The sequence below is a fragment of the Lycium barbarum genome, chromosome 4 (assembly GCF_019175385.1).
Source record: "Lycium barbarum isolate Lr01 chromosome 4, ASM1917538v2, whole genome shotgun sequence".
Taxonomy (NCBI): Eukaryota; Viridiplantae; Streptophyta; class Magnoliopsida; order Solanales; family Solanaceae; genus Lycium; species Lycium barbarum.
In genome coordinates this window covers 113,905,006-113,977,094 of record NC_083340.1, presented here as the reverse complement: position 1 = coordinate 113,977,094, position 72,089 = coordinate 113,905,006, and the positions used below count along the sequence as shown (strand labels likewise).

The 72,089-nt window shown below is 37.2% G+C and overlaps 3 protein-coding genes across 7 annotated transcripts; 2 read left to right on the top strand and 1 right to left on the bottom strand.

The window, feature by feature from the left end:
- The first annotated feature begins 17,617 nt into the window (after positions 1–17,617).
- Positions 17,618–34,045, top strand: LOC132636251 (zinc finger CCCH domain-containing protein 37-like). 5 transcript variants are annotated; one of them, XM_060353006.1, is made up of 12 exons: positions 17,620–18,041; positions 19,409–19,656; positions 25,357–25,410; positions 25,487–25,564; positions 25,644–25,712; positions 25,820–26,029; positions 26,601–26,638; positions 26,776–26,822; positions 27,227–27,339; positions 27,423–27,476; positions 32,928–33,071; positions 33,634–34,045. In XM_060353006.1, the coding sequence occupies exons 1-12, from the start codon at positions 17,690–17,692 to the stop codon at positions 33,802–33,804; spliced, it is 1,578 nt and encodes a 525-aa protein (XP_060208989.1). In that variant the 5' UTR covers positions 17,620–17,689; the 3' UTR covers positions 33,805–34,045. The 5 variants fall into 5 exon arrangements, with proteins under 5 accessions (XP_060208991.1, XP_060208992.1, XP_060208989.1 ...); XM_060353005.1 differs by having other exon boundaries at positions 27,224–27,339; XM_060353007.1 differs by having other exon boundaries at positions 25,487–25,565; positions 25,651–25,712; positions 27,224–27,339.
- A 3,190-nt stretch (positions 34,046–37,235) lies between these two features.
- On the top strand, positions 37,236–46,597 carry LOC132636250 (ABC transporter D family member 2, chloroplastic). The gene is made up of 10 exons (XM_060353004.1): positions 37,236–37,575; positions 38,722–38,917; positions 39,016–39,083; positions 39,651–39,977; positions 40,101–40,265; positions 41,083–41,311; positions 43,912–44,150; positions 44,355–44,673; positions 44,977–45,248; positions 46,123–46,597. Exons 1-10 carry the CDS (start codon positions 37,378–37,380, stop codon positions 46,306–46,308), a joined length of 2,199 nt encoding a protein of 732 aa, XP_060208987.1. The 5' UTR covers positions 37,236–37,377; the 3' UTR covers positions 46,309–46,597.
- A 599-nt stretch (positions 46,598–47,196) lies between these two features.
- LOC132638526 (putative clathrin assembly protein At5g57200) lies at positions 47,197–53,773 on the bottom strand. The gene is made up of 15 exons (XM_060355372.1): positions 53,465–53,773; positions 53,272–53,341; positions 52,559–52,656; positions 52,105–52,243; positions 51,877–52,004; positions 51,693–51,785; positions 51,089–51,139; positions 50,544–50,609; positions 50,378–50,443; positions 50,183–50,263; positions 49,805–49,885; positions 49,259–49,444; positions 48,853–48,928; positions 48,616–48,734; positions 47,197–48,342 (listed from the first exon to the last, which is right to left on the bottom strand). Exons 1-15 carry the CDS (start codon positions 53,543–53,545, stop codon positions 47,923–47,925), a joined length of 1,755 nt encoding a protein of 584 aa, XP_060211355.1. The 5' UTR covers positions 53,546–53,773; the 3' UTR covers positions 47,197–47,922.
- Between the last annotated feature and the right edge of the window lie 18,316 nt (positions 53,774–72,089).

The following is a 72,089-nucleotide window of genomic DNA, read 5'->3' as shown; positions in this document are numbered from 1 at the left end:
AGCCCAATCCCTCACTGCCTCAATCTTCTTAGGATCAACCATAATCCTCTCCTTCTATACTACATGACACAAGGAAGATACAGACTCAAGCCAAAACTCATACTTGGATAACTAGGCATACAATTCCCTATCTCTCAACAAACCCAGAACAATCCTCAAGTGTTTCTCGTGATCCCCCTACTCCTTGAGTAAATTAGAATGTCATTAATGAATACTATCACAAAAGAATCCAAGTATGTCGTAAAAAGTCCATTCATCAAATCCATAAAAGCAGCTGGGGCATTAGTAAGCCCAAATGACATAACAAGAAACTCATAGTGCCCATATCGAGTCCTACAAACTGTCTTAGGAATATCTTCGGCTCGAATCTTCAACTGATGGTAACCCAATCTCAAGTCACCCTTAGAAAACACAGAATCCCCTTAAAGCTGGCCAAATAGATCATCAATACGAGGAATGGTGTACTTGTTTCGAATGGTGACTTTATTCAACTGGTGGTAATTAATGCACATCCGCATAGTCCCATCCTTCTTCTTCACAAAAAGCACAGGAGCGCCCGAAGGGGAGACGCTCGGTCTGATAAATCCCTTACTCAAAAGATCCTAAGACTACTATTTCAACTCACTCAACTCTGGTGGTGCCATCTGATATGGCAGAATAGAAATAGGGCGAGTCCCTGGCTCTAAGTCAATACAAAAGTCAATATCAGGGTCGGGTGGCATACCTGGCAAGTCCGCGGGAAACACATTCGCAAACTCACACACCACAAAAACTGACTCAAGAGATGGAACGTCAACACTAGTATCACGAATATGTGCCAAATAAGCCAAGCACCCCCTATTAATTAGCTTTTCGGCGCGAAGGAAAAAATGATTTTCTTTGGGGAGGGACTAGAGGTACCCTTCCACTCAAGCCTAGACATATCCGGCATAGCTAAAGTGATTGCTTTGGCATGACAGTCTAGAATCGCATGGTAAGGAGCTAGCCAGCTCATACCCAAAATAACATCAAAATCTACCATGTCAAGAATCACTAAATCAACCCATGTGCTATACCCCATAAATGTGACAGTAAAAGATCAGTATACTATATCTACAACCACAGAGTCTCCAACTGAGTAGATACACGAATAGGGGCATTAAGAAAATCACATATCATATCACGACCCATAAAGAAGTATGTATAGACACATAGGAGAATGTAGAACCCAGATCAAACAACACAGATGCCATTCGGTGACAGACTGAGACGTGACCTGTAATGACTGCATCTGAACCCTCAGCCTCTAATCTGCCAGGAAAGGCATAGAAATGAACCCTTCTGCCACTAGCCTGCGAACCTCCATGATCAACTTATCATGTCTGAGCTCCGCCCCTACCGGGCTGATGTCCACCTCTGCCTGATTGGGATCTACCTCTGCTGGGATGGGTGCCACCTCTACCAGCTGTGTGGCCACCACGCCCAGTCTGAGCACGGTCCCTACCATACAATCCTCCCCCTCAAGCGGCTGAAAATGGAGCCCTGAAATCCTAGTACTGAGCACTTTAGCCACTCTGTTTGAGTCTGGGACAATTTCTCTTGAAATGCCCCTGCTCACCATACTCAAAGCATCCACGGTCTAGCGTCGGACTCTGAACAGAAACCGAAGAAGCAGAATAACCACCATAGTCTGAAAATCTGGCCTGTGAACCCCCTGGCTGACTAGAAGAGTATTGACTGGCCCCGACCCTGATGGGCCTCCAGTAGAAACCTACATAGCTGACTAAATAGGACGTCCCGAATAAACCTGGGAACTCTGTCCTCGAGAGAATGAACCACTGAAACGACCACCCTTATGGGCCTTTTTCTTTGCATACTTATTATAACCATCCTGCCTAACACCTTCGACGGTTCTAACATGATCCACCACCTCCTAGAAAGAAGAACCTGAAGTCATAAGCTGAAGAGCTGACAACTTAAGAGCAGTGTTTAACCCTTTCACAAATCTCATAACTCCCTCCTCCTCAGTAGGTAATAGTTGGCGAGCATAACGAGACAAAAAATGGAACCAAGCCTCACAAGCAGCAACTGATGAATAACCCTTCTCAATGTTACTGAACTCATCACGTCTCCTATCCTTCAAAGTATGTAGAATGTATTACTCCAAGAATACTGAATAGAATTGAGTCCAAGTTAAAGGAGGAAATCCAGCTAGTCTACACTCCACATAAGCCCTCCAAAACAACTTGGTATCACCCAAGAGCTGAAAGGTCACGAACTCAACACTATGCTTATCAACTGCCCTAACTTATAGAGCCTCTTGTGATAGTCAATAATGAACTCATAATCATCCTCAGTCTCAGTGCCATAGAAAACTGGAGGCCTCATCTTAGTAAACCTCCAAAACTAATCATGTTCCTCATCGGTCATCACTGGCCCTACCACTGGTCTAAGAAATACCTCAGGTCCTGGAGCCCCATCTAAATGTGGGGCCACAGTTGCGGCGTGCTGTGCCCTAAGATTATGGACTCTGTCTGGAGCTGGATCACCTAATCTCACACCCTGGAAAGTTGGAGCGGCTGGTAACACACCTACCTCAGTCAAACCGTTCAACTGGTTCAACACCGGACCCATAACATATGTCAACACTGGAGCAGCCACAACGTCCGGCTGAGCTGGTACCGCTGCAAACTCTTTTGCCTCATATGGAACTACCTGAGGCGTGAGGGATCTAGCACGAGCCTGACCAGTTGCAGGAGCCCTGACCCTAGCTGGTGCTGCTCCCCGGCCTCTACCTTGACCACCACCTCTAACCTGACCTTTGCCACGAGCTATGGCCCCAGCAGCCTGCTTAGGTACCTCATCTACTGGTTCCCTCGCTCGTGTCCTCACCATCTGTGAGAGAAAAGAATGAAAACTTTGATACTAATTTAAATTATCTAGTTACCAATTGGAATCAAATAGCACGAAAGAAAGAAAGAGCTTGAATTTTCCTAGTGTCCCATAGCCTCTCAAAGATAAGTATTAACGTCTCTGTACCGATTCGCAAGACTCTACTAGACATGTCCTTGTACAATGAGATCGATGAACCTTGGGCTCTGATACCAACTTTGTCACAACCCAACCCATCGTGATGGCACCCACACTAACAGCCCTGGTGGACGAACCATCCCCTAAACCAATTATTCATTCATTTGTACAAATATAAATTCTATAACAAGAAATAAAATCATAAAACTGTCTAGTCATGCCATAATAAAATAAAAGTGAGGAATCCTAACTATTACAACCCAAAAATTCGAAACTTATCGTACAAGGACTCTAAAAAATAAAGTTGTCTAAAGAATAAATATTTGTCTATAAATATCATAAATGTCTGGAAAGGAAATAGACATCAAAAAAGGAAGATCTTCAGGTAGCATGGCATGGATAGAAGCTCACCCTCTGATCCGATCGGGAAATGGCCTCAGGCTAATGTGAGGTCTGGATGAAGTCTCTGGCACACAATCTGCACTAAAAAAGGGTACAGTAAAGTAGTATCAGTACAAACACCATGTACCGCTAGCTATCATAGGCCGACTAAGATTAGTATCATGCATACATTCAAAAACTCAATAGAATAGGTAGACAGGCACAACAGCACGATAACCAAAATAATCAACAACAGTCATCAACCCATCACAAGAGTAAGATAAGTCCAATGCAATGCAATGCAACCAATGATAGTATCTCAATCGTACACGCATTCTAAAGGCAATTTTCACATAATAGTCATGACCTGAAGGGGACCCATGGTGTCTAGGTACCACAAGCTCTGGCACTGACCTCAGATCACGAGTCCATAACCAGGCCACATCCTTGCCTCCTGTCAATTGTGCCTTAAACTAGGACACATCTTCACCCCCTGTCAAATGTGCCTTAGATATATTTAGACTTACTAATGAGAATCTAGTACGCATGTCTCTTTACACTTTCATATCTTTAACTACGTCTATATATAATATTGTGATCCTGATCTACATATCATATCTCATCCTGGTGCTATCTGCCCAACTGACCAGTGGTAACTGCCCGACCGGCCATAGCCCGGTGGTAGTTGCCCATCCGATTATCACCCGATGGTAGAGCGCAATTGCCCGATTGATCAATGGTAACTGCCCAATCGGCCATAGCTCGATAGTAACAACTGCCCAACCAGCTGTAGCATGGTGGTAAATACATAGCTGCTCAACTGGTCGTAGACCAGTGGTAAATACATAGCTGCCCAACTAGTCGTAGACCAGTAGTAAACGTAATCAACATCATGACCTAGCCCCCCTGAGTAATCTCTATGCATTTCTCATGGTCATCACCTGTCTGTTATAGCATACGCGATCACATAAGTCTTAGAAGCACAGTTCTGGGCCATAAGGACCTCTTACCGTTTAAGTGAACATTAACTAAATTCGGAGATAATTCATAAGCCTCTCTTCTAGCATCAAATACCTTCTTGAGGATCCTCTGTTAGCATTTTATTTATGTCCCACAAAACATTACCTAAGTACATATTTCTAAACGCATTAGAGTGACATAAGGTCGGTAAACCTCTGATTAACATTATGGAACTATCATCACGAACATATCTGACCTTGAAGGAACAAGATCATAAGATGAGATCAACAACAATGAATAACATCTATAGTCATGAAACGAGCTCAATGATATCATAAGAACATCGGGAACTATAAGCTTTGGTAATTTTAGAAATAGGTTTATTGAAGATATCACATATAAGTTCACAACAAAGGAATCATGCCTTAAGAAAGAAGGTTTAGCCTTAACATACCTGGAAACTCACTTCTCGACTTTCCAACCTACCTCCCGTCTTGCAATCTATTTGCGATCGTTCGTAGTCTCGTAATCTACATATAAAACCATTCATACTATTGTTAGGCTCACCATCATACACTTGTCTCATGCCTTTAATTAAAATCCTTTTAGAATCTATCGAAATTCGGCAGCATCTCCCTTGTTTATATGCCTAGCCCGAAATTACAGTCCAGCAATCAACAACAACAACAACAATACCAACATCAACAACAATATTAACAATACCAATATATTCCATAAACATCCCACACGATGTTTTATCCAATTTCTCAACCCATAAATTTGTTATACGATCATTTAATAACTTTTCTTCTTTAAATAAGCTTAAATCAATATTAGTAAGAAAAAATTCATACCTTACTTCCACTACAACCGTAATCTCCTCAATATTCACCTTGAATCGAAGCCAAGTTTCACCACAATACGATATTATAATCACAACTATATACTGTTCGGACCTAAATCCGGAGATTTCACTTAATTCGCGATAAAATTTGATGAATGGAAGTTAGGAGAACTCTCCAGAATGTTTTAGAGAGCTTTGGGGGTGTTTGGATGGAAAATGAGGGGGCAAACCCCTTATATAATGTTCTAGAGTCAGTCTACGAACTAGAATTTGGTATGCACGTTCCCGCAGAGTAAATCCTCTGCTCGGACAGTCTGTCTTAAAATGCTCATAATGTTTGATCCCGATGTCCGATCGACGCGCAGTTTTTTGCGTTGGAAAATAGACTTCCAGAACTTCAATTTCGACTTTTGCTTTGCTCCAAAACTCATCATATACTAAAATATATTCTTTCCATAGCTTATTATATGAACTTAAAACCTCATAACCATAAGCTAAACACATATAATCTCACATACCTCCTGAAAGGTAGCTCGAATCTCAACACACGAAACTACGAGGTGTAACAGATGTCCATTTAGGCTCCACTATATATGGATGGAAAGATATTTTAAAGGAATACAACTTTTATGGAGGAATTTTTCCCAATTCCCAACTAATAAGGGGGTTATACTCGATTGAAGTGAGACCTTGTGCAAACTTACTTGAAAACATGTTTCATAGAGTAGCTTCCGACTTTACTTTATACTACGACTCTTCTTATGCCTTGATTAAGGTTTCAAAACACTTCCAATCTTGGTTCTACTATATCCCCATCTTATAGGTCAACCTTAGCCCGAAGGCACAAGGTGTTACAATTCCTGAGGCAATCAGGTGGGTTTTAGATTAAATTTAGTAAATTTGGAGTTAAGGAAATGAAGATGTTTGACCAAAGTGAACATCGTGGGTAAATGAATCTTTTTCAAAGCTTCATTGATTCTATTAGATTCGAAATGTGATTTATGACTTAATCGGGTCATTGGTTCGGGTGATAAGGTTTTCGGGCGTGATTTGGGTCATTTGTTGAGAAACTAGCTAATTTGAGGAATTAGAGTTGACCTCAGTCAACACGGGTAAAGACAACCTTTTTGGGAAATTCCGAGTGCATGAGCAGCTTTTTAGTGTGTTTATGACTAAAATGCATATTTGGTTTGTATGCCGAGGAAAGGAGGGGGGGTTGAATGAGTTATGGGTGTTGGATTGAAAATCGGGAGAAACCTGATTTTTCTGGTTTCTGTTGTTTCTAGTTTCCTTCATCGCGATCCCAATGGAGGGACCGCAATCACGATTGCAAAGCTTTGGGCTTCGACGGGGTCACGTTCGCGCCATTGGCTCGCGTTCGGGAAAAGTAAGTCGGGACTGTGCATATCATATTTGCAATGGTCTGGGCTAGGGAAGGCCACATTCGTGAGCATTGTCTCGCGATCGCGAAGGGCATTTCAGGACTGGACAGAATTAAAAACCCACTTCAAACTGCATTCTTTCGAAATCAATTTTGGGAGCTGGGGAGCTTGAACTTGGGTGATTTCAAAGGCATTCTTCAAGATTCGACTTAGGTGATTTCAAAGGCATTCTTCAAGATTCGAGCTTGAACCAATTGTGACTAGATTTTAATAATTTTTGAGATTCTTACTATTTAGCCTATGAGTAAGTTGAATTTATGGCGAAATTACAATTTTGATCTTTGGGGCACGGGATTGGGTTTTGGGTTGACTTTTTGGATCGGAACATTAGTATAGCAATATAGGTGTCTACGGATTCGTATTCTTATGTAGATACCATGTTTGAATAGATTGAGATCGTTCGAAAGGTCAATGTCGTGGATTGACTCTTCGGACTTCGGATATAGGCAAGTTTAGAGTTACTAGACTCTTTATGAAGTGTTTGTGTTGGCTAATGTAATTAAGGAGGGTAATAGGAAATTGGGGGTCCCGTACTCATAAGGTGATGAGAACTTGTACGGTACCTTTGTTATGTCATAGGTAATTAATGAAAAATATAATAATCTCGTAAGCTAATGAATGCCAAGCTTATGGACATTATTGGTAGTGTTAAATCTACTTGTTGTTATGGTTGTTAATGATATGGGCTTATGATAGTCATGTTTGTATAATACTTGTGATAATGATTCATTGTGTATTCATCACTCCATGTATCGTCTAAACCATGAAAAAAGAATTACATTTGAAATTGATTATATATTATGCAATTGCATGGTATACGCTTATCCATTTCATACATTCATGATATATTTGGCATATTATTGATGATTCACAAGAGATAGTCCATAGAAGCCCGATTAGATATGGTTCATGGTTGGAGTGATGATAAGATGATAGCCTATCGGCTTATACATTATGTGATATGGAGGATCAGGTATTCTGGGTGAGTATATGGACCTCATGGGTCCTCCATGGGTCACGTGAAACCTACTGCAGGAGCGTGTGTATACTGGTGCATATTGGCTATTGCATTTCATACCGTACATATATGATTGTATTGTCCTTGTGTGACTCTTATATGAATAATTATAAAAGGCAAAGCTTTATGACTTGATTAAATGTGTACTTTCTTATCTTAAATGCTTAAGTGTTTATAAATTTTACAACTTGTTACTAACGAAGTGTGGAGGTGAGTATTGGAAGGACCAATCCTCATCATCACTTCAGTTTAGGGTCAGTCGACAATGCTTCTACGTACTTGTGTTTTTTCCCGGACTCACTCTACACTTGCTACGCCTTTTTGTGTCCAGTTTCTGATCTGAGTTCAAGTAGATAATGAGATCCTGCCGATCATTGAGGCATTTCTTGAAATTTAGGGTGAACTGTTGGTTGTTCCGCAACACTAGACTCCATTTCTATCTTATTATTTGGTATTTATATTTCAGACAGTATTTGTAGTATTTCAAACTTGTAATTCGGATTTAGTAGCTCTCCTACTTATGTTTTCCAGGTTCTGGGGAGATGTATGTGTTACATCCGACATTTTTGCTTATTCGAAAATTCGAAACAATTTGACTTGTAATGGACAAGGCCACATTTGGACCTTGCTTGGCACGAATGTGTCGGTTATGAGTATGTTGGTATGGAATTACGAAAGGAGGCCAAGGGCAAAAAAAAAAATTGGAATTTTGGAAACTTGCCTTATGAATTACCATAATTAACCAACAATTGTGCGCTCAAAAAAAAAAAAATCAAGGCCCAAGTGGGAGCCCAACCGGCCAAGAGGCCTTTGGCCCAATATCCATTTAATGAATTAGTCATGTGACTAATTATATTAAGGATAAGCCCTTAAGAATATTCAAGAAAGAACAAGAACAACAAAAAGCAAGAAAATAGAGAAGGTTTCGGCTCCAAGGAGAGCAAAAGAGAAAAGAAAGAAAAAAAAATTGTGGAGCCTAATCTTGGATTCAAAAATTCATTCTTTGTGAGATAACTACTAAGTGCAAAGTCCTCTACAACTTGGCACAATTAGTTTGGCAAGAGGACAACTTTTGTAACAAGTGAAGAATTTGAGGAAAAGGTGAGAATCAATCCATTTTCTTATGCTATGAAGTGTGATTTATGTTGTAGTATGTAGAAATGAGAAGAACTTGTAAAAATATGGAAGTTTGCAAGTAGGTGTGTTGCATGTATATGGGCCGAATGCATGTACATGTTACATGTCAATGATGCTTTGAATTCATGTTGAAATTTAGTTGTAGTATGATAGAAATTGTATTAGAAATGAAAGTGGAATGAATTGTGGAAGTTGGAAATATTAGGTTGTGGCCGTGTGGTGTTGTGTGGTGATGGAATATGAATTTAATCTTGTTAGTATGTTAAGTGTGCTATGGTGAAATGAATGGAAAGATAATAATCTTTATTGTCATGGAAAAATGGTTATTTAGTTATTGTAGGAAAACATGCAACTTTGTTATGGTTTATGTAAAAAAATGGAAATGAAAGTATGAAGAGGCAAATTATGATTATTGTTGATGAATTTGGAAGATGGAAATGTATAATGAACTTGTATGTTGAAGGTTAGGAGAATTGGATAAGTTGTGGCTTTGATGGAAAGTTTGTATGTTTGTATATCTTATGTATATCATGTGAAAGTGGTATGATATGCCTCTGCATCGTGTTATAATGACTTTGATGGGTGATGAATATCAAAATAATAAGTTTGGTTTGGAAGTGTAAGGTCGGAACGGAAAATGTTAGGTTATGACGGAAAGTTGGCGGATTGTGCCCTATTGTGTATTTTGAGCTACTTGTCGTTATTATGAATATTGTTGTTGGGTTGTGTTGATTGTTTGGCTGTGTTTAACTTATGGGGATGTCATATATACAGAGGAAATGCTGCCGAAATTTCGGTAGGCAAGTATGTGTTAAGTTGGACTATTGAAAAGTTTGAAACTAACAAATGGTAAACTTGACCATTTCTAGATTTTGGACGAAATTCGAATCGACGCCAAGCGAGCGTAAGGCGCTACCGAGGTATGTAAAGCCTACCCCTTTATTCTTAGGCATGTTCTGAATGTAATAGGCTCGGCCGCGAGCCTTGAATACGACTCCGTTCCTCGGAATTCGAGATGGAAATCCGCTCCAATTCTTTCAGTACGATTGAAACCATTTCCTTATAAAAATGCCTTTAAAGTGAACTTTTGTACGAAACTTTTCTAAACGGAGTCGGAACACTTCCAAATGATTATGGACGACCTCATAAGGTCTACTATCTGTAATTTACGTACGTCTCCTCGGGTTGGTCCGAGGTGGGCCCTCAAGGCCCGATACTTTCTGTATAACTTTAACTACTTTGTTTCTGTCCGACTTTCTCAGACAACATCTGGACTATTATTCTGATCATGATATGACTACTTTTATATAAGTTTTACAAAATGGCTTTGACATCTGAAAATCTGATTCTGGTAATAATCCGTCGTGCCTTCCCAAGCAGGATATAGGCGCATATTATGAACGCTATCCGAATACTCTGATTTGACTCGCCATTTGGCCTACTTCAGTTGATTGGGTCTGTATAATGATCTGTAAGAATGTGGTTTCTCATTAATCAGTTCGTGCATGTGCTATGATTCCTTTCACCGGTTTATATCGTGCGGATGGGCCGCCGAGTCCCTTGTCGGGGGCCGGGTCCCAAGTATGAATTCCGAAGTATGATGTGTCCGGTTCCGGGGTACTGTGGTATATGTCCGTCCCCGATTACCGTGTATATGTTACGAAGTATGATGTGTCCGGTTTCCCGGCGTGTGATCTGTCCCCGGGGTTACCGTGGTTATGATATGATGTGTTATGTGACGGAGATGTTCGAAGATATGAATTCTTCTGAAATATTATGTGTTGTGGCGCCAAAGGCAGGAGTGGCGACCACGTTTCTGTACCCTATGTATGATTCTGTCTGTCCGACGGATTATGATTCTGTTTGTCCGTCTGGATTCTGATTCCGTCTGTCCGTATGGATTCTGATTCTATCTGTCTGTATGACTTATGATTCTGTCTGTCCGTCTGTCGGGATTATGATTCTGTCCGTCCGTTTGATTTATGGTTCTGTCCGTTATATTTCTGTGCTTCCGGTTCATGCTATGATTATGTTTGTTATGTTTCTGCTTTACATACTCGGTACATTCTTCGTACTGACCCCCGGTTCTTCGGGGGCTGCGCTACATGCCCACAGGTACAGACGCACCTGAAGATACGCCGCCAGTCTAGGGCTCAGATTCTGCTATTTTGAAGAGCTCCTTTGGTCCGGAGCGTGTACTTTTGGTATATATATCTTCTGCCTTCTGTATATTCTGTATGTATGGCAACTCCGGGTACGGCGGGGCCCTGTCCCGTCATATGACTCTGTATGTCTGTTAGAGGCCTGTAGATATGTTTGTGGGTTAGGGTCTTTCTGTACGGATGTGTGTATATGTTGTGTTTGGGGCGACCCCATTCGCCGCGGCGGCCGGTCCGCATACGTTTATATGTTGCTTGTTTGGCCGGTGTGGCCTTTGTTGGTATTTTCTGTGCGCAGGGTTATTTTGGATAGTCTGTAAAACAAAGGAAACTCTGCCAAAATCTTTCTGGAAATTTTCTAAATTTGAAATATAGCCTTGACGGCTTCTGTTTTATACTTGAATGTGTTTGATAACAGTTGAGATAGCATTGGATATATGTGTTTGGGTGCCCAGATCGGGTACTAGTCACGGCCTACGGGGTTGGGTCGTGACAGTATGACTTAGACTTATTTATATTATGAGTTATGAGACTTATTATGAACTTATATGTTGTTTCCTTTTAAATTCCACTTTTAACTTATGTAGTAAGACTTAGCTTTTATTTGGGTTCGCTTATGGGTTTGATAGATGCCCTCACGACACATTGGGATTATGCAGAAAGAAAGGATATTAAAAACTGACAGGTAATGAACAAAGAAAAAAGAAGATAAACTGCCTGATAATTAGAAGCCAAGACAAACTGCTTGATAATTTGAAGCCCGGTTTGATTCAGTGGACGGAAGTTTAGGCTAGCACTGAAAATTGAATAGCAAAATGGAAGCAAACAATTCTGACTTTGACGCATCCAAGCTCCTACCTTAAGACACATCCAAGATCCTATCCTTCAATGCATCAAAACTTCTAGTCTTCGACGCATGTTTAAATGTGGACATGTTTTCTATAAAATGAAGGCAACTTTGGCACGATTGCTTAAGCAAAATAGCTCTCTATGTCTCAATTCTTTTAGTTTCTTTGTTAGTGTCTCTTATTATTCTTAGAAATAATAATACTTCATAATTTTTCTCTTTGTTAGATTTAAATATTACTCCATGGAATAATATCTTTTCATTGGGATAGTTGATGAAACTTGATATGTTTGTATTTATAATATTAATCTCAGCTTTAATACATGCTTGAGCTGAACTTTCTATTCTTATTTTTATAATGTGCTTGAATGTTAGTTTAATTGGTTATTACCAGCACATCTATCTATCTTATATCTAAGTTATTTTACTTATATTAGTTTTGTAATTTTCACGAAGCAAAATTAGTATATGATAACTGATGAATAATTTTGTGGAGTGATCGTAGTATGTAGTTATTGTTCGACAAAATCAATACTTTGAAGAAAAAAGAAAATGAGGATGACGGAGAAGAAAAACACATGATCTTGAAGGTTGAGAATATGCAGTTGAAGAGCTCAGAATGATATCAGTACTCACCTTGACAAGACTATGAGGACACATACAAACCATGTGATCAGACACATAGAACCTGGTCCACTTTCCTTCCTAGCCAAAATCAAATCTTAATCCTTCTACATACCAATCTGATTTCCATATACTATCCTTAACAGGATTAAAATGCTATGTAGCTATCTATTTGGTTTGGGTCTTATGACTTAATATGATGCATGTCAAATCCTCCTAGGGTCTTGATTTGATGAAAACATTTAAGCAATTCTATTATGTGCACGATAGTGTAGATCTAGTGTCCATGAGTTTGATATTGATAAAGTACACTTAATTTCATTAACACACTTGCTTTTCGATGATGCCAAAAAAAGGAAAATTGACCAAGTTCATATAGTTCATGTGCCATTACAAGACAATGATTTGAAAATATGACCAGGGCACAGACATCGAAGATGATCACATAGAAAGAAAGAAGGTGATTAGATAGCAAATAGTAAAGAAGAGTGCCAAAAAGGAAGAAGATGTACACTGCATATAAGAAAGAAGAAAGCTACACAAATTGTCCTGAAATAAAATTGTCACGACTCGTCTAGGGGGCCGCGACGAGCGCCCGGTGCTAGCCCACCCGAGCACCCCCTTGGCTTACTTTTATGCTTACATCTAGGTGAGCCACATAATTAGACGCATAATTCTATTCATTCATCATACTAGTCCCATTGGACAACAATGCCTTTACATTATCATTGGCACCTATGCCACACCAATGTACAAGAGCCGACAAGGCTATCAAAATGATATACAAAATATAGGGCGACAAGGCCAGACATATCTAATCATATACACGTGTCTACGAGCCTCTAATGAGAGTATAACATATCACATAAGCGGGACAGGACCCCGCTATGTCCATAATTATGTACACAAAAGAATAAGTACCCAAAAGCTATGGCTCCGAATGAAAAGGAGCTCTGCTACGTAGTCTCTGGGAATATGACTATGGATCAAGCCTGTCTCCCTGTGCACCTGCGGCCATGACGCAACGTCCACAAACAAAAGGATGTCAGTATGAAGAATGTACTGAATATGTAAAGCATGATCAATATCAACATAGAAACATAATGAACAACATGGGGAATAGCACAAGATGGGAGATGGTAATATCATCGTCATAGGCACTTACTTGCCTTACATAGGATCTTTTCATTTCTAATGCGTATTTACGTACATACTTCCATATCCGTATCCATTCCATATATGTACTTGTATTCGTATACATACCCTTAGTCGCATTCATATCATATCATGTTCGTATTCATACTCATATCCATATCATACACATAATCATATCATATACATAGCATACCCGACCATGCAGGATCGGTGTTTCATACATACTTGGCCAGCCAAGGCTCAAGGTTGCACATACCTGGCCCTACCAAGGCATCAGGGTTATCCGTACCATCTGCAGAGGTCTGCGCGCGTTATGTAATCGTATACATACTTATTTACATATCTTACCCGGCCTCATAAGCTCGGGGTTCCATAATAGTCATACATAGATACATATACATAATAGCTCATAAGCATCTTTACTATTTACATCATTATCATAATCGTCATCAACATCATTATTACTATTATCGTCATTCATCACGTTTATCTTTATAGGCTTACTCGTCATACGAGGGATTTAGTACAATCGTGGCGTATCAAGAATTGTGAGCTTACTAGCTCAGAAGATCAAATCATGTGAAGGATATCATAGTCTCATAGAAGATTTAGATATTTGGCCAAAGAACCATGTCTTATGAAAGAAGGGTTAGCCTTACATACCTTTTCCGTTCAACTAGTCTACACTTGCGCGTTCTCCTCCAATGCTAGCGTTTCTACCTTCATTAAAGTCATACTATCATTAGAATCGATAGCTAGCATATATGACTAAAGCTAGAGAAAATCGGGCAGCATCTCCTTTATTTATACGACATTCCTCCATAGCGTATATCAACTCCCAAACGTCAATAGTACATTCACAATAACATCACAATGGTCATTATTCACCCACATTTCTCAACTTGCTTTCAATTACTCATATCCATGGCTATAATACACGACCATGTTCATTCACGTACATTGCTTATCTCATGTTCTCAACATCATTTATGACATATTTACATCACAATACATCAAGACTCATAACTCGATTCAAACTATTTCTCAAATTGGAACTATTCCACATTCATGACCCATTTTTCCATACCTTTCTACAATCCAAGTATTTCCACTCTTAAATACCTTAAACAACATAGAAATATCATAAATCTTACCTTAGATTTCGTAGGAACAAGCCTTGGTTGATGACACTCCACTTGAGCAAAACCCCTAGTTTATCTCCATTGGGATTTCTTGACTTGAATGACCTTTAATGGGTTTTCTTATACTTGATTCACTTAGTTTATGTTGTTGATCACTAATAATCCTTGAATTCTTATGGAATAAATGTAGAGAGATGTTTTAGAGAGAAGGGGTGAAATGTGGAAATGAAATAATAAACTTGGTCCCCTTTTTAATAACCCAAAAATCTGATCTGAAATGAACAGTCGTCGAAAGTGCACAGTGGTCGTAAACCCAGTTTACGGGCCGTATTCCAGTTTACGGTCCGTATTCTGTGGGCGTATTTAAGCATAACAGAACCAGAAAGTCATGCTAAGACATGGTGATTTACGAACACAATTTACGGGTCGTATTTCAGTTTACGGTCCGTATTTCAAGTCGTCTTTAACCATTCAAGCATTTGACAGAAAGTTGAAGTTTTGGAAGTTGAAATACGACATGACAGTTTACGGGCCGTATACCACTTTACGGTCCGTATTTCATTTTACGTTCAACTGGCCAAAGTGCAAATTTGCAACTTTCCACATTTTCCGAACCTATAATTAGTCATTGTGAAGCCTAACCTATCTCTTATTGCAAATGCCCTTTGAAATCTTACTTAGGGTTGTCAAACGTCATTCCCTTCTTATTAAAACATCGTATACGCTATGCCCTTTGTTAGCCTATACACTGTACGCTCGCGGGGAAATTTTCAAGGTGTAACAAAAATCTAGTCCTTACACAAAAATAAAGAGATGTTTTTGAAAAAGATAATTGGTCTTGATCCGGTTCTTACACCTAGTTATCTAGAGGGGTGCAATGAATAGAAGATAAGGTTCTTCATAAACCGAAGTGAGCTTAACATCTTTCTAAAGTCTACAGAGACTGAAGTAAGCTTAACGTCTTACTAAGTTAAGAAGCTAGATCAACATGGAGCTAGTTCTTAAGGGGGAAAATTGTCAACATAGGAGTTGTTCCTAAGAGAAAAGATGCACATGAAAAACATATGAAGAATAATTAAACTAATAAAGTACACATGGAGAAGTATGAAGCTGCTATAAGTTTGTCATCATCAAAAAGAGAGAATTTGTTGAGCTGTTTGGATCTCAATCTTCATTCATGATCTTATGAAGCTCTGATGATTGACAAATATAGTACAAGTAGGCATATGTACAAGAATGATGAACAAAGATGTACAAAAGTCAAATCCTTAACGGATCTCCAAAAGGAATTGGTAAAGCAGACAACTCTGATGCAGAATTGCTAAGATAATTAACCAGGTCCTTTAGATAAGAAATAGAGACTGTTTGGTCTACATAGACAAAGCTATTCCACACGCAGGAAAGGAAACCTTAGAGAATTGAGATTAAGGCATAATCCAATTCTACAAGAAACATGAATTCAATACATGGAAACATTACCACAGTTGAACAACATGGAATTAGCTTGAAGAAAGGAGAAGTTGGTAGTGTACGCATGAAGCAAACCCTAGGACTATAAACAAACCTTTAACAGTATAATAACTTCTTTTTACACAATCAATATAGTTTAATTCGTTATTAAAAATTACTTACCATCTATTTTAGATTACTAATGCATGCTTATAGCTAAGTACTAATGAACTTTTGGACAAATGACAAGGTCTTTTTTTGTGGTTAAATTAAGCTTGATGTCCATTTGGGCATCTAGTTTCCAATTTTGGTCCAACTATCCACTTCTTACCCTAATTCACCCTTCGGCAATTTAGTTTGCAAGTCTCCCCACTCTGTTTTTTAGATCCATCTCTCTCATGACTTATCCATCTCCTTCTACACTTTCACTGAGCTCCCCACTCAACTAACCCATTTCTCTTCTCCCCATATTCCTCTTTCTCTGCTCCTGGAGTCTTGAATCTTAAGTTCCTTCTGGGTTTTCTTTCTTGTGTTATGCTTTTTCTCTTCCATCCCTAAAATGTCAACATGAATTTCCATATTCTTGTTTTTTGAATTTCTCACATTAAGAACCTGAAAATTGATTGAGTGAGTGTTTCGGCCAAAGAATATTATTTGGGTTATCTTAATTTTTGTGTGTGAATCTTCGAAAAAGACAAGAAATAGGGTTTCTTTTATCTGGTCCATTCTGTACTTTTTTAATTAATTCTGTTGGATATCAGTATTTGGTCTTTGTGTTTGAACATTTTGTTAAAGAAAATGCTTTGAGACTTTCCCTCTTTAAGTGATTTCGGTATCTTTTCCTCTACAAGAGCATCCCACTGGGTCTGCCTTCGATTGTCGAATATTCTATCAGAAGAACGAAGAAAAAAAAAGAAATTTTGAATTGTTATAATTCTTTTTGCAATTGCCATCATTCGTTTCCACATCGGAGGCTATTGGGTGTTTAGTTGACACATCAAAACGTGTTAAAACAAAGGTTGGGGATTGATAAAACTTGTTGGGGATTACGTAATCATGTTCAAGTTCTATGCTCGAGTATAAGAATGTCTATGTAATAAATAAATAATGTATAATAGCATATAAGGATGTATATGTAAAGTTACAAAAGAAGTTGAGCAACTTATATATAGCTATACAGAACAGATACATTATCTATACGCTGCAATGTATATGCATTTATATAAAGCATACACATATATACAAAGTATAAGTAATGTTTATATAAAGCTATATAGAACAGATACATTATCTATACACCGATGATACAATGAGCTATATGGGCCGCAAACTAAAGTTATTTCCCCTTTTTTATTGGAAGCTTTTAACAACAGGCCACAATGAACAATTTTAAAAGATTAGGGTCATATCAGGATTATTTTCCTACAAATAGAACCAAAATAGGAAAAAAGAAAAGTTAATAAAGCTTTCCCTTCCTGGTGAGCAAAATTGGCAGTCCAGTGAAATCTGTACTACTACAGAGATGGCGAATCAACTTTACGGCTATAACCCTAGCAGCACCAACACCGGAATAGCAGCTAGAACAGCAACGAGATCCATGGACAACTATCATTTCTCTACTACTGATAATAATAAGACGACATTACAATACGGTTCTTCCAATTATTACGGTTCTACCGGCTATGCCTTCTGCTCATCCCCAACTGTGCTTTATAATCAAAGTGATAGTAGTTATACGCCTACTCCTGTGAGTAGGATTCCAGGTCAATCCTTGTATGGACCGCCTGGTGTTGATGTTGCAATTGCTGCTCAACCGGAACCACCTGCTGCTGATAACTCTTATTTTTCTACCTTGAAGCGCTCCTCTACTGATGGTAAGGAACAATATTCATCCAATTTGTGCTTGTACTTGTTCATGAGTAGTACTGAATATGGTGTATTAGTAATGCTGACATTATTTTTTATCGAGGTTTGGTTTGTTGCCCTACCAATTTAAGCAAAGTTTACGGATAAAAAAGGCTTTTGAATCTTGTGCTCCTAAATTAAAGATGTGTGTAACTTACTAAAATGTCCTTTGAATCTTGTGCTTTTAAACTTCTCATGTAGGATGTTTGAATTGTTCACTTACTAAATATAGAAAAATAAAGTTTTTTTCGAGACAAACCAAAAAGGAAAGAAAGACATTTAAATTGGGACGGAGGGAGTATTAAATAACATGCATTGCATAATTTTTAAATAGTACTGAATTCGGTGTATTAGAATAAGAATAGTACTGGTAGTGTTAGTGTCATTGTTTATTATGTATAAGACTATTAATATAGAAGGTGTTTAAGTAATATTGATATTAGTTGTAGCAGACTTAAATTTGCAACCAAACATTGTAGTAATAAATTTAGTACCAGTGCTAATCTTATACACCCTACCAAACGACCCCTTAGGGTTGTGTCCTTTTAACCTTTTTTGTGTCCGCTGAATTTTCTTAGATTTAGAAGAGAGTGGAAGACTTAATTTTCATTTTGAGTTTATGCCTCCTATACTGGAAATTGTAAGGTAGGGGGAGTTGGTTTTGAGGCAGGGGTATCATTTTTTATTTCGATAGTATGAAAGGTATAGGTTGGCAGTTTATATTGGCTGTGAGTTTGTAAGGAGTTTCGTTTTGTTTTTCGAAACTGGTAACTTTGTATTCCTCAGCATAACTTACTGAAAGAAAATAATTACAGTAATCCTCAAAAGTCCATTAACTGAACTTCCTCTTCTACATATTATTCATTAGACCAAAAAAGAACTTATTCAGGAATTAACTTGAACAATGCTGCCTTACAGTGCATTTGAGTTGCTCCTTTGGTATAGCTTTGAGATATAGCTATACTCTTTTAACAATTATTTCAGATAATTTTTGTACAAGTCCAAGATTGTTATCGTGCGCTATATATGTTAGACATATTCAATGTAATGCCGAAGTTTTGGATGAATCATACTGGTATATAAGCTTTTGCAAACACCTCTAATTTCTAATTTCTAATTTTTTCTTTTTCTTTTTTTAATTTATATATATCTTGATATATCTCTTTTCGCATGCTTTAGTGCATAAAAACATTTTTGTAAGTTGTATTAAGTCTTTGTTTTCTTTTTGCGCATATTTACCAATACTATCTTATGTAAATATAAAATTCTATACTTGTATGTATAATAACAGACGTATGCTGTGTTTTTGTGTTTATGTATATATTACGCACCATAGCATTGTATCATCAGACACTTTTGGGTGCACGTAATACAATCGGGCAAGCTGAAGCTTGGTTTTCAACCAATCCTTTAGCCAAGCGACCTAGATTCGAGAGTGCAAGCAATTTGCCTATATATCCCCAGAGGCCTGGAGAGAAGGACTGTGCCCATTATATGCAAACAAGAACCTGTAAATTTGGAGAAAGCTGCAAGTTTGACCATCCTATTTGGGTTCCAGAGGGTGGAATCCCAGATTGGAAAGAGGTGATCATTTATTGCTATTTATTATTAATAGAATAAAACACTATACATTATCAAATAAGTTATTCTTATTTTACTTAACGTATTATTTTGCTTTCCTATGTATATCTATATTAAGTCCTAATAGCTGTTACCGCAGAAGGCATCTGGTCAAATAAGCTGGAGTTGGAATGGTTTCTTTATACTTGCTCTCCTCCCTTCTCTTTTTCTTTTTCCTTTCTCTATTATAGCTATTCAACGCTATTTTCAACAACAACAACAACAATAACAAATAATAATAATAATAATAATAATAATAATAATTATTATTATTTGCTTATCGTTTTTATTGTAGTTCCTTGCTTTATGCATCAATAGTACTCATAGTATCTTGTTTCTATTAACACGCGTAGCAATTTGACATGGGACTGGAACTCTTTAGGATACTAATTGTTCCCTTTCATTATTGAGCTTTTGCTCTTTTGATACATAAGCCCGATAACTCCTTGTTCTTCTTTAGTTTTCTAGACATGCATTAGTTCAACTGAGTTATTTGTGTATCTTTTCCCCATTTTCAAGGAATATAAGAAACCTCTTTTCTCCTGTGGGAGTTCTTCAAGTAATGAGGAAAAAATATTGCTGGTATGCTCACATTGTGCTGGGACAATTTAATTGGTAGACAGTCTTCTAGTATATTTGCCTTGAAGGGCTATACTTTTTTTTTTTTTTTTCAAGTATTACAACACAAGTTTTACCTATAAGGTAAACTATTGCTTGAGTATGAGGGTTAGGATGTTTATTTGTTCTTTATTCTTTTGGACGTGAAGTTGATGTGGAATAGTCTTAACTTATAAAAATTGTCCGGGTAAGGTTCTATGTCAATTAAGCAATAGCTTTTATGAAATGTGATGTATTTTTGTTTTAATAAGGTAAAGTGCTATTAATAAAGGTACCAAGACTGTTGACCAACAACTGCCAGAAACATATAAACTACATATCACCTATCTCCTCTAGGAAATCAAAGTACTTTTCTAAATTTTCCATAACATTTCTTTTACACCAAAAAAAAAAAAAAAATCATTTTAAGCCTGGATACATGTTGTCTTATCTCTTCAAAGCAGTTGTTTCTCTCAAACCATATTGTCCATAAAACACATAGGGGGATTGTTCTCCACACTGACTGCTGACTTTTTGCCCTTTTTTTGTTGCCATGTCTCCGGCAAACTCTTTCACATTTGGTGACATAACCCACTTAATACCATACATATTAAGGAATATCTCCCAACACTGTCTTGCCACTTCGCAATGAATGAGGACATGATTGACTGTTTCTAACTCTTCTTCACACATATAGCATATATTGCATAATTCCTCTTTTCCGTAGATTATCCTAGGTTAATCAAGCGTCCTTTGCCAATAAGCTTTTGTTATGCAACCTTAAATTTCTTACTCCCGGACTCCCTCTCTTCTTTTTTGCCTTTCATCACGTCGTGCCATTTAACCAAATGGAACTTCTTACTGTCAGCATTACCATCCCAAAGGTATGTATTATTATTCTATTTTTTTTGGTGAAGTAACTAAAATGCATTAGAATGGCATCAAGAAGATGCAGAGCTTACAACTAAACATAAAACTGCTTCAAACAATAAATAACATGAAGCCAGCTTTACTAAAACATGTAAACCAAAAATTGGAAAAGATATCCTCTAAGACCTTATTGTGCTGGAGTTAGGGAGCTAACAAAATCCAAAAAAAATATCCACACTGTTTACAGGGGAGAAAAAGTGCGTACTGAAAAGAGTAACTAAAAATCTAGCCTTAATGATACTTATGGGCATATTCCATCAAAACATCGGCAGTTTCTCTCTTTCCAATTACTCCAAAAAATTGCTGCTGGGATCATCCTCCAGATCCTTTTGATGGTCTTATCAACCCTAAGGAAGGTATTTTCTTAGCATTGAATTATTCGTCGTTGCTGCATGCACTTTTATTAGAAACATCAAGAATAGGCATACCATCTAGCACATTGTTAACCAGTATAAGTCTTCCCCTAAATGACAAGTTATGTTTTTTTCCACTGAACCAATTTATTACTACACCTATTCAAAACTCCCTGCCACGTCTTCTGGTCATTCTTTTTTAGCTCCTAAAGGTAGGCCTAAATAAGTAGTAGGAAGCTGCTCCAGCTTACAACTCATAATGTGTGCCAGATCATCAGTGCAATGTTCTGCATTAATTCTGAACACTTTACTCTTAGCCAGGTTTACTCTAATCCTGACACAACTTCAAAAGCCTAATAGAACTCCTTTTAGATGTAAACGTTGATCTTTCTCTAGTTCATACAAAATTGGAGTATCATCTGCATAAAATATGTGTAAGACTGTTAGTTCTTCTTCCTCACTTCTTCTACATTTCAGCCCTCTAATCCATCCCAAATTTTCTGCTTTTGAAGCATTCTGCTGAGAATTTCCATCATCAACAAGAACACATAAGTAGACAAGGGATCTCCCCTGCCTTAATCCCCCGTGAGGCTTGAAATATCCCTGAGGACATCCATTTATCAGAACTGAGAAGAACTGTGGATGTACAGTATTTTATCCACCCAATCCATGTATCACCAAAATTCATTTGCTTCCTGCGATATGACAAATATGACCAATTAACTTGGTCAAATGCCTTTTCCAAATCTAGCTTGCAAGCCACACCTTAATCTTCTTCGTGGATTGATATCCAAGCATTTATTGGCTACTATATCAGCATCAACAATTTGCCTGCCTTTTACAAAGGTGTTTTGATTATCTAATACCAACTTCCCAATCACTTGCTTTTAGTCTTTTAGCGATTAGCTTTGCAGTTATATTGTAAATACTACCCAATTAGCTAATTGGCCTGAAATCTTTCCCCTCCATGACCCCTTTCTCCTTAGGAATAAGAGCAGTGAGAGTTGAATTAAGGCTCCTGGTGAAAGTGCTTTTTTGCGAAAACCAATATACTGCCCTCTAAACATCTTCCCTGACTGTAGTCAAATATTGATGGAAAAAAGAATATATTAAAGCCATCTGGACCTAGTACCTTGTCTCTCTTTAATAATTTAATAACCCTTTGTACCTCCTCCATGGAAAAAGGTCTCTGTATTAATCTGGATTTTCACTTTTCTAATACTCCCTCTGTCAACTTATATGGCATACTTTCCTTTTTAGTCTCTCCCAGAAGAATGTCACCTTATAATTGGAAACAACTAACTTTAAAATTCCCCTTTCACGCGTAATGAATGATTTGTAGCCATACAGATGTCTTAAGATTTGTTTTAGACCACAAATTTCAAAAGTATTGCTTTCTTTCTTAAACTTTGTGCCTAGTAAAGCGTTGCCACATAAATTCAGGACAGAGGGAGTATTCAGCTAAAGTTATATCTAGTTAACTCATCTTACATATATTTTTGTTTTTCCTTTGTTTGCACTCCCTTATAGAAATGCATGACATATTTAATACCATAAGATCCAAATGGTATTTTTGGTATGTTATAAACATCTTTAGTAAACCCCAAGATTCAAGAGTTCTCTTTACATTCTTAAACTTCATATCTAGTTAAACTAAGACTCATAAAATGAAACTGAGCGCGTACTTTATTTTTTGGTAAAGTGATTTCGCTTGCTAGCACTAATAAAGCCTAGATATTTGACTTATCAAAGATAAAAATAAAATTGAAAATATCATTTCATAAAAAGCCTAGAGTTTGTCCCTGTAATGGCTTTGGGAGCACTAGCAAAGTTTAGAAGTATATGCATGTTGAGGGTTGTTTTTTCGGTCTGGTGGTAGTTATGCTTTTCTTGAGAAAGGTAAAGATTATCCATCAGCACAAAGGCTATGCTGGAGTAATATTTATAGTTTCCAAAAGAATAAATAAATATGTGTCCGTATTCTTCTTATGAGCAATAGAGTTTCAGCTTCCTCTACATAGTTCGCTTTACACCAAAGTGTGGCGGAAGTTATGCTTTGTTCCGCAGATTGGATTTAAAAGAAAATTTATGAGATAGAAGTTAGAACTGCCCTCTCTGTTTAAATTTTGTATTTTACTTGGGAGAGAGGGACATCTGATCCTCCAACATTTTAGTTTATTGTTTCTGTATTAATTGTTTTCTAAAGCGATTATAGGGCACTCGTTGAAAATTTTGTATTGGTTGCAAGACAACATTATCTGGTCCTCCATAGTTGTAGTTCTTTTTGTTTTATTGATAAATCTTTCTCATTAAGAAAACATCATTAAGATTTTGGTGGTATAATTCCGATTAGAAGTTTTATGGTTCAAGGCTTTCGAGTCTCGTTTTTCTGTGTGGGCAGTTTCAACTGACAAAAGCTTGACTCATTGTTAATATCTTTCCTTTAGATAGTCCATGTTTTTTGGCAATAGAGCACAAATGAGTATTAGATAATTTACAAAGTAGTTACAACTTAAGAGAGCTCACAATCCTACATTACACTTTACTATTAATGTTTTCAAAATTAGATGAATACATAATATCTTGATGCACCTAAATCCAAAGTGTGAATTAACTCCTTGTCGTTTATGAAATCTGGCTATCAAGTTTAATCTCTTCTTTAAAAGTTTATGGTGTTTTGCTTTAGCAAGCACTCATAACTTCGTTTTTCTTTGTTGTTTTGCCTATCGGTGAAGGACAATTTAAACATTATGAGACAGAATTATTGAAATTCTATCCGTCTAGTTCGTATTTTTAAATCTTTGACATGCTACCCATAGTTTGTGCTTTTTCCTTGTTGGTGTTGGAGACATTAGTTATGTATTTGCAAGTTCGTTTGGTTGCTATGTCTTTCTTTCCTTCCAACCTCAAAGTGGTATTTTAGTGGACAAGGATTTGTAACTAAACTTGACAAAAAAAAAAAAAAACGTGTCTTTGTGTGTCTAGGCCTTTATCTATTATAACATGTTAATTTCCTACCCCTGTTGTCCCATTTTATCTGCAACATCCTTTTTAGTAGTCTGTTCCAAAAAGAATGACACCTTCCTATATTTAGAAATGATCCAATTTTGAACTTCCCAGTTTATTCTTGATAAGATCATTTATAGCCGCACAAATGTCTATCATTTGGTTTAGACCACAAGCTTCAAAAGTCGTTCTTTCTCTTTCTTTATGTTGTGATTTCACTTTTGGGCATTCTCAAAATTCTTCCAATTCATGAAATGACCTGTTTTCTACTTCTCTATTTAGTTGTTGATATTTTATCTTTATACCTTGTATACTTTCTTACAGTTAAAGATGCCAAATTTACATGGTAGCTGATTCTCTCTTTCCCACTAGTTTCAAAATTCATGCTCGATACTCTTATGCTCATCAATTGCTAGTCAAATTATGATAATATAAAACTTTTTGAGGTTTTGACATAGTCCCAAACTAACCCTAGACTAGCACTTGAAGCTTGCTAGTTGCTACAGATTCAGAGGCCAAAGGATGTATTCCTTCTAGCTGATATATAGAGTGCAGGGAGAGCTGTTGGCCTTATGCAGGGCTGATGCATTTCACTTTTGACAGTTATTAACATTAATTGCATTATCATAGACTCCCATTGCCTGTGGAAAGTTGAAGTTGTTGCACTTTTGTTTGGTGGAAGATCCTTTGAAACTGTTTCATATTAGCACCCATTTGCCTGTAATATTTGTGATCACATTGTATGTTTCTTGCTGTTATCTTCCACTTATCTATGCAGGTTCCAGTTACAACTGAATCTCCTCCTGAAAGACCTGGAGAGCCTGATTGTCCAGTAAGAAAAACTTTTTGATGAGTTTGTGACTGTGCGTGCTGTTAATATGCCTAATTGTATGTTGACATGTTTCCAGTATTTTATGAAGACTCAAAAATGCAAGTTCGGTAATAGGTGCAAATTTAACCACCCCAAGGATAACACAGCTCAATTGGTAGGTTCACAGGCTCAATTTTTATTTACTTCGTATGAAGATAAATTTTCATTTCTTTCAACTGTTAATTCGGCTTCAGTCTCAAGGTGCTACACAGAATTCTGATGTTTCTGACTTACCTGAGAGACCTTCTGAACCATCATGCACGGTATGAGAATGTTTTTGCTCATTGGGGCACTAATTGTTACTTAAGATTGTGTAAGTATGCATATAATGTGTAGCTGGTTCATAGTTACTCAAATCATAATGTGGCAGTTTTACATGAAGACGGGAACATGTAAATTTGGTGCTACCTGCAAGTTTCACCATCCTAGAGATATACAAGTGCCATCTCCCAAGCAAGAAAATGGCTCTGCGGGGAAGCCTGGATCAGCTATTAATGAGATGGCTCAGGATGTGAATCTAGTCAAGCCGCTTTCTGTTCCAGCTTTATTGCACAACTCCAAAGGCCTTCCAGTTAGACCGGTATTTCATAGATTTTGTCTTTTACATTTGGATGAGTAAGAATGCATTACGTGTTTCTTTTGTGCTTTGTTTTCCTCTTTCAGTTCGCCTTTTCTTTTCGTCCCTGCCTTTTGTGCTGTCACAGGATGACTATCAATAGACTGCTGTTTTGTTCTACTTTATTTGACAATTATTAACATAATGTTAGTATAGGAAAAGAATTATGATATATTTCAATCCTGGTACCATAATTTGTCTGGTTACTTCTTTTGGGAGAAATTAGCAAATTGAGTTTTTTTTTTTGTGCGAAGAAAATTAGAAAATAGAGATCCTAACCTCTAGGAAGAGAATTCAGAAGAGAATTGGATTTTTCAGCCTTAAATACCATGATTTTTTTAATTTTATATATATTTACCAATTTCAAAAAAAAAAAAAATGTACCATGATTTTTTTTGATGTAGTAAGATTATTAACCATAACTTTATCTTCTTGAGGCTGGCTGTTTTTGTTAAGCCTAATAAGATGTTGTAAGAGGTGTGTTTTCAGAGACCCACAGGAAGTAGTTCATTCTTCTGGTTTTTATCTTTTACAGGGTGAAGTTGATTGTCCTTTCTACCTAAAAACTGGCAGGTAATTCTGTTTTTGATGGTGAATTTGGAAGATTTACTATTTGTTCTTCTGCTAACAGTTTAAATACTCAAAAGGTTGGACTGTTCATTGGTTTATAACGCGTCCTTTTTTTTTTTCCTCAAAAAAATATCAAACAGCTGCAAGTATGGAGGCACTTGCCGTTACAACCATCCTGAAAGAAATGGTAAGGATGTTAATAAAGCTCTGTTGAAACATCACTAGAATATTTTTCTTCAGTCTCTCTTAAGCTTTCTTTTGGCCTTCTGTTTGTTTTGAGTTTTCTAGGTTTTGTTCTGATACATGATTATGTGTGAAGTACATTATCTGTTGAATTTAATCTCATGTTAGCACACTACTTTATCATGTGAATTTTTGTGATTAGAGAGTGTATTATGTTCTCAGAAATAATTTATAAAGCCAGTTTGGCAATGTATCTTGGAAACTGATAATATAAAGGGATTGCTGCAGAAGACCTATAAGTGGAAAGTTCAGCTGGAAGCTTATTACTCAAATACTTATCATAATAAATTCAATGCCTAGAGTTAACTACTAATTCTCTTTTACTTTTGCATTTTCATCCTCCAGCAGCTGCTATTGGTCCTGCCCTTGTAGCCTCTCCTGCAACACACTGGAATATTGGAATGGTTAATCCAGCTGCCTCTCTCTTGCAAAGTTTAGATCCAAGACTGACTCAGACAATGGTATTATCAATTGTCAGTTTGTATTTTCTCTAAAAAGCTTTGGAACGTGTTACTGAAAGTATTGTTTATTTTCAACACTGCAGCTCGGGTTGCTTCCACCTGTCTATCCACAACGACCTGGTGAAATTGAATGCGATGTGAGTCCCTACTTTTTTCTTAGGCATACTTGATTGACCTGTGAATTACTATTCTCAAGCGGCATGCATGTGACATTCTTTTGGGTCTTGGACTATGAACCGTAATCTGTTATTTATCAGTCTTTGAATGAACTTTTATGTTGTCCCCCAATCAAGAGGTCTCTCTTAATTGGCTTTGGAGCTGTATATCTTGAGTTTTCGAGGCATGTATATATATATATATATTAGTATACATCCTATTCCTACTCCTAATCTAACACTATATATATAGTGTTATATTAGGAGTAGGAATAGGATGTATGTAGTATCCTATGTGGAAAAGGATTGTAATGTAGTATCTATGTAGATACACAGTTCAATAACACTTCTCCTTTATTTCTCATGTGGTATCAAAGCACTAGTGAGGAAATATCCGCTGTGTAATATTCCAGCGAAGTTCTGGTAGAAAAATCACCACCGCCCATAATTTTTCGGGTGGCTGCTCGCTTCACAATCTCTATCCGGTAGTGATGTGCAGAATCCGACACCATCACAACGTAGATCAGTTTCAGGCGAGAAAATCCCAGTCAGCTGCTCGGGCAGACTATCACCCATGCGCCCCCACGCACCATCAGTTCCGGTGACTCGTCTGTCCCACGCGCCGGCGCGTGAGACCACTTCCAGCATTTTTTTCCAGGTTTTTTCTCTTCTTGGAGTCGCCTATATATTCTTCTTCTACCCTACTGTTTTCAAAATTTTCTGATCACCAGAACCCTAATCCGGCGCCTCCAGCATTGTTTTCCAGCGAAACAGTATTTTCTTTTCCAGATTTCTCCACTGTTTTCAGCAAGTCTTCTCATAACAGTATTCTTTTTTGGGTTGTTCACTGAGCTTTTGCTTCCTGGTCAACATCTCAGTCAGGTTTGTAAAATTTTGGCTAGAAGTCTTTTCAGTGCAACAAAATGTCGATTGCTTCTGATATTTTTGACTCCAAAAATACGGGAATTGGAAGTTGAAGCCCTAGATTACTTCAGAATTGTTAATGGGGAGTTCAAACTATTTAGCTTGGGCTTCCTCTGTTGAATTGTGGTGCAAGGGTCAAGGTGTTCAAGATCACTTAATGCTAAAAGCTAGCGAGGTAGATGAAAAGGCAAAGGCTAGTGAGGTAGATGAAAAGGCCAAAGCACAGTCGGAGAAGGTTGATGCTCAATTATGTAGTCTCCTGTGGAGATCTATTGATTCCAAGTCAATGCCCTTGTTTCACCCATTCCAGACATGTTATTCAGTTTGGGAAAAGGCTCGCGCTTTATACACTAATGACATCTCACCTTTATGATGTGATATCTCAGATGACTTAACTTAAAGAAACAGGAATCAGATATATCTACTTACTTGGGACAAGTACATGTAGTCATAGAGGAATTTGAGAAGTCGATGCTAGTCACTGCAAACGATGAAAAACAACAGGAGCAAAGACAAACGTTGTTTCAAGTTCTTACACTTGCTGGACTTCTTACTGACCTTGATTCGGTGCGTGCTAAGATTTTGACTAGTCTTACGGTTCTTATAATTGATGAACTATTGCTTACTTTGCCTTGCCGCGCCTCTGAATCACACAGTGGTCTCATTACCAACCGTTGACTACTCTGTTCGCATCTCAAACCATAGAAAATCGAACATCTCAGTTCACGGAGAATTGACAAAGAGGTCGTTTTGGAAGATCTCGACCTAAGTGTAGTTATTGTCATAGGCTTGGACACATTCTCGACGTATAGTATTCTCTGCATCGTCGACCACGCAAGAATGCTCATGTTGCTCTAACACTGCATGTAATTAGGGGTTTTCTATAGCTGAAGGGGAATAGAATGAATATACTGAGTTCCTTCAGTATTGAGCAAGTAAGCATAATCCACAAATAGCCTCGGGTTCTCAGTCTAATACTTCTGTTGCTGGTAATTCTTTTGCTTGTGTTTCACAGTCTAGTACCCTTGGACCGTGGGTCATGGACTCGAGCTCTGACTATAAATTCTGGTAACAAATCACTTTTGTCAAATATTATTTATTCACTCTTTCTTCTGTTTAGCCAATGGGATCCAAACAAAACCAAAAGGAGTTGGACAAGCTAATCCCCTATCCTCCGTCATTCTAAACTCTGTTCTTTATGTCCCTTGTTGTCCTTTTAATCTTGAATCTATCAGTCGTTTGACGTGTGCCCTAAATTGTGCTATAATATTTCTTGATGATTCTTTTGTTATGCAAGACCACAGTACCGAACAAATGATTGGCGCAGAGCAAGAATTACAAGGCCTCTTCTATCTTACCTCTTCTAATTCCGCAATAACATTCCCTGTTATAGATCCTCCGAACCTAATTCATAGATGTTTGGGACATTTAAGTTTATTCAGGCTACAGAAGATGGTGCCTATTTTGTCTAGTCTATCCACATTAGATTGTGAGTCGTGTCAACTTGGAAAACACATCCGTCCTACCTTTTCAAGTAGTGCTGAGAGCCCTGCAGAGTCTGTTTTTTCATCAATTCATTTTGATAATTCATTTTGATATTTGGGGTCCTAGTAGAGTCGGTTCAACCTTAGAATTTCGTTTTTTTTTTTGTTAATTTCATTGATGAGTATTCAAGATGTATTTGGATTTTATTAATGAAAGATCGTTATGAGTTATCTTCTATATTCAAGAGTTCTTGTGTTGAAATACAAAATCAATTTGGTGATTCTGTTTGTACTTTTCATTGTGATAATGCCTTAGAATACTTATCCTCCCAGTTACCGTAATTTATGACTCAAGAAGGAATTATTCATCAGACATTTTGTCCTTACACCCCTCAGCAGAACGGGTAGCAGAAAGGAAGAATAGGCATCTCATTGAGACTGCTCACACTCTTATCATTAAATCTCATGTTCTGCTGCATTTTTGGGGCGATGCAGTCCTCATGTCTTGTTATTTAATTAATCGAATGCCCTCATCTTCCATCTCAGATTCCTTGTTCCGTATTGTCTCCTCAGCCATCTCTATATTCTCTTGCCCTTATGTCTTTGGGAGATTATGTTTTTGTTCATAACTTAGCACTGGAAAGATAAATTAGCCGCCCGTGCTCGCAAATATGTCTTTCTTGGTTATTCTCGGGTTGAAAAAGGGTATAGTTGCTACTCACCTGATCTTCATTGGTATCTAATGTCAGCCGATATCACATTTTTTGAGTCTTGACCTTTACATCTTCTGGTATCTCTGAGGTCTTACCTATACCGACTTTTGAGGAATCTATGGTTACTTCTACATCTTTGGCCATAGTGCTCTGCCGCTCCTGACTTATCATCATTGTTCGCATCTAGCATAAGGTCTAGCTGATTCATGTCATGCATCGGGCCCTGCACCTACTGCGGACTTGTCTCTTCCTAGTCAATATATTGCACTTTGAAAATGTGTACGATTCACTTGTAATGCTAACCCCCATTATACTTTTTTTTAAGTTATCACTGCCTATCATCACCTATTATGCCTTTGTATCATCTTTGTCCTCTATTTCCTAGGTCTACAGGTGAAACACTTTCTCATTCAGGATGAGGGCAAGTTATGACTTATGATTGACCTGATGTCCGCTTTACATGCGAGGGGTACTTGGGAGTCTTGTTTCTCTTTCTTCAGGCAAATCTATTGTTGGTTGTCATGTTTATGCACTCAAAGTTGGCCCGACGGTCAAGTTATCGGCTTAAGGCTTGCCTTGTTGCTAAAGGGTATGCTCAGATATTTGGGCTTAATTGCAGTGGTACTTTCTCTCATGTGTTTTAGCATTTGTCCGCCTTTTCCTATCCATGGTTCTTGTTCGTCATTGGCCTCCTCATCAGTTGGACATTAAGAATGCTTTTCTACATGGTGACCTTGAGGAAGAAGTCTATATGGAGTAACCATCTGGTTTTGTTGCTCAGGGGGAGTCTAGTAGCCTTGTATGTCAATGGTCTAAAATAGTCTCCCCGAGCCTAGTTTGGGAAGTTCAACACAGTAATTCAGGAGTTTGACATAACTTGCAGTGAAGTTAATTACTCTGTGTTTTAATTACATTCTAATCCAAATCTATGTATTTATTTGGTGGTTTATGTTGACAATATCGTTATCACCGGCAATGATCAGGATAGTCTCATTAATTTAAAGCAGCATCTCTTTCAGACTAAGACCTCGACAGACTGAAGTATTTTCTAGGTATTGAGGTTGCTTAGTCCAAACAGGTATTGTTATTTCGCAATGCAAGTATGTTAGACATTCTTGAGGAGACAAATGACGGGATGTAGACCCATGACACTTATATGGATCCGAATGCTAAACTTCTGCCAAGACAGGGGAGCCACTCAGTGATCTTGGAAGAATTAAGCGACGGGTTGGTAAATTGAATTATCTCGCAGTGACTAGACCTGACATTTCTTTTCATGTGAGTGATTCTCCCTGCCATAGCCATTAGGCCGCATTCTACGATATATAACGTAAGATCCTGGTAAAGGACTACTCTTCGATGATCGAGGCCATGAGCAGATCGTTGGATATACAGACGCTATGATCGAGGCCATGAGCAGATCGTTGGATATATAGACGTTGATTGGGCAGGATCATCTTCTAATAGATGTTCTAAATCCGGATATTGTGTTTAGTAAGAAGTAATTTGGTGTTCTGGAAGAGTAAGAAGCAGAGTGTGGTGCTCAATCTAGTGCAGAAGTACAATCTCGAGCAATGGTTGGAGCAACTTGTCAGCTAGTTTGGATTTAAAATCGCTCGGAAAACTAAAATTTGGATAAATCAATTAGATGGAACTTGCGTGATAACCAAGCGGCCCTTCAAATTTGGTATTTCATGAGAGGACTAAGCACATTGAGATTGACTCTCACTTTGTCAGAGAAAAGATACTCATGAGAAATTGTTACAAAATTTGTGAAGTCGAGTGATCAACTTGCAAATATTTCACCAAGTCCCTCACTGGTCCTCGTATTAGTTTCATCTTTAACAAGCCCAGTACATATGACTTGTATGCACCAGCTTGAGGGTGAGTGTTAGAATAGGAATAGGAATAGGATTGTAGGTGTATGTGGAAAAAGATTGTAATGTAATGTGTATAAATAGGGCTCAGCACAATTCGATAATACTTTTCCTCCCTTATTTCTCACATGTAGCATTGTTTGTAGTTCTTATCTCTTGTTGAAATCAAAATTTATTCAATTTACTTCTTAAAGAAGTGCATATTATTGGGCCCCCAGTATGCCCTTTTAAAAGTTGACATGCATGCATTCTTAAGTATACACACACATTAGATAGTAGTATAGGGAGCTGCATGTAGTGCTGAACGAATTCTCGTTCTAGTTTCCGTACTATTATTGTCATAATTACTCTTCAGATATTCTTAATAAAATTGGATCTTGTCATTCACTATCTTTCTTTTTCACATCTTGCTTGGTCTGTTATGTTTTACATCAGTTCTATATGAAAACCGGGGAATGCAAGTATGGTGAAAGATGCAGGTTTCATCACCCTCTTGATCGTTCAGCACCCGTAGTGTCAACAAAGGATGTACAGCAGCCAAATGTTAAGCTTACTCTTGCTGGTCTACCAAGGAGGGAGGTATATTTAATCTTTCTAGACCTTAGATATGACATGTCCATTTTCTGGTTGAGAAGTATTTTGCAGCATTATACAAGTTTTCTGATAATTTGATTTTTCTTGGTGGTGTTTGACAACCTCTAAAAAACACTGTTAATTAGATATTCATTTGCTCCTGGAAATAACACGATAATACTATAAAGTGGATACAGCTGTTTATAATAAGTTATGACAGATGTATGAGTACCACCAAAAAATATAGACTTCCACCACCAGTGCATTTGGTTACAGGTATTAGTTGTGTATTTGGTGGCTTCAGCCAATGGTTGTGTGTTTGAAATCACTGAAAACCCTCACAGAATACCTTAGCACTATACATATGTGTAAGTTTGCAATTTATTTTATCCCCCTCTCAATTCTCAACTTTAGTTGCCCTGGCATATAATTTAATCCTTCAACTTAGTTAATGGCTGTTATTATTGGATCTCAATCTTGTCTTTTCTCATTCACTCGGTCTGTTAGAAATGCAAATCCCTTTAATTCCATGATATTTTCTTTAATTTTTCCACAATAATACTGGCAGGGTGCTGTACACTGTCCATACTACATGAAGACTGGAATGTGCAAGTATGGGGCGACATGCAAGTTTGATCATCCACCACCTGGAGAGCTCTTGGGTATGGCAACGTCCCAGGGGGCGTCGTTGTCTGTTGAGGGAGAAGATAATGTTGGTGTGAATGAACAGCAGCAGTAAGGTTATAGCTGAAAGGCCATTCTCGTAGTCACATCTTTCTCAATTATCATTTCTGTTTTACCATTATTATAGCACACTTGTAATGCATAGTTTTGCAGGATGAGTTCTGAACATTCTTCTAGAGTTGTAACACAGTTTCTCGTTTACACCACAACTTGATGAAAGTTGTTTTTTCAATGGTATGCTTTTAGTTGTACCTCTTCAGAACCTGAAAAATTTAAATACAACCCATCTTAAAGGAGCATGTTATGCTCTCTGCATCTGCATTTTGACACACTCCACACTCCAGAACCCCACCAAACTGACTAAAAGTTAATATTTTTCTATAATCAGATTTGCTGTAGACCTCCGGAAAAAACTGCGAAGCAAACGGCACGCGGTAGTAACAGAGCACCATCTTAATTCTTTTTGGTGCACTCATATCTTTTTCCCTGTTCAGATTTATTACTTTACGCCTTTTCAAATTTGTGAAGACAGTAAAGCACCAAGTAGACTAGAATAGCTGAATTGGTAAGGGTTGAATCAAAGGACAAAGGAGGCTAAGGACATGCGCATGTGCAATAATATTGAAAAATGATAAAGATAAAAAAAAAAAAAAAAATGAAGGAAGAAAAGAAACTCAGGGTGAGGGACACAGGAAGGTTAGAGAAATAAAAGATGGAAAAGACTAGTCGCAGAAATTCCCAATGACATCCTGACTTCCGACCACAGGCAAGAAAGGTCAACGAAAAGCTACCAGCATAAAATATTGCAGGGAAAAAGGTCAAAAATGTCCCTCTACTTTGGTAAAAGGGTTAAAAATATCCTCCATTACAAATTTGGGTCAAAAATATTCTTCTCATCATTCAAGTTTTCAAATATATCTCTGTCTTAATGAAAATTCCCAACATAACTCGATTTTATTTTTAAACCTGATTTAACTAAATAAAAAAACGCATATGGATTTCCTGCTCTTGTGCCTAGTGGCTCCAAATGTAGGACTCGGGAACAAGTTGGTCGCATATGAGTTTTTTATGTAGTCTGGTCGGGTTTAAATGGAGCAGGTTTAAAATAAAATCGAGTTATTTTGGGGGATTTGGGAATTTCCGTTAAGATAGGAGTATATTTGAAAACTTTAATGGCGGAGGGGTAATTTTGACCCAAATTTGTAACGGAGAGTATTTTTAGTTCTTTTTTCAAAGCAGAGGCCAGAGGGCCATTTTTGACCCTTTTCCCAATATTGTACGATGAACATCACATAAAATATTATGAATTACACCTCAGATCCAAGAAAATTAGAGAAGTACTGTTAGTTGCATCATATAGGAGTAACATTTGACAGAACATTTGAGTCAATCGAATTCTTTTGCTTTTATTTGCCTCATCGCACATAAGTATTTTCGGAGTGAATTGCATTCAATAACTTTAGTTAAAAAACGATACACCCTTAACCATTTGCATGAGAGAAAGAACAACCATTGACCTAAAAAGAGAATACTATTAGTATTATTAGGTAATATCAATAGTCAAAGTAAGCTAGTCGTTGCCTAAATTTCAAGAGATAAAAAAAAAAAAAAACATCAAAAAATTAATATTTTTATGAATAAAGGCCAAATTCGCATTGTACTATTTGAAATCGTTTTCAATTTTATCCGTCGTTACACTTTTGGTCCATTCATACTTTGGCATTATCAAATTATTTCGTGTTTGTCCTTGCCATTAACAGAGCTCTAGCGTGAAATTGGTAGACTCCACATATCCAAATTCTTCAATAAAATAAAATAAAAAAACCAAATTTACCCTCGATTTTTTTTCTACAGTTTAAAATCTAGGGGTCAGAGCAGAAATGAGACGTTTTCCTAACAACATGGTTATATTAAGGGTCTGTTTGGAAAGCCACCTAGTAATTGGAATTGGTGTAATTACTAGGGTAATAATTACACAGCCTAGTAATTACACAGTATTGTAATTACAATGACTTGTTTGTTTGTCATCACATAATTACAGTGTAATTAAAAGCATACTGTTTGGTTGTACAAGTGTAATTACACAGTTAGTCTAATTTAAAAATAAAATTTCTTATAAAAAAATTAAAATTAATCTTTGAAAAATATGTGCCTCTATAGATGATATTAAATTATGTATTTTGACAACACATTATTTTTGAAAAATATATTAATTAATAATCATATATTTGTAACTAATATTGTAAAAAACAATTGATATATATATATATTTCAAATTAATAATATTTTAATTTTAATTAATTATAAAAATTAGAAGTAGAATTTTTTGTGAGAATATCATGGATTGGATGTTTGACAAAAAAAAAAAAACTAATATTTATAAGTATAATGCCATAACATTATTAAAATGTTTGACTAAAAAAAAAATCTTTCAACTTTAAGTGAAAAATAAACATTATGCAATGTGAAATAACAAGTAAATATTACTAAAGCAAATAAATTAAAATCGAAAATATAACACAAATTCAAAATCAAAAATAAAATAAAAATTAACATAATATTTTTATGTCAAATTCCAACATTACATAAGTAAGTCGTAACGTAACTTAAGTAAATATAGTTTAAAAGAAAGAAAAAATATAAGTCTATATATAACCTTATTCACAGCGAAATTCTACTTTAATAACATCACTCGTTATATGCGAAGTTTTTCAATGAATCATTCTTTCTAATAATGAAAGGTGTAGTTTTAAAATTAGAATAATAACACAGTTATGCTAAATAAATAAAATAAAAATTAAAAAAAAATACGAGCAATTACATGGAATCACAAGGAGTAAAGATTGGGAATGAGAAAAGAGGAATGCAAGATAAATAATATAAGAAGAAAAATCTATTTTAAAAAAAAAAAAAGTTAAGATAATAGAAATAAAAATACATTAAAAAAAAAGAAATTATAACAAAAAAAGAAAGAAACTAAAAAGTAATTCTCTAATTATACCTAATTCTCAACCCCCTTGAAAATTGGAGAGTGTAATTACACCCAATTTTCACCTAACCAAATAATTATTTGATCAAATAAACAGGCCAAACTGTGTAATTATAGCTAATTCCAATTACCTGGGTGACTTCCAAACAGGGCCTAAACCAAAAGTTTATAAATTACAGTTCTTACATTATTAAAAAAAAAAAAAAAAACAGCTAATAGTATCATATAAAAAATGAATATAACTCTAAGATAACTCCTGTTAACCTTTTATGTTCTGTTTCAATAAATGAATAAAACAGCCTTAGGAAGTAAAAAGCCTAGTGGCCTTTAATAAATAAAAAAAAACTCCCTTTAACCTTTAGAGAGAAAAGAAAAAAAAAGTTTTTAATTGGTTTCAGAATATTAACGATAATTTTATTACTACCAGTACCAGGTAAATTGAATGATTTGAAATTTGGGAGAAAATTATTACAAAAACGTGGAGACGAATGAAGGAAAATTTTAAAAGGTGGGCGTGGCATAATTAGAGGTGCGAATTTCATGTGGACCGCGCAAATTGGATAAGAAAGGCAAGTAGCAGCGGCAGACACACAATAGAATGAATGTGTGTGCTTGAGAAATAGCAAGAGTAGTTGATGAATGGGGAGCCAAGCAAAACTTGTAGTAGAATCTCCTTTCTCCAACAGTATTGTGAGCACTTTGGATAGCAGCTGTTTGAAGTTCAGCACTCATCGCTCATCTTTAAAGTTTCACTCCTTAACCTTAACTACTCCACGACGACTTTCATTATCAGCAGCAGCAGCCACAACTACTCCGCCAGCCCCACCACCCATTCAGGTTAAATCCACATGCTCAAACTGAAATTGTAGGAAACCAATATTAGTTTGAATTTGGTTTTTTAATTCATGTCTAAATAGGATGAGTTAATGGACACTTCAACTATCACTTTTTGGCTAGTTTCCTACCTGAACTATCACCATCTATGTATTAAAAAACACACCCGGAAGCTGACTAGAAACTATCAGCTATTCACTTTTTACAACAACAACATACCCAGTGAAATCCCATAAAGTGGGTCTGGGGAGGGTAGAATGTACACAGACTTTACCCTGCCAATAGGTAGAGAGGCCGCAGTTCAAAGCAATATAACAAGCCATGGAAAAATACTATAAAAAGCATGATAAGTTATCCGGAAAAAAAGAGCCGTAACTACCACAAAATAATATGATAATCGAAGGATAAGAAACTATAATAGATAATTTAGTTATTCCCTTTTTCTACCTAAATTATCAATTAGGCGTGTTTAACACATAAACGGTGATAATTTAGATAGGAAAAGAGAACAACTGATAGTTTGAGTTTGAAACTCGCGAAAAAAGTGATAGTTCAGATGTGTTTTTAACCATTATCTCAAATAGGATTATAGTCAAAATTATATAGAAATAGGTTTTTCTGTTTTGAGTTAAAGTATGTTTCATACTATTATAAATAGGGTGTTGCTAGCCATTTTCATAGTTTTGGAGAGTTGTCAAGAGCACATTCAAAGATTTACGAGATTACAAATAAAATTAATAAAGGAATGGGCCTTGGGCCTAACTCAACCCCAAAATCTAGCTCATGAGGGAGGATTGCCTATGGCCATAGAAGGAGACCAAACACCCATCCCACAACCGATGTGGGAGTTCAGCAAAAATATTTTCCTTCAAATTTGAATATCGATCTATTGCTAAATATAATCAGGATGAGCAAAGAAATCCACCAAAATAATTAATGTCCGAATAGGATTTATAGTCAGAGTTATATAGGAATAAGATTTTCTGTTTTGAGTTAAAATAGGTTTTGTACTATTTTAAATATAGGGGTGTTGTTAAGCTATTTTTATAGAGTGGAGCATTGTAGAGACAAAATTCAAAGATTTTTGAGATAACGAATAAAATATTTTCCTTCAAATTTGGATATCGATCTATTGCTAAAAATAATCAGGATGAGCAAAGAAAGCCGCCGGATCTTCAAACGCTTACGAGGAGGTTCTGGAAGGTTGCTGCTCCATATTGGTCCTCTGATGATAAAGTCCAGGCTAGACTGCAGTTGGCTGCTGTCTTTGCGCTTACTTTAGGAACCACTGGTATTAGCGTTGGTTTCAGTTTCCTCGGCCGTGACTTTTATAATGCACTTGCCAGTATGATTTCTTTCCCATTTTTCCTTTTTGTTTTTTTTTATTTTATGAATTTCTTGTACTAATTCTAATTCCCCTATGCTTGCTCTAATTTTGCAAAGACAAAGACCAAGAACAGTTCACCAAACAACTGTTATATTACCTTGCTGGCTTTGCTGGTGGTATCCCGGTGAGCCCATTGCTCCATATTTTTTAGGTATAGCTCCTCGTAGTCTTTTGCAAATTTTCCAGATATTGTGCAGCCTAGTTTGGTACTTAGCATGCTGTTTCATAGTCAATAGCACGCAGGCGAATCCATAATTTAAATTTTTTGAGTTCAACTTTCAAGTTTCTAGCGTTGAACCTATGATGGTAATAATATTATGGGTTCAGACCTAAAATTTGTAGTAATCTTAGTGAATTTTTACACATTTATACTCCACATTGAAAGTACTGGTTTCAAATGAACATGGTATTGTAAGGTCGCATCCGCCTCTGATGGCACAGTGGCGACAGTATAGATTAAAAGAGTATCATGCCTTCAGTAAAAAATATACCTTGAGACTTCCTTCTGAAGGACTAATCCCTTTATATATATGCATTTACTTTGTGTACTAAATGGAATGAGGTCTTGTGACCTCTACTTCCCTGCTACCAATTTTTCTCATTTCTAAGTTTCTTTCGCACTATTCTGATTTATTATGGAGAAAAGATTAAGAAGTGCAATTTCTAGTTTTGAGCTTTATGTATTTTGCAGTTTTTCGTGTTGAGGGATTATGCAAAAGAGAAGTTATCTTTAAGGTGGAGATCTTGGATGACAGGCTATTACATGGAACGGTATCTGAAGAATAAGACATTTTACAAACTTCAGTCTCAGTCTACCATCGATAATCCAGATCAGCGAATTGTTGACGATTTAAGTTCCTTTACAGGAACAACTCTCTCATTTTCATTGACACTATTCAATGCTGCTATAGACTTAATATCTTTCAGCAATATCTTGTATGGTATCTACCCCCCACTTTTTGTTGTGCTTCTTGCATATTCACTTGGTGGAACAGCTCTCAGCGTCTTCCTTGGAAGGGTAAATATCTTCGCTTTCATATTTTCTTTTGAATCTCCACGTCTAATACAACATTTAGAGAATTCCTTAGTTGCAAGACATGTTTCCTAATTCTACAAACGATGGGAACTGTGATTAATTTAGGGATTGGTGAGCCTCAACTTTTTGCAAGAGAAGAAAGAAGCAGATTTCCGCTATGGTCTTGTGCGCGTTCGAGAAAATGCTGAATCAATTGCATTTTACGGAGGCGAGAAGAATGAGATGCAACTACTGTTAAGTCGTTTCAGAAGCGCTTTTGATAACCTGAGTGTAAGAAGGCCTTTGCAGTTTGTTTGGTGCTACATCTCTCTCAATTTTTGCCTGTATTCAATCCTGTCACTTTTGTGATTCAACGGTTGTTTCTATATTACTTCTGTTGCAAAGAATTGTTTCATGTCACACTTAATAATGAGTTGATTATTAAGTGTAAAGAAGTTGTAAGTTTTAATCTTAGTTTGTCTAAAACTTGTATAACCTTGTTGGGAGTAAGTGCCATTGATTGTCCCATTTGTTGAACATGAAAAATTTGAAAGTATGTCCATATTTTTGTAAAAATTGAGGCTTTTTGCAGGCAATTCCCACTCTGTGTTCTGTTGATCTCAATATTAGTACATCTATTAACTATGCCTCTCTCCCAAACTAGTTGGGGTTCAGCTGTGTTATTCCTCTGTAATTTTTAGCATCCAAGTTTTTCTTCAGCAAAAGGATGCATTCTGAAGTTTCTTGTCACCATAATGACCCCTTAAATGCCTTGTGCTTTTTCCAGCTAAGATTGTTACTAAGTAGATCATATTTCCAAGGGTTGTTTAGAATCCTGTAAAGGATGTGTTATGTTTCAGGCAAGGGAGTGATCTATCTGAGTTGTGTCTTTATATGGATTTGCAATCTCATCATGTCTAATTAATCAGAAGCAGTGCAGAAAACTAACATTATATATCTCATCTTAGCATTCCCTTTAAATGTTATTGACTTTCTTTTGTACATGTTGATGCATTTTGAAAATGTTTAGTGTTGTATGTTATTTAATTTTATATTTGTTTTCTAAGTGAATTCAAAATTAATTCTCTTGCTTTTGATAATTTGGCAGCAATTGTTGATATCTTCTAGAAATTTGGAGTTCTTCACCAATGGCTACCGCTATCTTATTCAAATTCTTCCTGCCGCAGTTGTTGCACCTATGTACTTCTCTGGAAAAATTGAGTTTGGGGTTATTAATCAATCCGCATCCGCTTTTAATCACATTCTTGGTGATTTCTCCCTCGTTGTATATTCATTTCAGGCATTAAGTGCCTTTTCAGCCGTCATTGACCGACTAGGTAAGTTATTTTGTTTCTGGCTGGTGCATTCTTCTCCAAGTACATGAAAAGATTTACAGAATATACTGATATAAAATTGTAATCCCTTAGAAGGAGCGTCTGTCAATCCATTTTGTTGGAGAGGGATGGAACATACATGAATATCTGGCAATGTGCAGGATCTTGTCTTTTTCTTGGCTGACGTGACATGAATTTGTTTTGATTACACAGGGTTTTACATTCTGCATAGCTGATTTTTCCATGTTGATTATATTTGTAGTTTCCAAGCTAAAAGGTGTTTTGATCTAGAGTGAAGTGTAGCAATTTCTGACTAACCCAGTTAGCATCTCAAGCCCCTATGTTCCCATATTTTCTGTTAAACAGTGCCAAAAAGGATCCTTTTATATCAAGACTCTGACCTTTGGAATTGCCAAATTGCATTACTTGTAGGCTTCTTAATTCTTATAAATGCCGGATAACATGTGATAGGTTACTTGAGAAACTTGACCTTCTCATAAGAGAGCTGCATCCTTTCTTTCTTGTCACGCACAAAAAAATTATCATACACCCTACCTGACTGTCGAAATGTAACATTTATCTTGGCCTACTCTAATTACCCTTGGGTTGGGTGGGTCACATGATTTATGGCAATTTGATAAGGGTTGACCCTTGGCTGGTTCTTTCCAGACTGCTTTGTCATGCTTTAGTAGTATTTTGTCATGGCTTCTTTACTTCTGTTATTTCTTTTTTCCAGTCTGCTTTGATTTGCTTTTTCTGAGCTGAGGGTCTATCGGAAATAGCCTCTCTACCTACCATGGTAGGAGCTAGGTCTGCGTACACTCTACCCTCCCCAAAGCCCACTTGACTGGGATTACAATGGGTATGTTGTCGTTGTTGAAAAGATACGGGTCAAAATGGAAGGATGTATATCGATGATTCATATAGCTGATCCCAACTTCTTTTTCTGGGATTGAGGCGTTCTTCTTCTTGTTGTTTTTTTTTTTTTTTTCCTGGTTGATGAGGCTTTAGCCTGTCCCAACTGCGTAGAACCACAATAATTTGGGTTATAAGGGTTAAAAGCTGGTTGGTTACGATTTGTGTTATAGGTGTTAAAAGCTGGTTGGTTACAGTTTTTGAATCAATGTTTTCCTTTTTTTTGCAATTCCCGCTTGGGCAAGGACTCCATTATACAATAATCCTTCCATTTTATGAACTTCTTGTTTCCTCAAGATGATTCCCTAGTTGTTTCTTGATCTGTACTTGTGTTTTTTCTTTTCATAAGTAAGATGTGTTATTCCACCAACTTAGCACCTTCTAGGTGCTAACTGCCAAGTATTTATGATGCAAAAGCTCAGTGTCCCTATATAAATTCAGGGACTGAGGGATTATAATGAGTGTCAACTTCATATACATCTATCATATTTCACCATAAAACCAGGGAGAATAGAAACTTGTTCTACTAGTGTGAATATGGACATCTTTACTCTCGAAACATCTCTGATTTTTCTCAAGCCATAAAACCCAAAAAAGCAAGCTGGAATTGTAGCCCAAGGTTTCTTTTCTGCTCCATTTTTGTCTTGTTTTCTCAATCATTTTTGTTGTTAATTATTTTTTGTGTGTTTGTTTTAAGTGATAAAGTAATCTTTGTAGCCCAAAGTTTCTTTTCTGCTCCATTTTAGTCTTGTTTTCTCAAGCATTTCTGTTATTAATTCTTTTTTCTTGTGTTTTTAAGTGGTAAAATAATCTTATACCTTAAAGTTACTAAAAGCTCTATCAATTTTTTTGTTAATATTTACCAATTTTTTTTTTTTTTTTTTTTTGTTAATATCCATTGCAATTTTTTAGATTCTTCTCAAATATGATTTCAATTAGAACAAATCAATGTATTCAAATTACGCTCTTCAATTTTGAATTTATTTTCTATTGTTTTATCATTGTAACATATTATCTTATCTTATCGAAACCATCTATTTCTGAATTTTTATTATAATATCTATACGATTAGGCAAAGGTACAGAAAATTTGATAGCGTTGCCAGCTTGCTTTCAAACTAAAGCAGAAAGTGGATGCCTTCATTTTTGGAAATGCAAAATGATGACATAGCCATTGTTAATGATGTTGCTAAATTTTTTTAATTTGCAAGTTAGAACTATTTTGGTGAGAATTTTGTATATAAAGAATCTAGGACTAGTGCTAAGGAAAGTGCCAAGTACTAAATCACACTTTAGGCTTGAACCAAGAAGAAATACTGAAGCATTATTGGAATTGCACATAGCATATTTATGATGTACTATAAAGGTAATATGCGAAGAGTAAAACTAAAATGTTTAAATAAAGAAGCTGAGCTTGTAAGGCCTTTGGTACTTATATATTAACTTTAATTGCTTGCATTATACGATGCTTGAGAGCGGATGTTAAAATTGATCTCGTCTCTCTTGTGTCATGTTATGCTGCAAGTTCTATGACTTTTCGATTGTTTCTTCCCTGAAATTTTATTTTCTTCAACTTTGTTTCTTGTTTCTTTAGCTTCCCAGTTTTTCTATTTCCATCCAACATGACCTACTGCCCTATAGCAGTAATAAGCATTCAGCAAATCGTTTTGACACCTTTAAAATGTGCAGGTGAATTTGATGACGTTTTGGATAGCAGCAATAAAACAGGTCATCATGATTCCAAGGAAGAGATCCAACTTAGTTTTTGCTTAATAAGCTTTTCCAACGGGCTAAACTCAAATGGATCTATGCCTCTTTCCAAGTGTGCAAAATTACTTCATGTTGAACACTTGACCGTACAGACACCAAGTGAAGCAACTCTTATTAAGGACTTGTCTTTTGAGATTTTTGAAAAGGATCACTTGCTGGTGAGTTCCGGCATGTCCACTTTCAGCTTTTTATGTCATTTATTGATCTGTTAGGGAAAGCAAGAATTGTATTGTTAATGGTAGTCAATATATTAAGAGGAGATGTTATGCCCCTTTGATAGCCGGGGTGTTTATTGGCTGCCTCGGCCCTAGACGAATCCCAATTTGCCTTTTAAATACTGCTGTTAATGGTTCTTTGAACAGGTTACAGGACCAAGTGGAAGTGGTAAAACTTCATTGCTGAGAGCTGTAGCTGGTCTTTGGAGTTTCGGGAATGGAGCAATTACAGTCTATGTCAGACCTAGAGGAGACCTGGATGTGCCTCAGTCTCCAGATGTGATTTCTCATCAAGAAACTTCAACTAATGAGACCATTGGGGATTCCACAGGACGTAGAAATTCTGAAGGTGTAATTTTTCTTCCTCAAAAACCATATATGGTTTTGGGTTCCCTTCGACAACAGCTGTTGTATCCTACATGGACTGAAGATTCAGATTACTTGTCAGATGATGTTAAACAAAGTGGTATGGCATCTCATAATCCATAGCTTAACGTCAATTTATTATGCTGTTATCAAGCCTTAGAGGTTCTCAGTTCTCGTTACAGGTTTTCATTCCTCATATGGCTCATCTCTGTAGGCACTTGCCGCTTAGTTTTGCTTTGCATTACTTCTTTTGGCTCGTATACAATGTGAACTGCTTTATATCCCCTTCAGACATATATTGCACGTATATTTCGATGTGATGCCCCCATGTCATTTTAGCTGTGAGAAGAATTCTATTTAAAGATTATGTGTGCTGAATTTTCTCCACCTGACCAATATATAGATTCTTTGCCATTCTTGATGCGTGCACGGGAGGCAAGGTGTGTAAATGAAAAGCCAAAGAAGCCTACATCAGATGATCTAATACAAGTTCTCAATAACGTATCCCTTGGACACTTGTTATCTCGTTTTGACGGCCTAGATTCAACACATGAGTGGTCGAGCGTTCTTTCCCTTGGCGAGCAACAACGCCTTGCTTTTGGCCGCTTGTTGCTTTCAAAACCAACTTTGGCTTTGTTGGATGAGTCTACTAGTGCTCTTGATGAAGCCAATGAGGTAATTTAATGATTGGCTGATGCTATTTTGTGGTTCATTTGTTCATGTGGATTGCATTCATTCAGACTTCAGATTAGCGCACTTCGTTTTTCTCGGGTATAGGCCTCTGGTCAATAGGGGCTGGAATCATATTACAAACAAATCTTGCTGGTCAGTCGAGGCTAGTAAGTCACAAAATTTAAAGGTCCTCGTTCCAATGTTCTAAAAAGGGAAGTTGGGACTCGCTTAAGAGCTTGCCTTTGTGTGAGGCAAGCTCGAAGTGCCCAAGACAACCATGCTCCTTGGGTAGTCTGTTTAGTTTGTTTCCTGCACTAACCTTAATTAAAAAAAGAAGAAGATATTTGACTAATATAAATATATAATATATTTGTATTTTATAAATTATAAAAAGCAGATAATTCTCTGTAGTTTGTAAAATAGTGACTTAATATTTCATTTTAGGTATGAATGTTATTATAAGATATTTAATTCTTCTTACATTTTTGAATTTTATATATTTGCTATTTTTATATTTCGTTTTATTTCTTATACATTAATTTTTTTTGTTGGCTTAAGCTCTATGATTAGAACCCTCCATTCACTCACTCGGTTTGTTAAGCTTAGAATTTACTATTTGAAGCAATGTTAGGTTCAAAATACACTTCATTTTCAGTCAACATTTGAAAACGATTTGATCTTTTGCAGTGACATATGAAACCTCAAAATTACCCTTTTGAACGTTTGTCAGCCCTTGTGTCAAAACCTTGGACTTTGTTTAGACAACCAAATGAAATGTCCCGTTTTTCACCCCATTTATTACTTCTTGCTTCCTTGTGTTTGCTTTCAAATAATTGGAGGTGATAGAAAAGCCTTTGTTGTACTTTTGTCTCTGCAGGATCGTCTATATCAGCTACTCCAAGCTGCGGGAATCACGTACATAAGTATTGGCCACCGTAGAACCCTCTACAAATACCATAAAAAGGTCTTACATGTATCTACCGCCGATATGACCAGTACCCAGCGCAATTGGAGCTTTAAGAACGTAGAGGAGGACCCCATATACGATTTTTCGAAGCAGTAATTTTATTCAAATAATTTTTCTTTTAGTACAGTGCATGGATGCTAATAGGATTCCACTCTGCTCCTGAGTAAGGTTCCCAGAATTTCATCTTGACTATGCTGTATGGTCAATGGGGACTGGACATGGAAGAAGCTAGGGAATGCAGTACAAGTCTTGAGATGTACTTGCCATGTATGTGTCCCAAAATGTCATTTTAACTTTTTTTCATACAATTAAGAAACATTGAAGAGTCAAAATGTTTTACTACAATTGTTCCTCATGTTATATAGACTTTCGAGGACTTTATCCATTTATCTGTAATTGAAAGGTTGGTTTAGAATGAAATCATCTACTAAAAATGTTCACTGACACCTGAAAGAAAAAGAAAAAGAGTGACATAAGTTCTAGCAGAGGTGGAAAATCATTAAAGTATTATCATATTAGTTGTGTTCATTGATTGACCCTTTATGGACGTCTTTGAGATAAGACCACAATGATGAACTCAAATTAAGGCAAAGACATAGTTAGTGAGACATGAATGTTATAAATGATATAGGGTACTGCATACTATAACCTATTCGAAGTTCCGTTGCATAAATCTCTATTTTTATTAATTGTTTTGTATTACCTGCATTGAACTATTTTTATAAAGTTATTATTACCTATTATTTTTACTTGTATAAATAGATATCAGAGTTTTGATTATTATTATTAATAATAAAAAATATTCTTCTCATTTATTTCATTATAGAACGGCATGAAGTTATATAATCAACTAGTATTTCTCAATTTTCTTTTTCCGTCTCGACGATAATATTTTTTTTTATAGGAAATTTGTTACATAGATTAAAGAGATCAAAAACATCATGATTTCAAAGAAGCAAAAGGAAAAAAATGACAAGTTGATAATGTAAGGGTAAAATAGGAATTTGAAAAAGTCAATTAGGATTGAGGGGGGAGAATGACTATTGTTCAAAGTTGAGGGGGGAGTTTGATTTTTAGATCAAAGTTGGGGGGTGAAAATAATTTTCACCCTATTTTCTTAACATATGTATAGCAATGACAGTTTCGAATATGCACTGCTCACTCAGTCTGATCATTATGTATGTAAGTTACAGAATATGAATGAGAGTTGACCACCATGTATGAATGAGATGAAGGAAATAGCCTTTGGACCACCCTTGTGGGTTAACCCATAATCTATATTCCAATAAGTATAAATAAATTGTTTTATGTAAAAAGGAAATAAAAAGAAGTCCTGTTATTGTTAGTAGTTTACATTTTTTTCTTCATAGAAAAGAAGAAAGAGAACTCTCTCTTTCAAATTCTATGTGAAGATTCCCTAGAAGAACGAGTCTTCTACGAAATCATTGGGAGCAATTTTCTGTAACTCGTAGGATCACATATTGTGGTCGCTTCTATGTACATATGGGAAAAAAAAAAAGACTGAGTGGATGGGAGAGAGCCCCAATGCTAGACTATAGTCACATTAACAAATTCACCACTCAAGTGAATGTAATAAACAATGCAAAGGAGAGAACATGACTGGTTAGATGTATTAACTTTTGGAGGAGAATGAGAATTCTTCTATCCAAAAAGAAAGAAAGAATATGGTATTTTTATTTAAAAAAACCTCTAAATCAATGGATAGTTTCCCTGTGGTGGCATGGCGCGTTGTGGATAACCGAAGGGATCTCCGAAAGGGTTGAAAGATCCCATGTAGCACGTGTTTTGAGAATATTGGCCTTGATATTGATGATGCACCATCAACGTATTTTGTTGTGGCCGTTGCTTCTGCAACATCATGTGCTGTTGTTGCATCATCGGCTGTTGGTGCATCATTTGTTGTTGTTGCTGAGCCATCATCATTTGTACGCCAGGTGGAGGGGCTATATGGTTTGACATTGCAAAGGGGTCATTGTGATTGACTGAACTCTGTCCAGGCATTTCATACCCATACCCCGCACTATAGCCTGCCTGTTGCAGCTTTATTTGCCTCCTGGTTGCATCATCTTCATACAAGCTGTCAAGTAATAGATTGTCGAATCCCCCAGCCTGATAAAAGGACATGATAAAGTAACCATGAAATCAATGCATAATTTTGGGAGTGTAGGTCAACTATGACTTATCTATTGATTTCATAAGCGCGTGTTTGTACATGCTTCGTTTTAATTTAATTTAATTTTTTTATCAGGTAATTAGTGAAGGGAGTAAATAATACAAAAATATAAGTTTCAAGGGGGTCATACAGAGTTTAGGTGTGTAAAATTTCGTCATAGTTTAGTGTGTTTCTACGCCTTGTCCCGACATCAAATGAAGAGGACATACCAATTTTTTATCTGGTGTGATTTTGCTTCTATTGTTACTCGGTGCTGTAAGAAGAGCCAATTCCCATCCTGATGTTTTTCCGGCTTCACTCGCTTGATTACCTGATGGACTTTCCTTTCCTGTATGATATTTCAAATACATCAACTCAATATTAGCATGACACTCTGAGATTCTCTAATGAGCAAAATCGAAATAATAGAATCATCCTCTTGTTGTAGAGAAGTTGTATGTATTTACCAGGTGGAACGATTGCAAGAGCTAATGCATTGCTTTCCTCCAATTCTGCAGCTCTTGGATCCACTTGATTCAAACCCTGTCCACAAATTTCATAAAGCTTAAAATTTTAAGAATAACGATGTTCCTAGTAAGACTAATAACACACGACAAGGAGGACACGGGCCATGAACAAATATTTAATCTGCCCCCAGTGAATCCGAAAGTGTGAGTCTAAACAACGGGTTGATTTCTCAGATGGTCACTCAACTAACAATTATTATCTCATAAAGTCACATTTTTTCCTGATTCCAATTTCCTTGAACAATCAAAGTGGCTTTCTGAGATAATAACTATTACTTGGGTGACAATTTGAGAAATCAACTCTCTAAACAACCATGGCCCCGACTACTATAGAGTTTTGTTTTACCAGCAAATCAGAAGGCTCTTCTCTTGATATCAGTGGTGGTTTTTCTTCTCCATTTTTAGGCAATGTTTCCTCTTGTGCTTCAGCCTGTTTTACTTTACTATTTTTAGCTTCTTCAACTTTTTTTTCACTTGCTTCGGGGAGAGGTTCTTCAGGCTTTTCAGGTTTCTGCTTGGTTTCTCGGTACTCCTGCAGGTAGCAAAGGCAAACTCCATTCAAGCGACTAATACTTTCAAGAAGCTAAGTCACCTATATGTGACCAACTAGGTGAAGGAAAATGTGAATAGATAAATTATGAAGTATTCAACAGAAGAAAAGATCTGCTTTCACAGATAAAAGCTTTAGTTTTTGTCTCACTTTTTGTCTTCATTTCTTTTCTTTAGTTTCCTCTCGAAGACCAATTCTAACGCATAAAGAATTTGCACGAAATTCTAATCTAAGCATTTTAGTTAGGTGAGTGATTCTGATTCAGAGAGAATTTTCACCAAAGGCCTAACAAGGATATTAATAGCTCAAACAATAAATCCACGATTTCTCTCGTGTTCTCACCAGCCTCTTATTTTGCATGGAACCTGTTTGAGGTGCTTCCCTAATATATTCCTCCATGGTTGCCAGAAATGATGTTGGAGGCTGCAAATTAAAAGAAAAATGAAGAGAGATCAAAAGAAACTTAATTCATGACACTACTAAAAAAAACATAAATAGCGACGGATAATTTTGTAGCTAAACAGCAAAATCCGGCGCTAATCCTATTTAGCGACGGATTATCAAGACGTTCTGCAAGCTATGACCAATTTAGCAACATATTATCAAAAAGTTCTGCTAGCTACGAGCAATTCAGCAACAGGTTAATGATGAAGTTAGTAGCTAATTCCAGTTTTTTATAGTGTGAAGATTGTGCATGATCCAAAAGGGTGAGGGAGAGACCTGTTTTAATGTAGGAAACTGAAAGGTTCGAGCTACATCCAAGCCTCTGCAGAAGTCATAAAAATGAGCGAGATTTTCAGCCTACATTAAGTGGGGAAAAAAAGAAGAAAAATTACTTTAGATCAGAAAAACTTAAACATCTTATACCATATCTGTAAAAAGTAAAAAGATCCTAAAGAAAATGTGTTTTTCAACCTGTTGCCCAGCTCTTTTGTATATGCTGAGAGCTTTTATAGCGTCATGCTTTGACATCTCAAAAAACTGCCGGAAGATGAAGTAGCAAGTGAAGTTAAAAAAGACGTTAAAAAAAATTGCAGTGGTTTGTACGCTAGATAGTTCAAAGAGACGAGGAAGATCATACAAAGTCGACAAGATTGATTATCCCATCGTTGATTGCACAATAAATCTTGAAACTTTCCTTCAACACCTGCAGAAGAACAATTAGGATCATAAGATTGACAAACATAATAATATCTGTTTTAAGAATAAAACTCAGCTAATCTCACTATATACTGTTTCAATTGTATCGCCTATTCTAACAAATTCTGTTAATCTTTGAAGTTTAACTTGTGTGAGCATGAAAGTTTCATTCAATTGTTAGCACATTCCTCAGGGTATTTAAACTTTTGGTATTAGTACAACTTTGTAGTTCTACTTTATAGTTTAGTTACCCTTACTTGGAAATGTGCCTGTCTAGCTATTGGAAGTTTTTCTATATTAGCCTTACTTGTCTCAAAATATATGCAGCAAAGAATGGTTTCGATTGGAAAGTTTTTGCTCCCTAAATGATTGATGTTATTATTAATTAACTTTATTCATAAAACTCTATAAACTAACAAACATAAACCAGAAGTTCCCAGCATGATCCATTTCTTCAGTTGGTATAAGTAGTTGTATTCTGTGTACCAGAGCCAAGGCATACTGAATAAGATAGTTATAGCAGGCCCCTCCTTCAGGCTGCAAAATTCACCCAGATATCAGAAACAATATTTGGAGAGAATGTTGAAGAATAATTCAAAGTTGTAAGAAACCAAATTTGTTTAGGATTTGGTATTTATTTAATTCATGTTTTAATAGGATTTGTAGTCCTACTGATACAGGAATAGACATTCCAATTTCTTAGCCAAAGTAGGTTTCATACTATTATAAATGAGATAAATACATTTTTGGACCGTTAAAAAGAATAATAGCAAGAAAATGTATAGGTGTTGTATATTAAATTTGAATATACATATAATATACATAAAATATACAGTACATATACATAATCAATGTATAGGTTTTGTATATTTTGGCTAGCGCCCGTAATTAATTTTGTCCGAAGGGCCAAAAATGGAAGAAGTCCACTATAAATAGGGGTATTGCTAGTTATTAGCATATACTAGTAGAGAAGTAATCAAGAGTAAAGGAGAATGTTTTGAATAAAATATCAGTTGACAGATAAAATACCCAGCAGAGAATTGGAATAACAGTAAGTTTAGCGCCACTAAACAGCCAAGGCTGTTACTACCTGGCAACCAGTCAAACGATACAAAAGCTGTTGTAATGCTGGGAGTTGCTCTAAAAGTTCGTCGCCATTCAAAAGCCTAGTTCTGCAATGCACCTGATGCAAACTCAGATTATTATGTACATTGTTTTCACTATGTGTATATCTTGCATGAAAAGAGAATGTGAGAACGACCGACAAAATGCACCTTGTTTATTCCAGCTGAAGTTCTAGTTAATCTATCTGCTTCAATATCATTTTTCAATGTCCTAAAACACTCGAGTCTTTCCTCCAGAAAGAGCGCATATGTCCGTACCCAGGCTGAGCAGTCCCAAGCTGTGTTAAAAAACACAGTACATTAGGAAACTAATGTACCTGAAATGAGAAATTAAGCTTGAAATTATGGTTATATATACTGGATAGAGAATAGGATTACCAAGATGACTTGAGTCATCTTTGAAGTTTGATAGTTGAAAAATATGTCCTCTTTGGGAGCAGCGCAATAATTCCTCCCTGAATGAGGGATCACCATCTCGCAACACCCTATGAATAACTATCAATGTCTTTATCACAACCTGAAAATTTTGTTAAAATCACTTAAGGAAGTTGTCTTAAAGGACCTCATGCAGACCTAGCAAAAAATATGGCACGATGGAAGAAAAAGGATCTATGCAGGCGATGCCAATAAGCTGGGATTAAGTTCTGGTCATGTTAGTATGTATTACTTTAGATCCTATATCTTTTAGTACGTACTTATTTTATGTTTGTTTTGTATAATATTGGATTGAAATGAGCTAAACAGACGACTCGCTTGGGTTGAGGCGTAGTTATTATTGTCAAGATACAAAAAGGAAAAGAGAATAGTTCATAAATCAGCTCTGAAAACTTACAATCCAGTTGCGTGTCTTCGACAATCGTCTAGAAAGTGCATTAATGCAGTAGGCAACATCTGCTCGTGGGCATGTAATCGATGTTGCAACAACAATCTCTGGAATGTTAAGAAACTACCATATTTTAACATCCAACAATAGGAGAGAGAGAATATTATCTTCAGTTTTCTATCCTTTGGTAACGCCCTAAAGATATATAGGCGAACAATATTACAACTGAAGCCTCATTGTGGATGCACAGTTGATTCAATACCAAAAAACAGGAATTAACAATGAAAAAATTCTGCAGCTAAACAACAAAATATGTTGCTAATCATATTTAACGATGGATTAACAAAGGATTATCAGAAATATCTATTAGTTACTTATGACCATAGAGGCGGAGACGAAATTCGTAGCTAATTCCAATATATATATATAGTGATCGTAGACGCATGAATTCGGCAGAAGGGGCAGAGCTGAATAAGTAAAGGCCAGGCATTTTCCATCCAATTATAAGAGCATAAACGTGCAATGTAAAAATCAAACAAGAGATCTTGAATTTGATAAAAAGGAAGTAAAAGACATTAAGTCAAAAGAGATGGAATAGAAAGTTTTTATGAAATGTGCCAGTAACCTCAATTCATGAGCAACTACACATATATGCAGTTTATCCCATGAAAGAATTACTCCTATATAAATAAATTTGGAGAGGATTATTTCTATAGACTTACTTGCAATATGCCTTTCTTTTGGAGGCCTCTCAACGTGATTTGTTGCTTTAACAATGGCAACATCTATGTCCTTCAATTGGAAACAAGAAATAAATGATCATCCATATCTAGAAATGAACATTGATTGAGCTTTAATTTTTTGTGTACGTGCATACATTTTGAAAACAAATACTTTTCATGTAACTATGCAAACCTTGAATTCGCTTTTGACCTTGGCTAAGCCAACCTTGGTGGAATCTTTAAGCTTGTCATATGCTTTTCTAAATTTCTCCATTCAAAATGATTTTCCTGTTCTGGTAAAGCAAAATAAATAACTTTTTGGATCAAATGGGATAGAGATAAAAGAGAGAAAGAAGGAGGTTGTTTTATTCTAATTCTAATTCATTTTCTCTAGAAATTAATTACAAGCCTTTGAGCTTCCTATGACAAAATGCCAATAAATCACATGCGCGACACAGGACACACGTTCTCTCCCTCTAAAGTTGAATTTTTTCAAAATGATATTCGTGGTTTTTGTTTTAAAAAATGAAGTTGCATGAAAGGATGGTTGTAAAACGAAAATCGCGTGGTGATTATTGTTTGGGTGTCGGAGTATGTTCTGATCATTTTGTGCAAACAATTATACCGATATTTGACAGAGAATTTAAAGGGATTTAACAAATTTATCTTGGCAAAGTTGTTTATGCCAGGCTTGTTTTAACTTAGCCCCCATTTATTTTCATTTATTAGATGTCTGAATCTAAATTATTCAAATATCAGCTCATTAAGTGCATTTGATATTTTTCTTTTACAATTAATTCCTTTTAAGTAGTACATTATATTTGTTAAAGGTTCTTCGTGAACATGACGTTTTACCACTACTTTATTCATTACTTTCGAATAGCCACCACCCTTAGTGTTCACCGCACGATCACCTTACCAACCTCATGTGAATAACCACCACTACAACCACCATCGCATAATCATTGCCTACTACATCCTCCACAAGCAATCATTACCACCAACCACTTCCACTAGCCTCCATCGCATAATCACTACATCCAATCACCTCCGTTACTGACCACGATCACTAATTACCTTTACCACGAGCCACCATCACCAACCACCTCCACTACACAACCACTACAAACCACTTTCATCGCCAACAACCACCATTAGTGACGTCCACCTCATAATCATCACCTCTCACCACTATTACACAATCACCGCGAGTCACTATTGCACAATCACCATCTTTCGATCAACTACGACTATCACCAGTCATAAACTACAGTACGTGGCCACCACCTAACAACCATCATCATTGATCACCACTAGTGTTAGTTAGCACTGCGCAAGCTTATGAAGTGTGCTTCACAGAACATACAGTTTTTATGATATTATGCAAATATTTTTATCTGAATCATGCAAATTAATATATTTCATCAATATTTAATTACTCTCTCCATCTCACTTTATTTGTCTTAGTTTTACTAGACATGAAGTTTAAGAATGATAAAAAATAATAATTGTGTGATCGTAAACCATAAGAGGTCGTTTGGTTCGGTAACAAGTTATCTAAAGATTACTTGTCCTGGGATTAGTTATCCAGTGATTAGTGTTATATTGCATGACCTACTTCCTATCATATGCAATATCCAATTTTCGCCTAAGGATGGAACACGTTACTTTACCTGTTCTATGCTAGCGTCTTGCAGAATATAAATAACAGGTAAGTAAAGAACACAATAATTTTTACATGGAAATCACTCGGCCCACAAGGCTGATAAAAATCACAATCTACACCTCTGTAGGATTTTCCCCTTGCTCCACCACAACGGTGAGCCTCTGCAAATTCAAGTTACGGACTTTGTAACCTAGGAACTAACCCTTAATCCCTATCTTACTAATCTCCCTAGACTAGTGTTGACACCCAATTTTATCCCACCTTTCCTCCGAAATATCTATTTAAGCTTCTAGTGTTTTTTGGGAGCTTTAAAAATAATTATTTATACTTTACCACAATTATTAGCTTTTATTAATACCGGCGTTTCTTTATCCTATTGTAGTCACTGCTGTAATTATTATTATTTTTTTTTATTATTATTATTATTATTATTATTATTGTTATTATTTTATTATCATAATTCACATTTTTATTATTTCAGCATTTTTTTTACCATCTTATGCACACGCATCGCATTTATTTAATAATGTTTATTTACTGTTGATTTTCAAAATATTATTGCACGTCTATTACGACGTCATGGCCATGTTTTATTATCTGAGCACTAATGATTATATTCTTTTTTTATTTTTATTTTTTTTATTATTAGATAATATTTTAGCACACGTTACCATATCATTAGAAAGCTCATATTTTTAATCCACGAACCTTTTTGGACCAGCCCATATTTTTAATCAGCAACCCGGCTGGCCCATTTTTAAAATTAACTCGCCCAGTCCAATACGCAATCCATCTACCTGACCGACCCATTTTTATACCCAGCCCAACGTTTTGACTCGCCCAGCCCACTACCCACTACGACCCGCCCCGACCCATTTCGTTTTCTAAAGGAAACGATTAGGTTTCCTTTTCTTTTCCGCCGCACTCTCCTCCTCCCTCTCTCTCCCACACTCTTCTCTCTCTCTCTTCTCTGCCTTTCTCGGCGAAAACAGCAAAAGCACAGACCTCTTTCGCCTTCCCCAGTCCATGCATAGCCGATTTGGGAATAAATTTAATGCCTTGTACCTCCCATCGTCAAGGTCAAAGTTGAAGGGGCAAGTTTTTCCTCTCTCTGTTTCCTTTTTTTTTTTTTTGACCTGAAAAATCCTTAATGGGTTTTGGCACTTGCGAGTTCAAATTTTGTCTTTACCAGTTCCTTTTCATTTTTCGGGTACAAGGGTTTTAATGGATTTTGTCTTCTCCTTCTGGGTCTTCTGATCGAGGACAGAAGAGTTCTAACGTTGATTTGAAAAGGGTCAACTTAAATCCCGCCCAATCTTTCATTTTTGAACCCCCAAAAAACCCTAGCTACCTTCTATAAATAGTGGCTTATGAACTGGTTCGAGGGAGAGATTTTTAGCTGCAAGAAAGCCCCCGAAAATATAAGTCTTTGGTCACAAAAATTTCCAAAAAAATTAAAATTCTGGAATCGTGAAATACCCCTTTAAAGATACTAGTTTTAATTTTCATTTGATATCGTCTCAAAAAGAAACAAAAAAAAAAAAAACTAAATCTGCTCTCTTTTTCTGCCTTGGGTATTTGTTCTGATCCGAGTGGATACGAACTCGGAGAATTCGAAGTGTTTCGAGGTAAATCGGAAGCTCGAGCCCCACTTCGCTGCACCCGAAGAAGGTAATACACCTTCCAGTTATGATTTAATTCCTGTTTTTGGTTGCTTTAGTTGTATTATGCATGTTTAAGCTTAGATTGATCCTGTTTCTAGTTCTGTAGTTGCTCATGTTTACGTTATGTGTCAATCTAGGTTAATCGTGTGCTTGTTAGGTCTACACTGCTTATTTATCCTTCATTTGATGAGTTCTGTACATTAGTTTGTAGTTGGATAATTATGTGTATGTGCTTACCTTCAGTTTGTTCCGTAATGGTTCATTTTATGTCCTGTTTTTGGTTAACCATATGTTATTTAGATTATAGTAGCTTAAGTTAGTTTGTATGCTCAATAATGATTGGTCACAGATCAGTTCAGGTTTACTATTATTCCATATACTAGTTCAGCAGAAGTCCTGTTGATACAACTATGCATGCTCATTGAGATATTTTAGTAGTTTAATATAAAATGGAATGTTGTTTCAGTTTGATGTCTCTTTCATATTAGCTGAGCATAAGCATGTTTACCTTTTGTGCTTCTTTAGTTGTGAGTCTCAGTTTGACTTGAGCCTTGTTTGTCATTTGTGTCATGGTAACTTAACTTAAAATATAGTATTTACTTTTCCTTATTTGACTAAAATATGTTGTAAGGTCAGCTGATAATTAAGAAATGAGTTTAACATATCGGACTAAGTCATAAACCTATATTCTAATCTCCTCTATCTATACTAGAAATGCCATCCCTTTTATATTGTTTTAATCTCTGTAGATGTGTGATACCTCGGAGAAGTTATACCTTCTGTTTAAAATGGTAAAAGGATCATCATACTTGTAATTTTTCGTTGTGTTTATTTTGGGTATGTCTTTTTGGTTGAAATACGCGAGATGCCCATGAATTTCTTCCTCTTTTCTTTGCGTTTTCGAATCTGATCATGTCGCACCTCTCCCTTCTCCTTGAATGTGTTCTTTTGTTTCCAAACAATCTGGTATCTGCCCTGTTTAAAAATGAATCCAGCATGCGAATTTGTTTGTTTGTCTGCTGAAGGTTATACTCTTTCTGTGAGTGCCTATTTCAAATATCACTGCATAAAGTCCTTGTCTCAGCAGTGTCAAAATGTTGCTTAGATCTCTTTGTTTATCTTTCGCTTAAAACCCGAACATTTTGCTGTTAAACCTGCAAACTACCATAGTGTTATTTGTGAGTCGACTGTCACTGCTGTGCTGCCTGTCTGCTTGGCTATTATGTTCGTTTGGAACCATATTCATGCTAGTAAGAATTCCCTGTGATACTGTTCTGTTTGCCTGTCCTTTGTTAATTATTGATTGTTGTAATGCAACGTTGACCTTATACTCAGGAACTATTTTTTAGAAATGAATGCTATCGCTACTGTTTCGATGTTCTAGAATTGAATTTGTGTGTTTAGCATAGCCGACTGGTTGGAACATTTTCAATGCATTTATAAGTGTTTTAATCTTGCCAAGGCAGTGAGGTTGTGTGTCCATGTATTTTAAAGTATATTCATGAAAATACATTAATAGGGAGGTTAGATTGGTCATTACGGATCAAGCTTGAACCCTCCCCGGTGTTAGCCATGCCTGGGATTCATGAAATCCCTTGGAACTTGTGCAACATCGGGAAGGCGGGGGTGAAAGCTTTCCGATATTGACCTTCTATACATCTTTATGAGCGTGTGTACATGAGATACACTTCAAATATACATAGAATATACACAATCTGCTAATTTGTTGGAGTTTATATTTTACTTGTCTAATATTATTCATTAGTCGTATACTAATTCTTTTCTTTTATTTTATGCATGACCTTCGCATACGAGTCCGAGGGACTAGTCTTCCGCATTCGATGTTGGGCCAAGGCCCAACGAAATATCATTTTCCCCTCTGTCCAGCCCTCTGTCCACAACAAAAAATGGAAAACAAAAATTCTAGGCCGAGGCCCAATAGCATAAACGGTCCACAACAGCTATTAAAGTTGTTATTGGGCCGAAGCCCAACAACAGCAAACAAATTCTGGGCCGAAGCCCATATAGCAAAAAAACGAATTGCAGCAGTAATAAGAATCTGGGCCAAAGCCCAGCAGCGGAAACGGATTTGCAGCAGTTCTTTTAAAAAATGGGCTGAGCCCATTCAAATTGTCTATTCCTCTATTTTTATTTTTTGTGTGCATTTAGTTCGTATTGTATGTCTAACATGTTACTGTGCTAATTTGGATGAACCTTAGTGAAATAAAGGGGTTTAGTAATGGGTAGTTAATTTAAGGAAGACTAATAACTAATCCCATAAATTTCATTTTTTTTTTTATATTAAAGTTATTTATAGAATCTATAATATTTATTTCTAGAATAATTGATAGTATAAATTCATATTTTTGAGTTAAAGGAATCATATTTTATTCTTGTTATCTTAATTTCAAAACATCACTAATACGCAAATATAAATTCAAGCATATTTTATAAATAACTCTCCAAGTTTTGAATCAATCATGCATATTTCTGGCTAATCATATTTAATGAGAAATAACAAAAGGATAAAGAAACTCACATTAGTTTTTTTTTTTTTTTTTTTGTATTTAGTTTAACTCCTAAACCACAAAAGAATCCATTTCTCGCCATTTGAGATACTTCAAGTATTTATAAAAACGTTGCAAAAACTTGCTTTTTCTTTACTTATATGCAAATTATTGTATTTTATGCAAAATATTATTTTAAATAGCATTTTTTTTATCTAAAGCCTCAGCCATATTTATAAGTCTATTTTTTATCATTATTATATTTTTTCTTCAAAATCTTAGCAACATTTACAAGTTTTATTTTTAAATCTTCTTTATGTAAATTATCACATTTTTACAAGTCTTATTTTAAGTAGTATTGTTGTATTTTCATTCAAAGTCTTAACAGCATTTATAAGTCTTATTTTTTAAAGCATTTAAAATTTTCTAGTATGCGGACTATTATGTTTTTCTACAAGTTAGTTTAAATGACGTTATTATATTTCCTTTAAAACCTTAATAATATTTACAAGCTATTTTCTTAAAATTTAAATACTTTATTTAACCTTAATTAATTAACCTAAATTTGGCCGGATAACCGTAGTTACGGATCCTAGAGGATGCCTAACCCCTTCCCTTTAGGATAATTAGAACTCTTACCTAGAATTAAAATTTAAGCAGACCATTAACAGAGGTTTAGTTTTAACTTTGCCTTAGTTAATAAATTAGGTGTCCTAATTCACCATTAAATTAATTAGGTGGCGACTCCTTAAAATAAAGCAAAAATAGGAATCACCAATATGTTGTACTCCAATTTGGACCCGTTTAAATGGGGTATAACAGCTTGGCGACTCCGTTGGGGAATTTAGGTTCTTAACCTTAACAACTTAGGTTAATTAATATTTGTTGGATGTTTGTTTGTTTATTTTGCCTTCTATGCTTTAAATGTTTTATTGTTTTATGCTTTATTTGCCTTCGCTATGTAATATGTATGTTTTGCTTTATTAAATTGGCATTCTGCTCATATTTCTTCCACTCCTAGAAAATTCACACAATTCACACACTTAAAGCGGTTTCGCGGTTCGCGGCCGTGCACTACTAAAACACCCTTTTTAGTCGGATTGATCTTGTGAATTTAGTCGATCGGTGGTGCAGTCGACAGCCACAGACTTTCCACTCCCAAGTTGTCCGCTTGGGGGAGCCTTGCGTCATACGAAACCAACTCTTAGTCGGCCTAAGATAGAGCTAAACCAAAACCCTCTTTAAGAGCATGCACGAACCTAGGAGGCTTAATACCCAAGGTGTATTAAGTCCATTAGTCAACCTCGTCCAAATGTCTGAGTGGGTCTATGATCCCGAGCGACGATTATCACGTTATGTGCATTTGATTTGAAGGATAAACATGTGTGTTATGTGGACTATGTGCTATTTAGGTAGAACTAACCATTTGTGAACGCAGGTAGCCATGAGTCAACACAACATTTACCGAGGTCTAGCATGGTTTTGAGTGTTCCTCCTCAACTGAAAGCAAGGTGGATTGATTTGGGGGATTACGGACAGCGTGTGGTACGTGGAGCGTTGGGGCACTTACCGTCTTTGATGGATATCCAACCCTGTAGAGACATCATCGAGGCAGCAACTGTGTTTTGGGATGAGAAAAGGGCCATGTTTAGATTTGGCAACATTGAGATGACTCCGTTGTTAGAAGAAATAGGAGGCTATGTAGAAAATGCTGCTTTATTACATAAGAAGAAAAAATGGCAAAACTGTGGCATGGTTATTCCAAAGGAACCTTTACCAAAAGAATTTGTTGACAGCCTGGGGTTTAGAAAGGGTAAAGGCGTAGAGTGTTTACAAGGGTCTATGATACCATTTGAGTATTTGTATCATAGATTTGGTTATCAACACAGTTTCACCAGTCATTAAGACGAATTTTTCTCATATGACTCTTGGAAACAAAAACGATGCTTCGCTTTCGCAGTATGTTTTTTGGGAACTATGGTATTACCTAAAGGAACAACAAGAGATATCCACACCCGTCTCATTACTGTGACTGAAGCTCTATTTGGTGGCATTGACGGGAAATACTACACTGTGGTCCCTATGGTCGTGGCAGATATCTATCGAGCGTTAGAATGTTGCAAGCGTGGGTACAAACATTTTGAGGGATGCAACTTGATTTTACAGATTTGGTTGATGGAACATCTTCAAAAAGTCGACAGGGGTCTAGCATTCCGAAAGCCGACGGGTGAAAATCACATTTTGGGACATGTTCCAGGCGCTATCTTGACGAGTAGATCCTTTGAAAAGCCAAATTGTGTAGAAAGGTGGGTAGGACTTCTCAGCCGTTTAAACGATGATTCGATTCAATGGATGTTCAGTTGGTTTCCATCCGAGGGTTTGGTGTTTCGTACGAAGATCATGCCATTTTTATTTTTGATGGGACTTCGGGGCTTGCAACCTTACGCCCCACTGAGAGTTTTAAGGCAATCTGGAAGAAAGCAAAACATACCTTTAATGGCAGACATGGATCATTATCGAGCCGACTACAAAGACGGAAAAATTCCTTTCGCAAAAGAAGTTCTAAGCATGTGGAAATCGAGGGAAACCGTGAAAGCAGATTCGATTAAGTCAAATAGATACCAAGCTGGATGTGAGGATAACTATTTGGAGTGGCTGACCGCTAACTTGGAAGGATCAATCGAACCTGGCGTTAGTCTGAGGGGATGAATTAAGGATGGGGAAGCAGAAGCATACATCTTACTCCGGCAACTGCGTAAGAAAAGTCTTGTCTCTGAAGCCGAGCACCATGCACAACTTAAGGAAAAGGAAAGGGAGGCAGAGAAATGGAAGCAGCAGGCACTTAGTTATGAGCAAAGCATGCAAGAATTGGATACACTTCTAGCTGAGCAAGGAGACACTTGCATCACAGAAGGCATCAAAACGGGAGGAGTTCTAGCTATGTCATACCTTGCCCAGAATCGCCGAAAGATTGATCAATCAATCCAAGCAACCAAGAGGCTCAAGAGCAACGAAGGGCCTTCCTCATTTTAATTAGCTTATGAAAGTCAAGTAGTAATTGTAATAATTTCTTTTGCATCGGGATTTTAAATTTTAAACATTGTATGTTTTGGGGCCTTCAATTAATAGCACATCAGGATGACATATAATTGCATATTTTATCCTTCAAATCCGCGTTAGGCCTACCTCTGGCACAAAAGAGGTCCCTTGCATAATAGGTCGCGCTGTGTTTTCTATATCTCCCTTTTACTATGTGATCTGTTTGCCATGCAGTATGTGTTTTGTTTGCTATGCAATATGTGTTTTGTTTGCTATGCAATATGTGTTTCTTGCAACGTTGTTTGCTCAATGTTCGCATTATTTTAAGCAGCAATCATTCGCACTATACTAACGCAGTTTTCTTCATTTTTGAAGGTTTTTCTTTTATTCTGATTATTTCTCCCCAACGGTTGATTCGTGTTGACTGCAAGCTGGCAGACCACCCGTACTTTACAAGATCAAAAACGCGAGCATCCAGCGATATGAATGATTCAGGGGCATCCGAACAGACTGGCTTGGGACTTGTCACCGTTCCAAGAGACGCACCCGAAGCTTCGGGAGGAGGGAACGACGAACTCATCGCCCAACTGGTGCAGCAAATAGCCAATATGCAAACTGAGATCGAGCGACTGCGAAATCTTACCAATCTATCCATCACCCTCAATACTCCTCACCACGAACAAAGAACAAATGCGACAATTCCACCATCCTTTTCACTTGTTGACTCGCCCGCTCCTCAGCCCTCTCCCTTAAACCCTCCGCTTTACACAGTCCATCCAAATACTACCGATTTACAATAAACTAGCCAGCAACAAACCATCTCACAACAATCAAATCCATAACAAGCCATTCCACCACCGATCCACCCGCAACAAACCATCCCGCCACAAACTGCCCCGCAACAAACCAACATACAACAAACCATCCCGCAACCAAATGACCCGCAACAAGCCAACTCCCAGCAAATTAACTTCCAACAAACCAATCCGCCACCTTTCACCACTCCCTACATTCCTCAACCTGCAGTTACCCAAACCACCCCACTTACCCAAAACTACAAGCAACTCAACACATACCATTGACACACACTGCTAACCATAATACGCAGTATGTGCCACCAGTATATGTAGCAGAAGCTCAACCTTTCACTACCCAGTTGCAGGCTGTGCAACATCCAGAGCTTGACCTTTATGAAGAGATAGAAAGGGAAGACAGGGCAAGAGCGGATGAGAATGTAGCAAAAGAGCTTCGCAGTCTGAGAGAAGCAGTTAGAAATATCCAAACCAACAAAGGATGTGAAGGACTTGAGTATGAAGATCTGTGTATCCATCCTGATACCGAGCTGCCCACCGGATATAAAATCCCAAAATTTGACATGTTTGATGGGAAGGGAAATCCTCGGGCTCACTTGAGGTCATACTGCGATAAGCTTATCGGAGTGGGGAAAGATCAAGCTATCAGGATGAAGTTGTTCATAAGGAGTTTGACGGGAGAAGTACTCGATTGGTATACATGCCAAGACCCGCAAAAATGGCACAGTTGGGGAGAAATGCCCCAAGAATTCATGGACAGATTTAGGTTTAACACTGAGAATGTCCCAGATAGATTTTACTTGATGAAGCTGGAAAGGAAGTTGACAGAAACTTTCCGAGAGTATGCCATGCGCTGGAGAGCAGAGGCCGCAAAAGTCCAGCCCCCAATGGTGGAGAGTGAGATGACTACACTTTTTATACAGTCTTTAAAAGATGCCACCTACTATGAAATACTGTTAAGTGTCATCGGACAAAGGTTCTCTGAAGTCATCAGAATGGGAGACTTCAAAGAGGAAGGTATTAAAACAGGAAGAGTCACAAATCTTGCGGCCTTGCAAGCAACAAGTAAGACAATTCAATCAGATGCAGCTAAGAGGAAAAGGGACGGAGTCTCCGCGGTCATGACCATCCAGGAACGAAGACCAAACCAAATGTTAACCTACCAATACCCTTCATCTCATCCTTCATACTACAACCAATACACCCAAGCCCCTCAGCCTTATTACCAACCTTCACCCACTCCCCTTCCTGTTTACCATACCCAACCAACATATCACCCACCTCGAGCACCCGCCCATCAAAGCCTATCACAATACCAGCCAACCTACTCATCTCAACCCCAACACCAATCGCCAAACCATCCACAAAATTCACCTAGACCTCGCCCAAACTTCGAAAGAAAGCCAACCAAAACCTACACACCGTTAGCCGAACCTTTAGCCCAGTTGTATGAAAGATTGAGAACCGCAGGGATACTCCAACCAATTCAAGGGAGAGTTCCTAATCCCCTTCCTAGATGGTATGACGGGACTAAACGTTGTGCGTATCACTCAGGAGTTACTGGACATGATACTAAGAATTGCCTTACTCTCAAGGACAAAATCGAAGCATTGATCAAATAAGGGGTCATCCAGCTCAAAGGAGCTCCCCCAAATATAAACAACAATCCGCTGCCCAATCATGGCGATGCGAATGTGCACATGATTACCATTGACGAAGATTGCAATTTGGAAGGGACTATCGTGCCGGTTAAGAAAGAGGAGAAGGTTGAATCATCAGCTCTTTGTTGCTCCAGTGATCACGGTCCAAATGAGGGCCCCATTTGATGTGGAAGTGCTCACTCCAAGGCCTACAATCACAGCCTTAGTTGCTCAAGCGCCGTCTTGCAACACCAAAGCAGTTCCCTGGAATTATCAGTCTGATAAAAGGGACAGAGCGAAAGGAAAATCGGTTGTGGAAACTGTTACGGTCGGAATGACTAGATCTGGGCGGTGTTATGCCCCCGAGGAGGTAACACGAGGAGCACCAGGAAAAGAAAATGGCCAAAATAAGGTTGTTACTGAGGCTAAAGTTGAAGAATTCTGGAGAAAAATGCCAACCAAAGAATATTCTGTTGTAGAACAACTGAAGAAAACCAGCCCAGATTTCTTTATTGGCATTGTTGACGAGTTCTGAAGCTCATAGGAACGCTTTAGCAAAAGTTCTGAATAAAGCCTATGTTTCGCCTGAGACTTCCAGCGAGAAACTTTCAGCCATGGTTGGAGAAATCCTTGAAGCCCAAAGAGTTTCTTTTCATAATGACGAATTACCACCTGAAGGTTTGGGACACAACAAAGGGTTGAACATCACCGTCAGATGCAGAGACAAATTCATTTCCAAAGTATTGATTGATGGAGGTTCAGCTGTGAATATATGTCCTGTCACTACTCTACGAGCCTTAGGGATTGATGTCGGGAAACTCCGCGACAGTCAGGTGAGAGTCAAAGGTTTTGACGGAGCCCAAAGAGGTGTTGTGGGGGAGATTGACTTAGCTTTGGAGATCGGACCCGTGGAGTTTACAGTGGAATTCCAAGTAATGGATATATCCGCTAGCTATAATCTGCTGATAGGAAGGCCATAGATCCACATGGCTGGCGCAGTTCCCTCTACCCTGTATCAAAGTTTGAAATTTGTCTGGAACCAGCAAGAAGTCGTAATCCATGGAGAAGGCAGCAATTCAATCTATCCTGAAAGCTCAGTCCCTGTTATCGAAAGTGTAGAAAGGTTGGATGGATCTGTCTTCCATATCAAAGAAACCATGTGCACTACCCAAGCTGAAAGGGCAAAATTGCTACGCGTTCTTATGATGGTGACATGGGAAATGTTGAAGAATGGTTTCCAACCTGGTCGAGGCCTCCGTTTGAACTTGGATGGCATCGTGGAACCGATTCAGTTACCCGGGCAGAAACATACTTTCGGTCTTGGATACGAGCCCACTCCTGAGGAGATTGCACTGGCTAGTCTCAAAAGAAGAAGTGGAATTCCCTTGCCAAAGCCTGTTCCTCTCCTGAATCAGTCATTTCTCAAAGTGTCCGCCACCCAAGCATTAGAAGAAGAACCTGAAGACAGCCTCGTGGAAAGTTTTAAGAATTTATTCATTGCCGAGGAGGAAGCTGAATGAAACGTGGTTTTGGATGAATGCTCTGACAGCCCAACTATCTGGGATGCTGAGCCTGGATACATTTTGAACAATTGGACTTGTACCCCGCCCCCGGTTCTCCGGGATTCTTGCAATCAAATTAATAAATCTGTCGATACTGTGAATGTGACACATAATGAAACAAGCGAGCCCATAGTAAATGCCGAGCAAGACTCTGAAGAATATGAAGAGGATATGTAACCTGAAGGGTTAACTAAGGATTTTGAATATTTTGAGAATAAGCCAAAACCAAATTTGGATGAAACAGACACTATAAGCTATTGAGCCAATCATTCAATAAAGAAAATAAGTAAAGAAAAAGAAAGTAATTTGGGAAATTCAAAAATCGTGATGGAAATAAGAATCAGCGTCCATTTGACTCCGTCACAAAGGGAAGAATTGATCAACCTTTTGAGATAATATATAGATGTGTTCTCTTGGTCTTACGATGATATGCCGGGTTTAAGCACTGACATAGTTTCGCATAAGTTGTTTATCGATCCATCTTGTCCTCCAATAAAACAAAAGAAGAGAAACATTAAACCAGATTTGAGTTTAAAAATCAAGGAAGAGATCTCCAAGCAATTTGAGGCAAAGGTCATTCGAGCTACAAGGTACCCCACTTGGCTAGCCAATGTCGTGCCCGTACCAAAGAAGGATGGCAAAGTCAGAGTGTGCGTAGATTATCGGGATCTCAACAAGGCTAGTCCAAAAGATGACTTTCCCCTCCCGAATATCCACATACTCATTGACAATTGTGCGAAGCATGAGTTGCAATCATTCGTGGATTGCTACGCATGATATCACCAAATTCTAATGGATGAAGAAAATGCTGAGAAAACAGCATTCATCACACCTTGGGGAGTGTACTATTATCGGGTGATGCCTTTTGTGCTCAAGAACGCAGGTGCTACCTATATGAGAGCCATGACTACTATTTTTCATGATATGATCTATAAAGAGATCGAAGTCTATGTGGATGATATCATCATCAAGTCACGGAAGAGTTCAGATCACCTAACGGATTTGAAGAAGTTCTTCGACAGGTTGAGACGATACAATCTGAAGTTAAACCCCGCAAAATGTGCATTTGGTGTTCCTGCAGGGAAGTTGTTGGGTTTTATCGTGAGCAGGAGGGGTATAGAGTTGGATCCTTCGAAGATAAAGGCCATTTAAGAATTTCCTGCCCCAAAGAGTCGAAAGGACGTGATGAGTTTCCTCGGTCGCCTCAATTACATTAGTCGGTTCATAGCACAATCGACGGTGATATGTGAGCCAATAATCAAGCTGTTGAGGAAAGATGCTGCTACCAAATGGACAGAAGATTGCCAAAAAGCTTTCGATAGAATCAAAGAGTATTTATCTAATCCGCTTGTTTTGGTGCCTCCAGAAGCTGGAAGACCTTTGTTATTATATTTGTCCGTGTCGGCGAATGCGTTTGGATGTGTGTTGGGACAACATGATGAAACGGGGAGGAAAGAGCAAGCAATATACTATTTGAGCAAGAAGTTCACGCCTTACGAGGCGCGATATACTTTATTGGAGCGCACCTGTTGTGCCTTGACTTGGGTTGCACAAAAGTTGAGACATTATCTGTCTGCATATACTACTTATCTCATTTCGAGGATGGATCCCCTCAAGTATATCTTCCAGAAGCCTATGCCTATTGGGAAGCTGGCCAAATGGCAGATTTTGCTAAGTGAGTTTGATATTGTATATGTTACTCAAAATGCTATCAAAGGACAAGCAATAGCCGATCATCTTGCCGAAAATCCCGTAGATGAAGAATACATACCTCTTAAGACTTATTTCCCTGATGAGGAAGTGTTGTTTGTCGGGGAAGATATCGCAGAAGAATATCCAGGATGGAGAATGTTCTTTGATGGGGCAGCAAACTCCAAAGGAGTCGGCGTTGGAGCAGTCTTAATTTCAGAGTCAGGCCAGTATTATCCAATTTCAGCAAAGCTCAGGTTCCCGTGTACTAACAATATGGCAGAATATGAAGCTTGTATTCTTGGGCTCAGAATGGCCGTTGATATGAACATACAAGAACTCTTGGTTATAGGTGATTCTGACTTATTGGTTCATCAAGTGCAAGGCGAATGGACCACTAAGAATGTGAAGATACTTTCGTACCTGCGTTGCGTGAAAGATCTGTGTAAGAGATTCATCAAGGTGGAATTCAAACATGTTCCAAGGACTCAAAATGAGTTCGCTGATGCTTTAGCAACCTTGTCCTTTATGATTCAGCACCCGGACAAGAATTACATAGATCCTATTAAGGTGAATGTGCATGATCATCAAGCTTATTGTTTCTATGTTGATGAAGAGCCTGATGGAGAACCTTGGTACTATGACGTTAAGAAGTATCTTAAGGCAGGAGACTACCCAGAAGGCATAACCAGTGTTCAGAAGAAAACACTTCGGAGATTAGCAAACCACTTTTTCCTAAGTGGAGAAATCCTGTATAGAAGGACTCCAGATTTAGGACTGCTAAGGTGCGTTGATGTCAAAGAAGCGACCAAGTTGATCGTAGATGTCACGCCCCAAAACCCACCATTGACGTGACCGGCATCCGACGTAATGAACGATATCGGAAGAACCTAAACAACACCATAATAATACTTGAACCCGCCAGGTTCAACATTCGCCTCCAACAATTCATAAATTAAATGTAACATATCATGAATCATGAATTAAATCAGCGGAAGTCTTTAATATCATAAAAGTTAATCAAAACGTGACAAACGCCCAAGAGTTTACAAAACTCAACAACTACCCACAAGAATGTATACTATAGAGCTTCTAGGATAAGAGGTAATAGTTTGACTCATCGGGACGCAGCCCAAAACTAATAATAAATGAACAAAATAAAAGGGTGTCCCACGAATGGACATGTGGGCTCACCAAATCAGCAGCAACAACAAGTCCTTTCTAAGCGCCTGAAGTATTAAGAACCTGCTCTCCTCCGTTACCTAATATACCATAAAAAACAACAATGGTATGTCTGAGTAATTCGTACTCAGTGAGTGCCTCGGGGACAATAAGTAATATAAAAGTAAAATATAATAATACATAAAGAAATCAGTTCCGAAAAGATAGTATAAAAACTGTCATTCCACTTTATGATTCTTAATATCACTTATTGCACAGTTTATAAAGCCATTTCAAAATCCCAGTTTCAATTATGCTTAGTTCCATAATAAAGATGGATATCACAACCGCCCATATAAGCCCAACTCAATATCAACAACACTACGTAATACATCGGAATATGAATTCACGGTGGCTACTCTTCCTCCCGAATAGTAAGGCACACTGCGCAATACACCGGAATATGGATTCACGGTGGCTACTCTTCCTCCCGAATAGCAAGGCAATTAATGCACCCCAGGTAGCGAACCCGGAAGTGGCCACTCTTCCTCCCGAATGGCAAGGAAATTAATACACTAGGATTCATAATGGATACTCTTCCTCCCGAATAGCAAGGCAAACCCAACAACAAAGTCCATGGCATAGAAGCCGATTCACAATTCGTCTCAAAGTAGTCACACCATCAATAACCTTAAAGTTCATTATGCATGTCGAAAGGATACGTCATTCCAAGCAATATTTTGAAAACGTACAACTTCTTTACAAAGATTTTCATGTCCCAATTCACCAATGAGAAGGTCATTACCAACAATTAACTAGCATTACTAAATATCCCTCATAGAGGAAAACATTATTAATATCTTATACATATATAGGGTTTGTTACAAACTAGGTTTAATGTGGATTTGTCCCCTCACACACATTAACCACCATTTAGACATGAATTAGAGTTCAAGGAACATGGAAAGATTGTTTTTCCTTTCATTCATTAAAGGATCTTAAATAAAATTTATACTTCCAAATTCAAGAACAACAACTTATCAACAACAACCACAACAATATCACAATTATTTCATATCAATATCCAACTAATACTATCCATTTAATCATACCAAAACAGTCCCCAAGTCATTTGGTATCCAAAACTTTTAACCGAACTTTCAATGCCATTTTCTCTATTCTAACTCACCAAATCTATCAATGGTAAGGATAAAAACATCATTAAAACTTAGACATACCTTATATGAGCAGCCACCACGAAAACAACCTCCCCCAAGTTCAATTTTTAGCTTAGAACGACGGCAACAACTTGTTCTACACTTTATCCTTCACGAGCCTCGGGATTCGGGGCCTCGAACTTGATTGATTCACCACTTTCTCTCTCTATCTCTCTCTCTCTAAAAATCTGAAGGTTTGGTAGGGTAAATGTGGCTTCTAGGGCTGAACATTTCCCTTAAATACCAAGGGAAATGGGCCTGGCCCGGTTTTGAATTGGGTTGGACCAACAACTTGACCTTTCTGTCTTACAACGCCCATATCTCCTCATCCCGATGTCACATGGAGGCCCACGACCTATGGTTGGAAAGGTATTTCAATTATCTAAAACTTTTATTCAGGAAGTGTTTCCAAATTCCCAAATAATAATGGGGTTATGGCCTCCCGAAGTTAGATCACCCGAAAACGTACTGTTTTCACCTATGTTACGCTCCAAAGGACGGTCCGTAACACGTGTTACGGCCCGTAACTTTGAGCGTAACACAGGAAATATTTCCAGTGAGGTTCTGGAAATTTTTGGGGTGTTACGGCCCCATGTTACGGCCCGTAACTCATGTTACGGCCCGTAACGTGGGGCGTAACGCAGACCAATTTTCCAGCGCAGACAGTGTTCAGTAAAATGGTCATTACTCTTTGCACAGATGTCCGTTTGACCCCCATAATATACCGTTGGAAAGATATTTCAAAGATCTACAACTTTTATTTCAGGGGGTTGTTCCAAAGTCGCAACACATTTTCACAAAAATCGCCCAGAAGACAGACTTACCAAAACTTAGGCGAATTTAAGATCTCTTAAGAACTTCACTAGTTGGTTTGACTTCAAAACGACCATCCTCCACCCGAATTCATCAAGAATGGATTCATATAGATAAAATATAATCTTAACACTAGAGTTTTACATATTCATACCTAGTTCAAATTTACGGGGTGTTACATTATCCCCCCCTTAAGATCATTCGTCCTCGAATGAGGATTGTATTCTAGGAATGTAATTAACCAACACGAATTTTAATCACACAATCCCCTTGCGCACTAATAGCTCAAAACTTAACTCATACCTGAAATAGGGAACAAGTGAGGATATCTCTTCTTCATGTCCTCTTCCGCCTCCCACGTAGCTTCCTCAGTATTATGATTTCGCCACAACACTTTAACTGATGCAACGTCCTTTGTTCTCAACATTCTAACTTGGCGATCCAAAATCTGAACTGGTTCTTCTTCATAAGACAAGGATTCATCAATCTCAACCTCTTCATAGTTCAACACATGAGAAGGGTCAGGTTTATATAACCTCAACATCGAAATGTGAAACACCGGATGAACCATGGACATCTCAGCCGGTAACCTCAACTCATAAGCTGCCTTCCCAACTCTCCTAATAATCTCATAAGGACCAATGTAGCGAGGACTAAGCTTGCCCTTTTTACCAAATCGCATTACCCCCTTCATAGGTGACACATTCAAGAAGACCTTGTCACCAACAGCAAATTCCAATTCCCTACGCCTTGTGTCCGTATAAGACTTTTGTCGACTCTGAGCGATCTTTAGTCGTTGAACAATAAGATTTACCTTTTCGATCGCCTCATGAATTGAATCAGGACCCAACAACTCTACTTCTGTTGGTTCAAACCAACCAATTGGGGACCGACAACGCCTCCCATAAAAAGCCTCATAAGGAGCCATCTGAATACTAGCTTGATAGCTATTATTGTAAGCGAATTCCACCAAAGGTAGGTGTTCATCCCAACTTCCTCCAAAATCGATTGCACAAGCACGCAACATATCCTCCAAAGTTTAAATAGT

Excerpts from the sequence above, each read along its gene's own strand:
- LOC132636251 (XM_060353005.1), top strand. The coding sequence starts at position 17,690 with ATGGCGAATCAACTTTACGGCTATAACCCTAGCAGCACCAACACCGGA. Across the intron at positions 25,713-25,819 it reads CTTCTGAACCATCATGCACG|TTTTACATGAAGACGGGAAC; the intron begins GTATGAGAATGT and ends ATAATGTGGCAG. Across the intron at positions 33,072-33,633 it reads CTGGTCTACCAAGGAGGGAG|GGTGCTGTACACTGTCCATA; the intron begins GTATATTTAATC and ends TAATACTGGCAG.
- LOC132636250 (XM_060353004.1), top strand. The coding sequence starts at position 37,378 with ATGGGGAGCCAAGCAAAACTTGTAGTAGAATCTCCTTTCTCCAACAGT. Across the intron at positions 39,978-40,100 it reads TCAGCGTCTTCCTTGGAAGG|GGATTGGTGAGCCTCAACTT; the intron begins GTAAATATCTTC and ends TGATTAATTTAG. Across the intron at positions 44,151-44,354 it reads TTGAAAAGGATCACTTGCTG|GTTACAGGACCAAGTGGAAG; the intron begins GTGAGTTCCGGC and ends TTCTTTGAACAG.
- LOC132638526 (XM_060355372.1), bottom strand. The coding sequence starts at position 53,545 with ATGGAGAAATTTAGAAAAGCATATGACAAGCTTAAAGATTCCACCAAG. Across the intron at positions 50,444-50,543 it reads TAATCAATCTTGTCGACTTT|TTTTTTGAGATGTCAAAGCA; the intron begins GTATGATCTTCC and ends ATCTTCCGGCAG. Across the intron at positions 50,264-50,377 it reads ACAAAAGAGCTGGGCAACAG|GCTGAAAATCTCGCTCATTT; the intron begins GTTGAAAAACAC and ends CACTTAATGTAG.